Source organism: Neovison vison, chromosome 4, assembly GCF_020171115.1.
Source record: "Neovison vison isolate M4711 chromosome 4, ASM_NN_V1, whole genome shotgun sequence".
NCBI lineage: Eukaryota > Metazoa > Chordata > Mammalia > Carnivora > Mustelidae > Neogale > Neogale vison.
Window position 1 is genome coordinate 44,010,745 of NC_058094.1, and position 72,089 is coordinate 44,082,833.

Here is a 72,089-nt window from a genome sequence, read left to right on the forward strand (position 1 = left end):
GCATGAGGGTGAGCCTTCTAGGCAGACAGAAGAGCCAATACCAGTGTCCTTAGAACGAGCTTAGAACCCTCAGGTGAGAAGTGTGACATGAGATCTCAACCACTAAAGAAGCCAGAGACATAAGGATCTGTAAATAAAGGTAGGAAGTAGAGTTTAAATGTGCTGGGAAGTCACTGAAGGATTTTAAGCAGAGATATATTATGGTGTGATTAACGTTTTAGAAGATTACTCTCCTTTATGGAAATGACTCACAGGAGGTGAAGATAGGTGAAGAAGTGGGTTAGGAGTCCATTGTGATACACCAGGCAAAGATAATGCTCCTGAACTTGGGTACCCAGAATAGAGTCCTGTGGTTTTCTAATCTCAAGTTGAAGGCCAAGCACAGGAGAATAAGGGCCAAAAATGGAGATTTGAGGGTAGGAGAAGAAAAACAGGAGACAGTGGAAGTTGAGCTATGATTATTATTATTATAACTTGTTGTTTGTATAAGCATTCACTGAGTGGAGCCAGGAAATGTCCTGAATATTGTTCATTCCTTACAGCAACCCATGAGGTAGATACTATTATTACCACCTCATACAGCTAAAGACACTGAAGCAGAGTGGTTAAGTAAATTGTCCAACCTCCTAGTAGTACTGCAGAGAGACAATTCACATCTGCACAGTTTGCCACCAGACACATATTCTAAAACTCTCCCCGAACCATCTCTGAAAGGCAGTGTAGGTGGGTCATGGTGGGGGAGGGGTGCAATAATTTTTCTACTCTCCAGAAGGCATATCAAGATCAGAAGGATGGGCGCCTGGGTGGCTCAGTGGGTTAAAGCCTCTGCCTTCGGCTCAGGTCATGATCCCAGATCCTGGGATCGAGCCCCCCATCCGGCTCTCTGCTCAGCAGGGAGCCTGCTTCCTCCTCTCTCTCTCTGCCTGCCTCTCAGCCTACTTGTGATCTCTCTCTGTCAAATAAATAAATAAAATCTTAAAAAAAAAAAAAAAAAAAAAAAGATCAGAAGGATAGGTGTTCCTGGGCCCAGTGTGTGTCAGAGCACTCCTGCCGTGGGAATGGAGATACATGTAAAGAGATTTGTCTGACTAAAAACACACACTCCGGTGGCAAAAGAGTCTATGGAAATTGAAAGACACCAAGGAAGGAAGACTTGCTCTTCCACCTTGAGACCTAGAAATTCTGTCAGGCAGTACCTCTGAGGGACTCTTAAATCAATCAGACACTTCTCTTCATACTGGGTCACTAGTTTCAGATGATGATGCGTGCCCTGGGCACTGCAGGTCGGTTGGTGGACAGACAAGGAGGTTAAGACAGAAGTGGTCAGGATTCTGCATTTTAACAGTGAAACTTTATGGTTGAAATCCACTGAGTGTGACCCTTCAGACAAGGTTTTCCAGTTTTCCTCTGCCTGGAGCAAAGAGTCATAGCTGAGCATTATCACTTCACCAGTAACAAGAATTTAAAACCCAGTTTTTAGCCAATGAAGTCTAGCGATTTTCTTCACTACAGCATACTACCTCTCCAAAGAATAAACACATGCCATGACTTGAAACTATTCATATAATGTATTAACCCTTAGGGCATTTTAAAAGAGAGGTTCCCACAAATACACTGAGTGAAGTCAGCATTATTAGAGTAAGAATTTGGGGGACCCCCGGGTGGCTTAGTCAGTTAAGCAGCCGACTCCGGATGTCGGTTCAGGTGGCGATCTCAGGGTCGTGGGATTGAGCCTCATGTCAGGCTCTGCAGTCAGCATGGACTCTGCTTCTCCCGCTCTCCTTGCCCCTCCCCCTTGCTCGCTATCTCTAAAATAAGTAAATAAATAAAATCTTCTAAAACGAAGAATAACAATTTTATTTCCTATACCTCAAAGGAGATAGCAGGGATTTGAATTTATAATGATCTGCATTTGTCTTAATACCTGGCGGTTTCTTTTAATCACATCACCAATACCTAAACCCAAAAAGATCATCAGAAACCAACACTAATGGAGGCATTCTTCACTAATAGTAATCTACTGTGTTGTGAGTTGAGTTGTGTCTCCCCTCCTCAAAAGATACATTAAAAGCCCAACCCCTGGTACTTGTGAATGTGACCTTGTTTAGAAATAAGTCCAAATCTTTGCAGATATACTTAGGGTATATATTAAGATGAGGTCATGCTAGAGTAGGATGGACCTTTAATCCGATATGTCTGGTGTCCATTTAGAAGAGAAGAGACACAGAGAGAATCACACAGGGGGAGGAAGCTTCATGTGAAGACACAGATACACAGAAGGAAGACGGTCCCATGTCACGATGGAGGCAGAGATTGAAGTCAGGTTGCTGCAAGGGAAGAAATGCCAAGGATAACCTGAAAACACCAGAAGTTAAGAGAGAGGAAGTGTGTCCTGATAACACCTTGATTCTGGACTTTTGACCTCCTGTGAGAGAACAAATTTCTGTTATTTTGAGCAACTTGAGTTCACAGTAATTTGTGACAGCATATTTAGAAAACTAATACGTTCTGCTAAAGAAATCGTCGGAGATTTCACCTGACTTCAAGACACGTTATGATTCACGTCAGGATGGAAGTCACCATGGCTTCCATTTTCACTAGTCTTGGAGGATAAAAATGAAATCCGTTTACTCTCTTTTTCATAATGTTAGAAATGAATTTTCTCCTTGTTATTTCAAACCACACAAACCCCTAAGAAATATTCATTAATTCATAGTTGAATCAGTTTAGTATCACGTATCCTATTCATGCTGGTTTGGGAGCATGATTTCCTCCTAGAGCCTGTGAGAGGTTACCTTAAATGTTTTCAAGTAATAAATTATCTTTTAAGTCTTACAAAATGTTTAAATAAAACAAAATCAATAAAATAAAATAAAAGCAGTTTGGGATCGCCTATCTCCAGGCTGCACTTGAACTCTGCAAGAAGATAGTGTCCTACGAACGAAATGATATTCTGAGAATAAAACAGCCTAGATGCCTTCAAAAGTGTGTTTGGAGAAGAAGAGGTTATTTTGTCCTGGAGAACAGGGGGGATGTGGAGAGAGAGGTTCAGAAACCTACTCATTTAGAAGGCCTCGGAGGAAATTTTGAAGCTGAACAATTTACCTAACCACTCTCTGCTTCAGTGCACTCAGCTGTCTGACGTGGTAGGTAATAATAGTTCCTACTCCCTGGGTTATGATAAGGAATGTACGAGATAATATTCAAAACATGTTTAGAATTCTCATACATGGCTGGTAAAAATACAAAATGCCACTTTGGAAAAACAGTTTGGCAATCCCTCAAAATGTGTAAGAGTTGCCATAGGACCTGGCAATCCACTCCCAGGTAGATAGCCGAGAAAAATGAAAAAAACGATTTCCACACAAACGCTGGCACAAATATTCATACCAGCATTATTCACAACAGCCTAAGTGGAAACAACCTTCATGTCCATGAGTTGATGAATGAATAAACGAAAGTGCTTGTGTCTATACAATAGAATATTATTTGGCAATACGTGTTACAATATGGAGAAACATGGCTGATATGTTACAATAATAAATCTTGAAAACATTCTGCTATATGAAAGAAGCCAATAACAAAAGACCACATATTATATGATTCCATTTATGTGAATTTCCAGAATAGGTAAAGCCGTAGAGACAGAAAGTAGATTTTTTATTTCCAGTGTCTGGAGGAGAGGGGAATGAGGATAGATGGGGATGTTAAGAATATTCTAAACCGAGACTGTGGTGATAGTTGTACAATTTGTCAATATACTGAAATCTACTTAAATGCATTACTTTTCCTAAGGTGTACAGTGTGATGTTTTAATATACATATACCTTATACAATGATTGCCACAATTGAATTAATTAACGTATCCATCACCTCACATAGCTCGCTTTTTTCTGAGCATGAGAGCAAAATTAAAATCTACTCTCTTAGCAAATTTCAAGTATGCAATACAGTATAGTTAAATAAAGCCTTCGCACTGTACATTAGATCTCCAAAATCTATTCGTCTTGCATAACTGAAACTTTGTATCTTTTGCATAATGTCCTCTATTCTCATCCTTATTGTCATAAATGGCAAACTTCCCTTGTTTTTAAGCCTGACTAATATTCCATTTATATACATACCACATTTTCTTTCTTTTTTTTTTTAAGATTTTATTTATTTATTTGACAGGCAGAGATCACAAATAGGCAGAGAGGCAGAGAGAGGAGGAAGCAGGCTCCCCACTGAGCAGAAAGCCCGATGCGGGGCTCAATCCCAGGACCCTGGGGTCATGACCCAAGCCGAAGGCAGAGACTTAACCCACTGAGCCACCCAGGTGCCCCCATACCACATTTTCTTTATCCATTCATATGTCAGCACTTGGGCAGACCACCTTTGTTCTTGTTATGAATAATACTGCAGTGAACATAGGGATGCAGGTTATCTCTGATTTCATTCCCTTTGGAATATACTGAGAAGTGAGGTTACTGGATTGTGTGGTAGTTGTATTTTTAATCTTTTGAGGAAACTCCATACTGTTTTCCAAAATGGTCGTACCAATTTACATTCTTACCAACAGAGTATAAGGATTCTTTGTTCCCTACATTCTCATCAACACTTACTAATTTTTTAAATTTTTTTATCTTTTTTTTTTTAAGATTTTATTTATTTATTTGAAAGAGAGAGATCACAAGTAGGCAGAGAGAGAGAGAGAGAGGAGGAAGCAAGCTCCCCGCCGAGTAGAGAGCCTGATGCGGGACTCGATCCCAGAACTCCGAGATCACAACCTGAGCCAAAGGCAGAGGCCCGATCCACTGAGCCACCCCGGTGCCCTTGTTTATCTTTTTGATAAAGCCATTTAAACAGACATAGGGTGAGGACTCAATGTGATTTTGATTTGCCTTTCCCTGATGATTAATGATATTGCATACCTTCTTATATACCCGTTGGTCACTAGTATATGTTCTTTTGAGAAATGTCTACCTAGGTCCTTTGACCATTATTTTTTTAATTGGGTGATTTATTCCTGCTACATTGTTTCAGCTCCTTATTTATTTTTCATATTAACCCCTTATCAGATGTATGGTTTAAAAATAAATATTTGGGGGCGCCTGGGTGGCTCAGTGGGTTAAAGCCTCTGCCTTCAGCTCGGGTCATGATCCCAGGGTCCTGGGATCAAGCCCCACATCGGGCTCTCTGCTTGGCAGGGAGCCTGCTTTCTCCTCTCTCTCTCTGCCTGCCTCTCTGCCTACTGGTGATCTCTGTCTGTCAAGTAAATAAATAAAATCTTTAAAAAAATAAAAAAATAAATAAATATTTGTAGTTTGTTCCTTCCCATCTATATATATTGTCTTTTCACTCTGTTGATTGCCTCCTTTCCTGTGTTAAAGCTTTTTAATTTGACACAACCCATTTTATTTTTGCTTTTGTCATCTGTGCTTTTGTGGCCATATTCAAAAAATCATTGCCCAGACCAATATCAAGAAGATTCTCACCTACACTTTCTTCCAGTAGTTTTAGTTTCCAGGCCAATGTTTATTAATTGTATGGTTTAAATGGGTAAATGTTATCACATGTGAATTATACACCAATAAAGCTAGATTTTAAAAATCAATGAAAAGAAAGAATAAGTCGATGGCGTATAAAAGATCAGATTGTATTTTAATGTAATGGAGAAAAAATAATTTAAAATTGTGTATTCATTTCCTAGGGTTGCCATAACAAAGTACCACAAACTGGGTAGCTTACAACAGAAATTTATTATCTCACAGTTCTGGAGGCTAAAAGTTCAAAATCCAAATGTCGGCAGGATTGTTTATTTCTGAAAACTCTAAGAGAGAAACTTTTCCTTGCCTATTTCCTGGCTTCCGCTGATTGCCAATAATCTTTGGCTTTCTGTGCCTTGTATGGCATCATCTCCAGTTTCTCTCTTCATTCCTGTATGGCCTTCTCCCTCTCTGTCTTCATACGGTCACCTTCCCCTCTTTTTCTCTCTTGTCTTCATATAAGGACACAAGTTATATATTGGATTGGGGCCTATCCTAGTGATTTCATTTTCACCTAGCTACATTGGCAAAGACCCTCTTTCCAAATGAGGTCACACCCACAGGTATTGGAGATGAAAACTTCACTATATCTTTTTTTTTGGGGGGGGGGAGACAAAATTCAATCTATAACAGACTGTAAGTTGTTTAATCGATTCTCTTTTCTAGTCACTTCTTTTCAATAGTTCAATGCTAAGAATGAAGTAGGTACTAAATAAATATTCATTGACTGATTAAACTATTCAATCTATATAGCTGTCTACTTTAATTTGAGAGACCTTTAGGGATAGAGTCTATAATCTTACTTAAATTTATGCCCCAATGTTTAATTAAAGGAGTACTTCCTTCTAATCAAAGGCTTTGCAAAGAATGCAAAAGAGAATGCAAATGCATTCTTTGCCAAAATAACTGGCTGATGGATTGTTTGCTGAATTGATCTGATCAGTCATTTAAGTAGAACCCTGTTAACTGGTGAACTCAGTCAAAATGTTGAAGTTACAGTCATGTTGACTCACCTTCTTTTAAAATAACTTAAGCTCATTTCCTCTTGTTTTGTCCTCTCTGGAGGTGGAGAATACTCTTCTCATAATAATCCTTTATCCTTCCAGTTTCCAAGCCAAACAATCCCAAATTGTGTAACCTTTCCTTTGAATCCATACATAGATTTTTTTTCAAGACATGCCAAATGCATAAGAAATACTTATTTGATAATTTTCATTTTAAAAGTAACTAATCACAGGGCCCTATATATCTACGTTACTCTACATTAAAAAGAAAAACAGACAAAAATTTTAATTAGAGTCTTCAAATACTGGATGCCTGTTGAAAGAATTTTACTATGGATCACAAGACTTTTGCTGTTTTTTAACCTATTCTACCCCCCCAATTGTCTTGAAATTATTCTATGATTAAAAGGTATAATCATACCGAGGACAGCGCTGAAAAGGAAGAGGTATGAGAGGGAACTAACCTTATCAGATAGAGAGTAAAATATACTGAAAAATATAAGAAAAAATAAAAGGCATAACCATCTTCTATGATTAAAAAGCATAACTGGACTACCAATAGTCAAATATTTGGCTTCAGAATTTCCTGCTTATCCTTATAAACATATATATTTTTTTAATTTTAGAGGTAATTGAATAAAACATACTTTCACATTAACTTTAATTCTTAATTATCTTGTGAAAGGAAAATATATGTAATGTCTCTGTTCATATATGTTGAAAGTTGAGTGGATACAAGAAAACCCATTCTGAAATATATCATAGATGGTCCTTCTACTCTTCGTGTATTTATATCTCTCCCTGGGTCTTCATTACAGCTTACATTTCATTTTGAGTAGGTTGGGTGTTAAATAAACTTGAATATTAGGTAGAAGTGTATGTTATTTGGGAAGAACCATTTCACAGAATATATTCAGAACTATAAAATTTTTTATTCATTCTGGTTCATTTATAGAACAGGAAGTGTAAATGGAGCCAGTCATTTTAAGGGCTGTAAATGGATTTTTAGAGCATTCCAAATGTATAGGAAAATATCTGAATGTATTTCATATTGTTTCTCAGAAACATTTTATTTAATTTAGAGCAATTAACCATGAGAAAGAATCAATGTTTCTCTAAATAAAGAGGAAGATTTTCTTACAAGTGGCATGAAGGGAAGGTGTAGAATGACTTTTTTCTTTTCTTTATCACTTGCAGTCCTGTGAATTGGGAGTCTCTCCAGGACTAGGTATCCTTTTATCCTGTCTCCACCTCTGCCTCCTGGATTCTGTTCCTAGCTCCTATCCATCTGGCTTTCCTCTGTGATTCTCAACTTAATTCTCTTATGGTAACAAGCCAATTATAGGTTGATTTCACTAGGGTAACTTTTTGTACTGAATACCAAGGCCATTTGCCTAGATTAAAAGAGGGGTTGGAGGAGTAATGATGTCTGTTACCCATGGGTTGATGGTCTCATAAAGCACAATATCTTACAAGGAAGTAGACTTAAGATTTATGTTTTTCTCCTAATATGAACAACAGGCAGATACTCTATGTCCATTTGTGTTGGTAATGCCTATATTTGCTACCCAGATCTCTTAACAGTAATAACAAGGGACATATGTGGATCATTGAGTAGAATCATTGTTGTGGTAATTTAGATGGGAATCAATGAGGGCTTTCCTTATATTGTCTATTTTAGATGCAGTTAGGTCCCATCTCCTGAAATGAGAGTATTTTGAAAACAGAGATCATGACCCATTCATCCCAGCATCTTCAGTGCCTTGAAAATATCTCCAAAAAGAACTCAATAAATACTATTTGCTGTGGTTTGTTTCTGATTTTAATTGCATATATTGCAAATAAAGTTTAAACCTTCTGCATACTCTCCTCTTCCTAGAAGTAAAAACTATTATTAATTTAATGTTTATCTTTCCTGAAGATATTTTTATACTTTTTCAATATAATATTATGTATATCTATATCCAGAATTATACTGATTTTACAAGTAATTAAACTTTACATAAATGATATCTTATAATAGATGTTATTTTATAACATTTTTGTTTAACATCACATTTTCAAAATATATCCATGTTGGAATGCTTTCAGCTCTAGTTAATTGACTTTAACTACTGCTTAGCAACATTATTTGACTATACTTAAATGTTGCATCTTGTCAAATGCTTATATATCCATTCATATACTAATTTTTTTCCTTCTTTAATTTGGAAATATGATATGTTATGTTATTGCATTTTTTTGTGGTGGTAAATCATTTTTGCACTCCAGGAATACATACGAAATGATCTTTTTCTGATATCAATATTGCTAAAATAACTTTATTTTTATTATTTTCAAAGTATACACTCAACTCTTTATTTTTCCATTTCTTTTTTTTTTTTCTTCAAGGATTTATTTTTTTGAGAGAGATAGAGAGAGAGAAAGTGCACACCTGCATAGGGAGGAGGAGGGACAAATGGAGAATCTTAAGCAGACTCCCTGCTGAGCACAGAGCCTGATGTGGTCTTGATCCTCTTCCCAGGACTCTGAGATCATGACCTGAGCAGAAATTAAGAGATGATACTGAGTCAACTGAGCCATATAGGGACTTCTTTTCCATTTCTTGATTATCACCTGTTCTATATGTTCTTAGTAACACATTTTTTAGTCTGGTTTGATACTAGATGTCTTTTAATAGGAGAGTTTGATACATTCATACTTGTGACTGACATATTGGGCCATATTTTTGTCTTTTCCACTTTTTGCTTTCCAATTACCATTTTGTGTTTGCAGCTTTCTTCTAACATTCTTCCTTGTATGGATTGTTAATGCTTCCTAATGCTGTTTAGTTTCTACTGATTTGGAAGCTTATGATTTCATTTCTCTTAGTAGTCACTTTAAATTTTTGACAGAAACACTTAGTTTAAAATTTTCTTAGGTCAAAAGACAAGCCACGAACTTGGAGAAAATATTTGTAAAACATATCCAAAAAAGGATTTGTATTCAGAATATACAAAGAACTTTCTAAACTAAACAATAACGAAACAAAATAACCCAGTTTAAGAAATGGCTATGTGATCAGAATAGACAACTCACCAAAGAAGAAAAACAGATGACGTAAATGAAACTATAATGGTGAATCCATGTCATGAGGCAAATTGTTTTAAATTTTGAATAATTATTTAAAATTATTTATTTATTCAAAACCCATAGAACTATATAATGCAAAGAGTGAACCCTAATGTAACTATTGACCATACTTAATAATAACATATCAATATTTGTTCATTTACTGCAGCAAAAGTACCACATTAATGCAAAATGTTATAACAGGCCAAACTCTATATGAGTTTGAATTAAAGTAAAGGGTAGAAGTAGGTAGAAGGGTAGGAGTAGGTACATATGTGAAATTCTATGTATGATCACTTCAGTTATTCTGTAAATCTAAAACTATACCAAAAACAGTTTAATTTTTTTAATTGTCTTAGGTCATCTACGTACATGTGGTCTTTTTTTGATAAAGGTGCCAAGTTAATTCAATGGAGACATAATATGGTTTCCACAACTCCAAATAGCCAAAGGAATGTTGAAAAAGAAAACCAAAGCTGGTAGCATCATAATTCTGGACTTCAAGCTCTATTACAAAGCTGTGATCATCAAGACAGCATGGTAATGGCACAAAAACAGACACATAGATCAATGGAACATAACAGAGAACCCAGAAATGGACCCTCAACTCTATGGTCAACTAATCTTTGACAAAGCAAGAAGGAATGTCCAATGGAAAAAAAGACAGTCTCTTCAGCAAATGGTGTTAGGAAAATTGGACAGCCACATGTAGAAGAATGAAACTTGTCCATTTTCTTACACCATACACAAAAATAAATTAAATATGGATGAACCACCTAAATGTGAGACAGGAAACCATCAAAATCTTAGAGGAGAACATAAGTAGCAACCTCTTTAACCTCAGCTGCAGCAACTTCTTGCTAGGCACATCTCCAAAGGCAAGGGGAAAAAAACGAAAAATGAACTTTTGGGACTTCATCAAGATAAAAAAACTTTTGCATAGTAAAAGAAACAGTCAACAAAACTAAAAGATAACCTAGAGAATGAGAGAAGATATTTGTAAATATCTTAACAGATAAAGGGTTAATATTCAAAATCTATAAAGAACTTATCAAACTCAACACCCAAAGAAAAAATAATCCAATCAAGTAATGGGCAGAAGACATGAACAGACATTTCTCCAAAGAAGACATCCAAATGGCCAACATCCAAATGTCCAACATGCTCACTGTTTCTTGGCATCAGGGAAATACAAATCAGAACCTTAATGATATACCACTTCACACAAGTCAGAATGGCTAAAATTAATAAGTTAGGTAACAATAAATGCTGGTGAGGATGTGGAGAAAGTGGAACCCTCTTACACTGCTGGTGGGAATGCAAGCTGGTATAGCCATTCTGGAAAACAGTATGAAGATTCCTCAAAAAAATTAAAAATAAAGCTACCCAGGGGCACCTGGGTGGCTCAGTGGGTTAAGCCTCTGCCTTCAGGTCAGGTCATGAACCCAGAGTCCTGGGATCGAGCCCCACATCAGGCTCTCTGCTCAGCAGGGACCCTGCTTCACCCCTCTCTCTGCCTACTTGTGATGTTTCTCTCTGTCAAATAAATAAATAAAATGTTTAAAAATAATAAATAAAGCTACCCTACAATCCAGTAATTGTACTATTAGGTATTTACCCAAAGAATACAAACATAGTGATCTAGAGGGACACATGTACTCCCATGTTTATAGCAGCAATGTCTACAATAGCCAAAGTATAGAAAGAGCCCAGATGAATGGATAAAGAGGGGCGCCTGGGTGGCTCAGTGGGTTAAAGCCTCTGCCTTCAGCTCAGGTCATTATCTCAGGGTCCTGGGATCGAGCCCCACGTCGGGCTCTCTGCTCAGCAGGGAGCCTTCCTCCTTCTCTCTCTCTCTGCCTGCCTCTCTGCCTGCTTGTGATCTCTGTCTGTCAAATAAATAAATAAAATATTAAAAAAAAAAAAGATGAATGGATAAAGAAACACACACACACACACACACACACACAAACACAGGAATCACAGGAATTACTTAGCCATAAAAAATGAAATGTTACCATTTGCAACAATGTGGATGGAACTAGAGGGTATTATGCTAAGCAAAATAAGTCAGTCAGAGAAAGACAGTTGTCATATGATTTCACTCGTTTGTGGAATTTAAGTAGCAAAACAGAGGATCTAGTGGAAGGGAGGGAAAAATAAAGTAAGATGAAATCAGAGAAGGAGACAAACCACAAGAGACCCTTAACTAAAGGAAACAATCTGGAAGTTGCTGAAGGGGTAGGGTAGGGAGATGGGGTAACTAGGTGATGGGCATGAAGGAGGGAATGTGATGTAATCAGCACTGGGTGTTATCAACTGATGAATCACTGAACTCTACCTCTGAAATTAATAATACACTATATGTTAATTAATTGAATTTAAATAAAATAAATTGAATTCAAATAAAATAAAATAAAATGAATAAATTTTTAAAAAATACTGTTTTCAACAAACAATAATAGAACACCTATATGCAAAAAAAAGAAAAAGGTGAACAGTGAACATCAGCCCTTACCTAATACCATATGAAATATTTAACTGAAAAGAATTATAAACCTAAATATATAACTTAAAACCATAAAGCTTTGGAAGAAAACATGGAAGAAAAATGTGATGTTAAGTTGGGTAGTAATTTCTTAGTTTGTGCAAAAAGTGTAAGTCATACAAGAAAAATGGATAAATTGGACTTCACCAGAATTTATAATTACTTTTCAAAATACACTAAGAAAATGAAAAGATAAGGAATGCATCTGGAGAAAATACTAGCAAAACAAATATCTGATAAAGGTCTTGAATTCAGAATATATAAAAAAAACTCCAACAATTCAATGATAAGAAGACAAAAAAATTTTTATTAGTCAAAAGATTTGGACTTCACCTAAGAAGAGATATGGATGACAAATAGGCACATAAATGATGCTCACCATCGTCATTCATTACAAAAGTACACATTTAAAACACAATGAAAAAGCACTACACCTCTACTAGAATGACACATATTTTTTTTAAAAAACCGACCATACCAAATCCTAGCAAAGTGTGAAGGAACTGGAACTTTCATATATTGTTCTTAGGAATGCAAAGTAGTACAGTTACTTTGGAAAACAATCTGGGAGTTTCCTATAAAGTTAAATATTTAACTACCCTAAAACCCAACAATTACACTTCTAGACATCACTTCTCCCCATAAGAAACAAAAACAGGGGTCAACATAAAGATTCATACATGAATGTTCATAGAGGATTTCAGGTAATAGTGAAAAATGGCAATATATTACAAATTATACATATTACAATCTATTACAACTTATAATATATATCCATACAATGGAAAAATATTTTGTCAATACTTTTCATTGCTTTACCAGTTTCTGGGAGGGACAGAATGCTATAGGATTATGGGTCTTGTGGATCCAAAGGTGCCACATGGAATCTTGTGGATCCCATGTGCCACACCCACATTTCACTTGTTACAAAATGGATGCATTGTCATGAGGTGAGTTTTTGTGATATTCTGTGTCACGCAACCACACAACCTGTATCATCTGAGACTCTAAGGGCAGAAAAGACAAAGTCTGCCCAGAATATATGGCCACTCTAGCCAAAATGAAATGCTGCCCTTCTTAGAAAATATAGGGACCCATATAACCAATTTGCATTCAAAAGGTTGAATGTCTCTTCAAGACATAATGCAGTAGAGGACTCGCTTTGGTCTCTGTGGTAGCAGGTGAGACATTTGGCAATAGCAGTAGTTGGAGCAGGCTTGGCGAGGGCTGGCCCATTCGAACTTAATCTCTGCCACTATGGCCGCTCCATTCAGAAGCCCATTGTTGCAGCAGGGGATCAACTCAGCAACAGCTTACCAAGACCAAATTGCCGAGTCCTTCTGTCTACTTGACTATTTGGTTCTTCTCATTCATGCTGGATAGTCTCTGTTCCACGCTGTGCTCTAAAGATGTTCATGCCAATTTCCATAAGTCCAGCCACGTGCATCTTCTCCAGAATTCCTTCTCAACCCTCCAGTCCTTCTCTTCCCAGATTCCTGAGCAACTAGCCAAACCACCCACCGCTGCTCATGAGTTCATGTGTATTCTTTGTTGGGCCACTTCACTTTCTACAAAAAATCGTGCACCACCCAAAGCTTCTCTCACTGGCAGGATTTCTTCACATGACTCTCTTTCAGGGTTTCTCCTGAGCACTCCATTTTAACTTTAATCCACATGGAAAGTTAACTCATCCCTCAATTATGTTTAAACTTTCTCCTTCTTCCTCATCGGGTAATAAGAAACCTGCTATGTAGCCAAAAGTAATAGATGATATGGAGTCCTGGGCCACTCGTTATTGAAGTTTTCCTACAGTTCTGGTCCCAATCTTTTCTAGTCCTACTTCCACATTATTAATGGATTGCATCAAGCCTCCCTGACATTATCACGTAATGGTTCTGGCTGAACCTAGCCATGAGGGTCAGTTCTGATAGCTCAGTTATTTGAGTTTCCATGATCAGATGCTTCTCATCAGGCTTCAGGAACATGCCTGACACTATTTTTAAAGTGGAGTATCGTTCACTCCAGCAGATGTCATGGCCTTACTCTGAATCTTGGAATCTTGGTTGTGGTTTTCCTATTGGGGCTTGCCTTATATTCTAGAGTCTTTTCCCACCGCATATAACTTTTGTACCACTGGACCTGCCAGGCTATATAGTCCAAGGGTCAAAACTGCTTGTCCTGCAGCCCAGAACTGCTGCAAAACTCAGTCTTTCTCTGGGCCCCACTGGGCAAATAAATCAGGGCAATATTCTCAAGCATGAAATATGCTTCCTCCAGAATGCCAGAAGGCCTACCAAGCACTGTGCTTCCTTCTCACTGATGGCAAAAGCCATCCAGTTCCATGGTCCATAGGGTTACCACTTCCCTTAAATCTCTTAGTGACTGAGATAGTATTCTTGACAATGTGTTCTTTTCTACTAGGATCAAATGCAGTGTCACCACTGGTCATTCAACTCTCACTGCTACATCGTTTCTGGAGTTATCAGGACTCCACCCACCAGTGATGGTGGCATTTGCACTGTCAGCTGGTCAGGAAAGTGAACCAGCTCTAATACTCCATTTTAGAATCTGCTTCCTGGGACCCTTCTGGTTCCCAATGGTCCTAGACTCTAAGAGACTTGTATGCTGAGGATTTTTTGAGAAATGCTATAAGGAGAAAGAAAAGCATCACTGGGCAGGGGGAAAAGACGAAGTGAGACACAGTTTTAATGGAGACTTCAGCAGATCCCATGAGATGTTATGGAGTTGGATGACCCTGAAGATCTGTCCAATTCTGAGACAAAAAACAAACAAACAAAAACAGACTTTCATATTCCCTTATCAACCAGTTATTTGATACAGTCTCCCTCAGAAAAAGAGCCTAAACCCTTTGAGCAGTGGTGGAATTTTTTCTTAAAAGTCTAAAATTATCCAAAATTATTATTTTTCCTCAGATCACAAAGTCTTTAGCCTACTCTAGCTACACATTAACCACCTCTACTTTGTTCTAAACATGACTCTAGCTACACATTAACCACCTCTACTTTGTTCTAAACATGCACATGCACTTTATTTTCCAATTAGTATATTACCAAATTTACTAATTTGCTCAAAATTTTTGCATTTATTCTATCCCTACCTGTTTAGTGGTTCTTTTAGTGTCTGGTTGTTGCAGTCTCTCTCAGTCTTTGTATGTCTGAAATGTCTTCACTTTGACCTCAATATTAAATGGTAATTCAATTAGGTATAAAATTCTAGACTGGCAGTTGTTTTTCCTAAGCTAATTATATTGGTGCATCTCTGACATACATGATTTCTGAGAAGTCAGTCTAATTATTCTTCCTTTGCATTGGCTGCAATGCACTCTTTTTCTTCTGAAACGGTTATTGGATATATGCAGAAGTCTGTCCATATATCCTCCAGGTATCTTAAATGTTCATTCATATACATTATCCTGATCTCTAATTGGAGTTTCTGGGCAAATTATTTATTACTCTCTTCTAATTTACTAATTCCTCTTTACCTGTGTCTAATCTAGAGCCTATTCTACCTTTAGAGCTTTTATTTTCACTGGTCATTATATTCACTCCCAGGATTTTTAACCAACTCTTTTTCATATCCAGCTCTTGTTTCCTTTCACCCTGGGTTTTATTTCTTTATTTGTTCCTTATGGATGGTATTTCTTCATTCATCTCTCTAAACATCCTAAACATATTTAAAGATACTTATCAGGTTGTCCTACTATATTAACTATTAGGTGTTGAATTAACATACAAGGTTTCTCTTTTCTTTTCTTTTTAAAGACTTCATTCACTTAAAATTTTTTAAAAATTTTACAAAGATTTTATTTACTTAAAAAAATTTAAAAATTTTAAAAAGATTATATTCACTGACAAAGTGGGAGAAAGCACAAGCAGGGGGAGAGGCAGGGTCCCCACTGAGCAGGGCACCTGATGCAGTGTTCAATCCCAAGACCCCAGGACCATGACCTGAACTGAAGGCATATGCTTTATGAACTGAGCCACCCCAGAATCCCCAAGGTTTTTATTCTCCTATTATTTTAGTATTTGGGGTTTTTTCCCCTATGATTTTAGGAGTTATCATTGATCTCCAGGATTCTTTTCTCTGTTTATTCCTCCATGTCTAATTTTATCATATTTTTATCCTATCCCCCATGTTCCTCATATCAAAGCCATATCTTATATTGAAGACTAGATACTATATATCAGTTGCTGTCACAAAGTCATCTTGGGGCTTGGTTCCTTTTCTGGTCACAAAGTTGTTTGCTTCTTCCGTTGCCCATAGTTTCAGATGAACCATATTTTACCCCCTTTTGCAAGAGAACAGCTTTTTACCCAGCCCTGATTTCAATTACTGAGTTTGGTTCTTCCTTAACACTTCACAGAGAGCTATTTACTCCATGAGTAGAAACTACCAGGCTTTGTGCCCAGAGAGAGGCAGCCCTATTCTTTCATTTGCACCTCTGCTGACTACCAAGCATTTCTATTTTGTGTCTGTTCCACAGAGATACTTGCTTTATTTTATTTTTAGCACAACTGAATCTTTTAAAATTTTACTTTTAAAATTTTATCTATCACTGTTTTACATTTGGAACAGAGAAGTGCTTCAAAGTGTAAGTTTACAGAGCCACTTACATAAAAGTTGATAAACACTTGTTTCCAGGGGCACCTGGGTGGCTCAGCTGGTTAAGGAGCTTCCTTTGATTCAGGTCATGGTCCCAGGGTCCTGGGATCAAGCCCTGATTTGGGCTCCCTGCTTAGCAGGGAGCCTGCTTCTCCCTTACCCACTCCCCCAACCTGTATTCCCTCTCTCGCTATCTCTCTGTCAAATAAATAAATAAAATCTTTTTTTTTTCCAAACATTTGTTGAATGAATAAACAAAATGCTCTTTGCATTGTTAGGAGTCCCTCAGAACCTCTGTGCTATTCTCTCAACCTAGAATGAACTTTGTCTCTTTTCAATCCTACTCATTATTCAAATATTATTTCTCCTACAAAGATTCCCCTACATGCATTTTCATGTTTTCAAGTCTTTACAAATGAATTGCTATGAACCACTGAGCAAGAGTATATGTTATTGTATTTATTTTTTTTAAAGATTTTATTTATTTAACTGACAGAGATCACAAGTAGGCAGAGAGGCAGGCAGAGAGAGAGAGGGGAGGGGTAAGCAGGCTCCCTGCTGAGCAGAGAGCCCAATGCAGGGCTTTATCCCAGGACCCTGGGATCATGACCTGAGCTGAAGGCAGAGGCTTTAACACACTGAGCCACCCAGGTACCCCAAGAGTATATTTTATTTTAATCATTAAACTTTCTCTATTCTAATAATATATGATCTAAGATGTGAAAATACTGTATGCTAATCCAAGCAGTGTTAGTCCCATTTTATGGGTTACACCAATATGTTGGGAAGAATTTATGATTTAAGTTCTATAACGACAGATAGAACTTTTAAAAGCAATAAAAGGGTACCATGAAAAAAAGTTTTCCTTGTGTAACTTTAACATCCCTGGCTTAGACTCCCAAAGGAGAAGGACTATGTCTTAAGTATCTTTTGATCTCTAATCCCTGGCATGGCAACTGGCACAAAGTAAACCTTTAATGAATGTTACTGAACTAAAATGCAAAAGTTTTGCTGCCTATTGTGAATAAATTGTCTCATTGTTATTTATACAATGTTTATAGAGCAAAATAACAGCTATTATTTATAGAGATCTTACTCTGTGCCAAGCACTGTTAGCTATTTAAATTCAGTATTGTGTTTAACTTTTAAAATAATTGAGAAAGGTATTTAATAATGGAAAGTATTAATCAAAACAAAAAAAACACATGAAAATTAAAACCACAATGATATACCCTTGTACACTGACTAGAATGGCTAAAAATGAGCAATATAAAAAATATATTAAATAATCACACTTCGCAGATTAAAATTTTTTAGTTCAGAGAAGCTAAATAACTTGCCTGAAGTTGCCTAGTGAATTTCAGTAGTACTGGGATCTTAATACAGGTGGGTCTGACTGCCAAATTCTCGTCTTTCCTTTCCACATTCTCTCTCTAAACCACGTATGCTTATTCATCTTTCCCTATGTCTGCTCAGTAACATCTTTAGATTCTATTTTATTGGGGCATAAAACTCAGCTATAAATATGAGTGAGGAAAGGAGAAGGAAACAAAACTCATCGCTTTAGGAGGTTGGTTCTTCTGTGGGTTTTGCTTTTTTTACATATGTTTAAATTATCATTTAAAGTTCCATCTAAGGGGCGCCTGGGTGGCCCAGTTGGTGAAACGTCTGACTCTTGATTTCAGCTCAGATCGTGATCTCTGGGTTGTGAGATTGTGCCCCTGGTGGGGCTCTGTGCTCAGTGGGGAGGCTGCTTGAGGGTTCTCTCTCACCTCCTGCCCCTCCCTCACCTCCCCACTCTCTCTAGTTTGCTCGCTCTCTCTCTTCTCTTTCTCTAAAAAAATGAATAAAACAGTTCCCATCTAGTACATGTACTTCCATGGGTGTCCCTGAGCAACAGATGAAGTACCCTGAACAGCTGTGAAAAAAGGAAGTGAAAGCTACACATAGAATCGGCCTCAGAAATGGCTCCACCCCTTCACAGCTGCAAAATCATGTTGGTGAAGACATGGAGACACAAGTCATTTCAGGTGGAGACACCAAATCACTCATCTGAGACAGAGAGAAAACAAGCTTGCTCACTGCTGATGGAGAACAGCAAAAAAGCTAGAATGGACCCTCACTAGGAATTATGACAAGAAGGGGTGTCAAGTTAAGCAGAAGAAACTTCTTTATATTACTCCACTAAGGACATAAGAGGATTAAGTCTTCACTAGTTAACTTGTTATCTCAGTGATAGACTCTCCAATTGAGGGATTTTAATTTTTACAAATAAAGGGAGGGTTTCACAGAATGGTCCACCAGAGTGAGAAATGAGGCCACCCTTCTGCAAAGCTCTATTTTCTGCAACACTGTGGAATTTAGCAAAAGCCTTGTTCTGCAGTGAAAGGTTAGCCCTTATTCCAGCAAGCTCTAGACTATTTGAGCAATGAACATTTTAAATCAGCATAATTATATTTCACATGGCAATAAACACTTTCAGTTTAAGTGCGCATAATTTGTCTCTTTGTCTGATTCTCTTTGTTGCATTAGTTTTCTCCATGGTGAGCATAAAATAACAGGATTTGTGATGATTCCCTCGAGATTACTCTTTTCCCCCTCTCTTTCAAAAGTGCTCAAGATGCTTTGTTTATTAAAAAAAAGAAAGGAAGGAAGGAAGAAAAAGAGAGTTGAATTTTAGAAACCAATCTCATCTATAGCCTTTTGGTTTGGAAACAATCCAGGCAGGTTACAAATGTAAAAAGTTGTTCTCCACGGCAGGCGACTGGGGTTTTCAGTTTTTTCTGCATCTCTCCTGATTCTCTCTTGCATGGCCGGGCTCGAAGTTGGTCTGCCTCAAGTTTGGTCATCTGGCTTTGATTGGTATTCAAGTGGAGTGGTGAGTGTGTAAGGCTCTCATCCTGGCAACACATGGTAATCTTTTCATTCTCTCTCAGCCTCCACCTGTTCCATGGTCCAGTGGAGGACTGCAAATCCTATCAAGGGAGGGCAACCCGACGAAGCCTGCCTCCCGGGCTTCAGTCCATCACATGTGCACTCGGGCTGCCCAGCGCCCAGCCAGCTGCAGCCCAACGATCATGTTATCAGATGACGGATGGCTTCATATCAGGTGTTTAAACTGACAAGCTGCCCCATCTGGTAAATGATTCGGGAAGTCTGGCCTTGCTTGATGAATGGGGAAAGTGACAATGCCAATCAGAGTGACCCTGAAAGCCACCCTGCTGCTGCCCCATCAGCCACTATAACTTCTATCCCACTGGTCGACTTTCTTTCCATTCTGTTGTCACTCAGCTAAGGTTAGACCTACTGTCACTAAATTGTCACTAAATTATATCATTAATCCAAATATTTTCTTTGCAAGAACTCTCATAAAATGGATGCCAGGCCTCCAGCAGCCTAGTGATCAGAATTAGAGGATAAGACACAGGATTCAGTGCAATAATTTTAGAGGATGTTTCACATCGCTTCTCACAGTCTGTTTTGAAGTAAAGGTGGTTATTTTGGAGGAAACTGCATGTTTTACGCCGGACCACACCAGGATCCACTGTATCGAGAAATGCGAGGGAGCTTAATGTGTTGTGTGTGGATCTGTCAGATGTAAATCTCCTGGTAATACTGGTTGTCGAGTACCGATTGGTGTCTGTGAATGTCTAAAGGGAATTCTTGGCATGGCTTTCCCAAACTATCCTGAGAGGGTCTGTGATTTGATAATCTGGTTTTAAAAAATTCAAGTCTTTAGGAACCTGTAATGTGTTTTAACCGTTGCCCACTTTAGCTCAATATGATACCGCTTGTAGGGAAAGTGTGTGCTTAAGGCTAGATTTACCAAGCACAAGACAAAATGAAGATTTCAATCAGTGGAATCGATGGCACATCAGCCCTCCATGTTGTATTGTGAAGATGCCGTCTATTTATAGATTGTATATCATATCAATTACCCATCATGGCAAATATCAAATAACGGAGATGAAGCAGAATGCATGAACACTTCAAAAACAATTTTCTATGCAATATTTATTTTCATCAACAATTCCAAATGACTGTGAAAGACTCATGAGCCAACCGCCGATTGTTTTATTTTTAATTTAAAAATATATTGTCACCCAGGTCTTTGATGAAAGTGTTGCTTTGTCCACCTCAGTTATAAAGCACATCATTTTTTGCAACCATGAACAGTGAATAAACAAAACAAAGGGGGAGTTTAATGGAATGACAGCACAGCAGGTACATTCATGATTTAGTATCATTTCAGTTTTCATCCAGGAAAATTGTCAACCATTCCAGGAATAAAAAATAAAATGCTATGTACTGTATAGTATAACCTCTTTAAATTGGCAATTTGTAGCTGTTTGATAATTCATTCTTAAGCAAACCTCAACTGCTTGCTACCTGCTGTATTCATTAGCCTGTCCATCTTCCTATTCCCTATAGAGCACGTGGAACTATGATTGTTAGAAAAATGTTGTGCTGCTGTGTGTATTTGCTACTTAATACATGTATATATGTTTGCCACATATTTTTATGCAATTGTTTTAGAAAGATGAGCAAACATTTTTTTTTCCCGGCCTGGAAGATAGTTATTAATGTTTCCTGGATGTTGTGCAATGGATCCATTTTAGATAAATAATGTATTACACACTGTGTCATATGCAGTAGAATTTTTTTTATTCATCTATTGAGCATAACATGCAAAGCTCAATATAGAAACTACCAAATTTTAAGAGCAACAGCTCTCTGTATGTGGCACATTTGCAAATATGGGTATTTCAGGGTGCAAATTAAAATAGTTTGATGCACCATATCACACTTTCTCAATGAAAGGGAAACTTTCCTTGTGCTTACTATAAACACTTCATTTACACGTTTATTTGAGACTTTGTTAAATTAGATTATGTAAACACAGGCTGGATAGCAAGTCAGATTTAATACACATGAGTTTTAAAACTGACTTGCATGCTGAACATAAAAAGTATAAAGGACTTCACCAAGATTTATTGATTCATGTCAAGGCATCATTACTTTTCAAAGTGTGAAAAATGATCATATATTTATGACCTGCCGACTGAAGCTGTTTTGTGAATTAGCAAAAGCTCTGGAGAGGAGCAGCCTAATTGCATTATCATAGAATCAGAGATGGTTGTCAATTTCCCCCATTTAGCTTTTCTCCTTTAGTTTGTTAAAATGAAGGTGCCATACGTTGGTTGAATTCACTAATACCCTGATGAATGAGGTATTTTCCCAGTAGGCTCGCTACCAGTATAAACAGTGAATTAAGAATGATAGACCATCAATCATATCTCCTTCAAACAGATCTCTGCCCTGAGATTATTCATTATATATTAGGGCCACTTAAAAAGTTTTCACACCAGATTCACTGATGAAAAGATTTAAATAGTCCATAATCTTCAATGTCTCTTTCGGAAGCAAGAGTATGTGAAATAGGCTACTTTCTTCACTAACACAGTTTTCATTGTCTCTTTCATTTCAATTGCATTATTGCTTTAAAAAATAATAGTAACACTATTCACCTTATATTGGGTACTGTGCTTTAGTAATATCCTAATTATGACTAGAGTCTGTTGCTTGGTAGTCATTTCTTCTTCATGTTATCACAAAGTAAAGGTAGTTCTTTGACAATTCCACAACTGAATAGAAAATTCAGGCTTAAATAAACGCTCACTTACCTCTTAGATTTTTGGCATCTACAAGTTTAAGATGACCGGGTGATTTGTGCAGGGTTTTTTATGCAGAGGGTCAAAGCTTGCCCTCAGGCGCCCATGTATGGTTCCCCTGGGGTTTTGTCCCTTTAATGGAAATTACGGGTATGCATCCAAGGGCAGGATTCCTCCCAAAGGGATTTATCCTGCCTCAATGTGCAAACATAATTCTCATTAAAATTAATAGGAATCGTACACATGCATCTAGGGAAGAAATAGACTCCTAGGTTCAGATCACCTCATTCTGTTTCATGCCAAGGATGACAGGGTCTGCCCTGAAGGTGGGCATGTAGCCAAAGGTTGGCAAGCTCAGATAAGCAATCGGAACTCCCAGCGCTCACCTACGCCCTGTGTGAGGTGCTGCGATTTTTTTTTTCTTTGCCAGAGTTTGTACAGGAAACCTAGCTAGCCTCTTATTTGCTAAGCTTTTCTCCAGCATGACAATTATTTTCATTATTTCTTCTCCAGGGAGTTCAGGAAAACTGGGCATTGCTTGTACTCGATTCTTGGATTGAAGGTTTTGGATCGTTTGTATTTATCAGAATCACTGGACCATAGTATTTGTCTATTCTCTCCTTTTGTAATGCTTCAAAAATACCTCTTATTTGACTGGATAAGTGGTATTTAACTCCTGGTGTGTTTTAGGGCCTGAGAAATCAGCTCTTTATTCAGGGGAAATGCAGCTTTAATGCACACATTGCTAAACTGGTGTAAATTCAACCAAACAACCTTTGTAGACCAACTGAATCTATGTAGCATGAAGAAGAGAGTAAACTTAGCATTTGATTAATCTGATCATTTCTGTTGAAAACACATAAATCAGCCCATAAAAAAGTATAACTCCACTTCCCTGAAAAAAAAAAAAAAGTCTGTCTGATTGAATTAATTTCAAAAACTGAACTATTCCAAAAACCCTAATATTACCACTCGGAAGTATATTTGAATTTCCAATTCTTCTCACTTACAAAGCCAGCTTAGTCTATGAGAAACACTAGTGCTTTTATTGATTCAGTTTCATCAATGTTAACAATATATTTAAAGTTAAGGATTTTTTATCTCCCTGGGAGCAGATTATACCAACCAATTTTGACATCTACCAAATAAAGCACAAATCTGTATTAATGAAGGATATGTGTATAAAATCAGTAAACTTGGCTAGAAGTTATGATAGATGCCAGTTGCCATGTATCCTTAAAAGAAAAAATCGCACAGAAAAGTAGGACACTCAAGTGACTACATAAACAGCTAAATTAAAACTCTTCAATTTTCAGTTGCAATCAAATTGGCCAAGTAGTTCACTGAATCATAAAATATTTCCAAGAAAAACCCATAAACTGATGTTGAGACTCAATTAAATGATTGCCAGAGTTGAATCTGGAACCTTTGTATATATCAAAGTAAAGACTTGGAGTATAAGGGGGGAACCTAGAAGATAAGTACAGGTGAATACCAAGTTGAACCCTTCTTCCTGTTGTCAGTGACACCCCTCTTTCCTGATCCTATCTATTTTGCTGGATATGTCTCCTTCTACCATTCCGTTTCCATCATCAGCCTGTTTTGTTCACTACAGATGTCTTCCTCAGTTATCCTGGGTTCATGTCCAGGTTTCAGCTACTATTTTGGTATCTGAGACTTTCACTTGTTATAACACATCTAAACCACTTTTCTGAGTTCTAGATCCTACTAAATTGACTACCTGAAACTCAATACAGGCAAAGAAGAACCCCATTTTTCCTTTAGAGTTATTTTTATATCTACTCCAACAATTCAGATTAGTAATGACTGACATGAGAAAACAGAAAGGCCTTAGAAGTGCTCTTATTTTCTCTCCTACAATATTCTACAGAATATAGGCTATAAAACTAACTCTATATACTCATAGCACATCATTCTGAAAGAAACTAGATAAATTACAAATGTTGTATAAACACAGGTATAATTACTTGTTTTGAATGAATATGCATCTGCTTAAAATGATTTATTTCAAATTACTTGTGCAAGCTCTTTCTTCCTCCTCAAATTAAAGTATCACCCACAAAATATATTTTTTGCTACCCTATATGCCCTAGTTAAAGAAATGGAGAATTTCTTTGAAGTTTCCTAACATTATACGGCCTTTCAGATAGTGATTTCTGGAAGTGTCTGAAATTGTTTCCCTTCATAGTATATATGAAAGCAAACTACATGTTAACCCTAGATATTTCAGTATGTATATAAACACTATTTTAGTCCTTTGCTGGTAGGCAAATCAGCAAATGTGAAAGCAAAAGTATCTAAATATATAATTATCAAATTAGTTAAATTCAATTTCATGCCAATAGAATTATAAGATTCAAGTGGATAAAAATTACATTTGGGCTTATTGTTTTCTCTCATTTTATCTTATATTTTATACTCATAAAAGTAATATGTTAATATATATCAGTAAAGAAGAAATCCAAATTATATAATAACATATAAGATAACAGTGTAAGTCCCTCTTCACTACCCAATCCAACACCATACAAAGATAAAATAGTCTTTATCTGCCTGTTTTGTCAGAGTCATAAGCCCAGCACCTTAGAACAATCAAGAGTATATGTTAAGAATTCACTAAATATTGGCTACATTGGAATCCTTCCAGTTTTCTGTACATTTGCATATATATTCAACATTAATGTAAACATAACGTGCTTCCTATCCTTTGATCATGGTTGTTACAATTCCATCTATCTCTCTACCAGTTCTCTCCATCTATCTATTTTTAACAATTATATCATTTTCTGTAGTATGGAAGAATCATAGTTTATTTCACAATTCATCTTTATATTGTGCCTAAAATTTTACTAATGTAGCCAAAGGTGCAATGTTTGTGTATGCATGGAAATATATTTACACAATTGATTTCTAGAGACTGAATTTCTAGGTGAAGAACATACAAGCATTTAAAATTGTCCCAATATATACTCTCACCAATAGAACATAAAACTATTAATTATGACTTTGACAACATTTAACTCTATGACTATGATGGATGAGAAAGAATACTTATAAAATTGTTGCTTTAATTTACATTTCCTTGGTTTCCACTTACCTTGAGCAACTTCTGATATGTTTATTATACATATGTACTATTTGTTTCTATATACATTCTCAGTTAACCAATTTTGGTTAATTTTTTCTCATTGATTCCTAAGTGTTCCTTATATATGAAGGATACTAACCTTTGTCTGTTATGTATGTTAGAAAAATGTTTTTTCCTGATCTGTTACTCAATCTTTACAAGAGATTAAATTTTGTATTATGGGAAGAAAAAAAACAATACTGCTTTATCATAGGTGATAATGATTACATACATAAATACCTAAAAACACCAAAAAGTAATTTCAGAATTATTGAGTAATTTAGCAAAATTACTGAATCCAAGATCCAATACAAGATTATATATATCTACATATATAAATATATATAATAAAACACTGCTTTTTAAATCATTATTATTGAACTGTAATTGATATACAATATCCAATTAGTTTCAGGTGAACCTCAGAGTGATTCAGTACTTTTACATTTCATGAAATGATCTCCATAAGTTTAGTTGCTATCTGTCATCATACAAAGTTATTACAGTGTTATTGACCATACTCCTTATGCTGTACATTATAGTCTCATGACTCCTTTATTTTATAACAGTAAGTTTGTACTTCTTAATCCCCTTTACCTTCTTTACCCACCCCCAGCACCCCCCTGCTCCAGTAACCAACAGTTTACTTCCTGTATCTGCGGATCTGTTTTTGTTTTGTTTTGTTAGTTTCCCTGTTTGTTGTGTTTTTTAGATTCCACATATAATTACATTTCATACAGGATTTGTCTTTTTCTGTCTGACTTACTCACTTAACATAATGATCTCTAGGTCCATTCATGTTGTCACAAATGGGAAGATTTCACTATTCTTGTGACTGAATAATGTTCCATTGTATATTTATACCACATCTTCTTTATTCATTCATCTATTGATGGACACTCAGGTTCCATATCTTGGCTATTATAAATAATGCTGGAATAAACTTAGGGTGCATATATTCTCTTTAAATTGGTGTTTTCATTTTCTTTGGATAAATACCCAAAAGTAGAATTGCTGAATCTCATGGTAGTTCTATTTTTAATTTTTTGAGAATCCTTCATACTGTCTTCCACAGTTGCTGCACCAACTTACATTCCCAACAACAGTGGGGTTCTCTTTTCTCTACATTCTCGCCAACACTTGATATTATTTCTCTTTTTGATAGTATCCAACTTGATATATAGGTAGTGATATTTCACCATGGTTTTGACTTGCATTTCCTTAATGATTAATGATCTTAATTGTGTGTATATACATCTGTGAATAGCTTTCTTTGTGTCTTCTGGATATTGTGTCTTACAAATCTCTACACAGCTCATAAAAATATTACTTTTAGAGGGTTTTATTGTTTGTATTTTAACACTTAGCCCTTTGTTTCCTTCTACCCAATATGTTTGTCATTCTTTATTCTGTTAATGTGGATAGCATATTACACATGTTCAACAATCTTGTATTCTAGAAATATATTCTACTTGGTCATAATGTGTAATTATTTTAATATACTGTGATATTTATTTAATTTAATTTTTCTGCCTCTATAATAATAAATGATATTGGTCTTCAACTATGCTTATCCAGACTTTATATCAGGATTATGTAAAGCACATAGACTATACTAGCCAATTTTCCATATTTTCCAGTGCTCTTCAAAGTACTTTAGAATTTAAATAACATAACACATCTTTGATTTTATGGTTAGCTAGAATTTATGAAGATCTGTTATTTATTTGTTAGATATTTGATTAATTATTTAATTTCTTCTATAAGTGTTCACCCAATCATATAATATACTAACTCTTATTGGTCTTTAACCCAATGTCTTTTGTGTTTTCTCTCTGACACACCCTCACTATCTTATAATACAAGTATAGAAGTTTTTTTCCCTCTTGTATTGGTCTTAAAAATAAATAAATAAATAAATAAAACCGGGGCACCTGGGTGGCTCAGTGGGTTAAAGTCTCTGCCTTTGGCTCAGGTCATGATCTCAGGGTCTTGGGATCGAACTCCACATTGGGCTCTCTGCTCGGCAGGGAGCCTGCTTCCCCCTCTCTCTCTGCCTATCTCTCTGCCTACTTGTGATCTGTCTCTGTCAAAGAAATAAATTAAAAAATTTTTTTTTTTTTTAGGATTAACGTGTGTAATTTCTTTTTTTTTAAGTAATTAATTTATTTTCAGAAAAACAGTATTCATTATTTTTTCACCACACCCAGTGCTCCACGCAATCCACGCCCTCTATAATACCCACCACCTAGTAACCCAAACTCCCACCCCCCCGCCACTTCAAACCCCTCAGATTGTTTTTCAGAGTCCATAGTCTCTCATGATTCACCTCCCCTTCCAATTTACCCCAACTCCCTTCTCCTCTCTAACACCCTTTGTCCTCCATGATATTTGTTATGCTCCACAAATAAGTGAAACCATATGATAATTGACTCTCTCTGCTTGACTTACTTCACTCAGCATAATCTCTTCCAGTCCCGTCCATGTTGCTACAAAAGTTGGGTATTCATCCTTTCTGATGGAGGCATAATACTCCATAGTGTATATGGACCACATCTTCCTTATCCATTCGTCCGTTGAAGGGCATCTTGGTTCTTTCCACAGTTTGGCGATCGTGGCCATTGCTGCTATAAACATTGGGGTACAGATGGCCCTTCTTTTCACGACATCTGTATCTTTGGGGTAAATACCCAGGAGTGCAATTGCAGGGTCATAGGGAAGTTCTATTTTTAATTTCTTGAGGAATCTCCACACTGTTCTCCAAAGAGGCTGCACCAATTTGTATTCCCACCAACAGTGGAAGAGGGTTCCCCTTTCTCCACATCCTCTCCAACACATGTTGTTTCCTGTTTTGTTAATTTTGGCCATTCTAACTGGTGCAAGGTGATATCTCAATGTGGTTTTAATTTGAATCTCCCTGAGGGCTAGTGATGATGAACATTTTTTCATGTGTCTGATAGCCATTTGTATGTCTTGATTGGAGAAGTGTCTGTTCATATCTTCTGCCCATTTTTTGATGTGTATGCCTGTTTCGTGTGTGTTGAGTTTGAGGAGTTCATTATAGATCCTGGATATCAACCTTTTGTCTGTACTGTCATTTGCAAATATCTTCTCCCATTCCGTGGGTTACTTCTTTGTTTTCTTGACTATTTCCTTTGCTGTGCAGAAGCTTTTGATTTTGATGAAGTCCCAAAAGTTTATTTTCGCTTTTGTTTCCTTTGCCTTTGGAGACATATCTTGAAAGAAATTGCTGTGGCTGATATAGAAGAGATTACTGCCTATGTTCTCCTCTAGGATTCTGATGGATTCCTGTCTCACAATGAGGTCTTTAATCCATTTTGAGTTTACCTTTGTGTACGGTGTAAGAGAATGGTCGAGTTTCATTCTTCTACTTATAGCTGTCCAATTTTCCCAGCACCATTTATTGAAGAGACTGTCTTTTTTCCACTGTATATTTTTTCCTGTTTTGTCGAAGATTAATTGACCATAGAGTTGAGGGTCCATATCTGGGCTCTCTACTCTGTTCCACTGGTCTATGTGTCTGTTTTTATGCCAGTACCATGCTGTCTTGGTGATCACAGCTTTGTAATAAAGCTTGAAATCAGGTAACGTGATGCCCCCAGCTTTATTTTTGTTTTTCAACATTTCCGTAGCGATTCAGGGTCTCTTCTGATTCCATACAAATTTTTGGATTATTTGCTCCAGCTCTTTGAAGAATACCGGTGGAATTTTGATCAGAATGGCATTAAAAGTATAGATTGCTCTAGGCAGTATAGACATTTTAACAATGTTTATTCTTCCGATCCAAGAGCATGGAATGGTCTTCCATCTTTTTGTGTCTTCTTCAATTTCTTTCATGAGTGTTCTGTAGTTCCTCAAGTACAGATCCTTTACCTCTTTGGTTAGGTTTATTCCCAGGTATCTTATGGTTCTTGGTGCTATAGTAAATGGAATCGATTCTCTAATTTCCCTTTCTGTATTTTCATTGTTAGTGTATAAGAAAGCCACTGATTTCTGCACATTGACTTTGTATCCTGCCACGTTGCTGAATTGCTGTATGAGTTCTAGTAGTTTGGGGGTGGAGTCTTTTGGGTTTTCCATATAAAGAATCATGTCACCTGCGAAGAGAGAGAGTTTGACTTCTTCATTGCCAATTTGGATACCTTTTATTTCTCTTTGTTGTCTGATTGCTGTTGCTAGGACTTCTAATACTATGTTGAACAAGAGTGGTGAAAGTGGGCATCCTTACCTTGTTCCTGATCTCAACGGGAAGGTTACAAGCTTTTTCCCATTGAGGATGATATTTGCTGTGGGCCTTTCATAGATAGATTTGATGAGGTTCAGGAATGTTCCCTCTATCCCTATACTTGGAAGCGTTTTAATCAGGAACGGATACTGGATTTTGTCAAATGCTTTTTCTGCATCAATTGAGAGGACCATGTGGTTCTTCTCTCCTCTCATATTAATTTGTTGTATCACATTGATTGATTTGCAAATGTTGAACCATCCTTGTAGCCCAGGGGTGAATCCCACCTGAATATGATGGATAATCTTTTTAATGTGCTGTTGGATCCTGTTGGCTAGGATCTTGTTGAGAATCTTAGCATCCATATTCATCAGTGATATCGGTCTGAAATTCTCCTTTTTGGTAGGGTCTTTGCCTGGTTTGGGGATCAGGGTAATGCTGGCTTCATAGAGTCTGGAAGTTTTCCTTCTGCTTCAATTTTTTGAAACAGCTTCAGGAGAATAGGTGTTATTTCTTCTTTGAAAGTTTGGTAGAATTCCCCAGGGAATCTTTCAGGTCCTGGGCTCTTGTATTTTGGGAGGTTTTTGATCACCGCTTCAATCTCGTTACTAGATATCCGTCTATTCAGGTTGTCAATTTCTTCCTGGTTCAATTTTGGGAGTTTATAGTTTTCCAGGAATGCATCCATTTCATCTAGGTTGCTAAGCTTATTGGCATATAACTGTTGATAATAACTTCTGATGATTGTTTCTACTTCTTTGGTGTTTGTTGTGATCTCTCCCTTTTCATTCATAATTTTATGAATTTGGGCTTTCTCTCTTTTCTTTTGGATTAGTGTGGCCAATGGTTTATCGATCTTATTGATTTTTCAAAAAACCAGCTTCTAGTTTCATTGATACATTCTACTGTATCTCTGGTTTCTACCTCATTGATCTCAGCTCTAATCTTGATGATTTCCCTTCCTATGTGTGGAGTTGGTTTTAAAAAAAAAAAAAAAACCTCAGACATTACTGATCAAATCTAATATTTATTTTGCTTTTTATTTCACTAATTTTTTTTTGTCTTCATTCATTTCTGTCTTCCACTTACTTAGGTATATCTTGTTAGATTTTATCTAGCTTCCTGAATCAAATACTTAACTCATCTATTTTTGATCTATGCTTTTTAAAAATAAATTCACCTAAGACTTTTTTTTTTCCCCAAGTAACTCTTAGAGTATAATTTACAGGGATTTTTTTTTAAGATTTATTTATTGATTTATTTGACAGACAGAGAAAGTACAAGCAGGTGGAGTAGAAAAGGAAGACAGAGAAGCAGGCTTCTGCTGATCAGGGAGCCTGACATAGGATTCGATCCCAGGACCCTAGGATCATGACCTGAACCAAAGGCAGATGCTTAACCAACTAAGCCACCCAGGTACCCCAAGCTTATAGCTTTTGATATAGAATTAGTATCGCTCATTTCTAAATAGTCTAGAAATTCCATTTTGTTTTTTTCTTTAACTCAAAATTCAGTTATATAAAATAATAAGCAAAAATAAAGGAAAAGTACAAAACTGGAGTTAAAACAGAATAGGAGAAGAGAATGTCAGAGTAAGCACCTAGGGTGATGTCCCTACTTCTATCATGAGGTAGGACTGTCTTTAGGTGAAGGCTCAGGATAAATTTTGGCTCAGTGTAAGAAAGAACTTTGTAAAAATTCAGCTTGTCCAAAAAAATGAAAGGAACTGCCTTTTAAGAAAGTGAGTTCTCTAGTACTGGAGGTGTTCGAGCACAATGTGGGGGAAGAATGGGACAAGGATACTGCAAAAGAAATTCAAACACAGAGTGGATAAATTACTTTTAAGATCTTTCTCGCTCTGTTTGCATTCTATCGTATAATTTAGTCTATTATAAAGTGCGACAAATGGCACCACAAAACTATTTTTAATTCAAGTAAACCCCCCACTGTAATAAACTCCATAGGAAATCAAGAATGCTTTATTGAAATATAATTGTGTTAAAATTAATAGTTTGCTTAAAACCACATTCCTAATCTGCAGGAGTTGTAGAGCAGACAAAGATGAGACCAATTTTCTCTATAGTTTATTAATAAGTCAAAAGAAATAAGGCAAGAGGAGATGCATCATAAACCTTTTCTTTCTCCTGGTTTCTGGGTCATTAGCATAGTGTTTTCCCTTACAAGATAGTTTTGGACTCAGGGTTAGTGGCTGGGGTGTTTGAGATGCTGATGGAATTTGAGAGTGTGCTTGAAAACATAATAAATTGCTATCTAGTCAACTATAGCTAATTCAAGGTAAGAATTGTCCATTTTTGCCTTTATTTCTGTTCCCAGGCCCTCACTTCACCCAGCGTAATGCACAGCTCATCCTTTCTGTGACTCACTAGCTTCTACTCTCAGGAATAGAACTAACGGACCACTTGAAGGACAGACTTCCCTGCTTATAAGTAGGATGCATATAAAAGACATGTTGCGGGCCGCCTGGGTGTCTCAGTTGATTAAGCACCTGCCTTCAGCTCAGGTCATGATCCCAGGGATCTAGTCCCACATCCGACTCCTTGCTCAATGGGGAGCCTACTTCTCCCTCTGCCCCTGTCTGTGCCCTCTAGGGGGTGCTCTCTCTCTCTCTCCCCTTCTGACAAATAAATAAATAAATAAATAAAATCTTAAAAAAAAAAAAAAACCTGAAACAAACAAAAAGACACACTACACCAGGTGCTAATTACCTCTGTCTCAAAAACACAGCAACTTTTCTCTTCTGTGCTGGTATCTTCTCTCTCTCAGAATTCTTACCCTCTGCCTTACTATGTCTTCCTGTGCTACACTACTCTAAAATCATATCCTTGAGTACCTAGGGAACCTGGACAGACCTCAGCTCTCACTTCTTATTCCCAGAAATTCTTGGCTCTTGAGGTCCTGTCTTCCTGCCCCTTCCCCATCAACCAGCACACCTATAATTCTGACTTAATACAATAAATATTATTAATTGCACTAGATGATGTTACCGACTGAAGGTTTGTGTCCCTCCCAAAGCCATATGTTCAGTCCTTAACCCTCAATGTGATGATGTTTGGGGATGAGGCCTTTGGAAGGTAATTAAGATAAGATTAGGTCATAAAGTTGGGGCCTTTGTTATGGGATTAATGACCTAAGGGGAAGAGGAAGATATCTCCCTTTTCTTCCTCTCTCTCTGCCGCCTTCTGCCTCTTTCTCTCCTTTCTCTTTTTCTCTCTCTCTCTTTCTACTCGCACCCCCTGACCCCCTAATTTGCATTCGTTGAACAAATGCCATGTGAAGACATGGTGAGAAGACAGATATCTGCAAGACAGGAAGAGTCCTTACAGGACTTACAAGTCCTTACAAGGAACCAAATCCCTTCCCATCTTGATCTTGAACTTCTCAGTCTCTAGAACTATGAGAAATAAATTTGTTTTTTAAACCCTCTAGGCTGATATATTGATATTACAGCCAAAAATGACTAAGACAGCATGTGTGACAATTACATAAACTATCTTCATGTAGAGGTCATATGGAAGCATTTTGTTTGACTTTTTTAATCTTTTTGAGGTAAGTATCTTGACACCTACTAACCCTGTGATAACAGTAAATTGATTAGTAAATGGATGTGACTAAACATGTTTCTAAAGAAAATGATTATAAATAAATCAAGTTTTAAGATTAACTGATCTATTGAAATAACTCAGATATAACTCGAAGGTTTTATTTTCTTGACACACTGCCTCTACCCTAAATGGAATTCCGAGTGGAACTTCAAGTGGAATTGCTTTCATCTGAGAGCAAAATAAAATGACTGATTGACTATGAATTGACCAATCTATTTTGAAGATCTATGATTCCATATGACTAAAGGGACAGAACTGAAAGACCAGTGTAAGAAACCTCAATGGGAACACTGTGTCTTTGATTCTTAAGCAATTGATATGTAAATTTCCATGTTTACCACTCTGGAATTTAAGAGAACTCAGAAGACAGGAATCTTTTTCCACACATCTTTATAACCATGGTACTCAGCACAATGTCAGGCCCATCATAGACACTCAGAATAGGTTTATTGAATGAAAACACTTCTTATACTTTCTTTGGTACTTGAAGAATAATTACAGTACTTTGCCACCATTTCTAGCATTCTGTATCTATTCATTCACTAAGTCCTTATTAGGTACCTACTCTTCCGCAAGGCCCTGTTCTAGTCACTGAGGATACAGTGAACAAAATAAAATCTTTATTGTCATGGAGCTTATATATTTTTTAATTTCTTTTCAGTGTACCAGAATTCATTGTCTATGTACCACACCCAGTGTTCCATGCAATACCTGCCTTCCATAATACCCACCACCAGGCTTACCTGACCTCCTACCCCCCCCACCCCTTCAAAACCCTCAGATTGTTTTTCAGAGTCCACAGTCTTTCATGCTTCGTCTCCCCCTCCTATTTCCCCTAAGTCCCTTCTCCTCTCATGGAGCTTATATTTAACTGGGGAAATGAGCAACCATCAAACAAACATATTAGAAAGTATAATACAATGTCAAGCATTAATAAATACTGTGAAGATAATTAAAACTGCTAGGAGGATAGAGAATGACAAGTAGATGCTATTTTAGATAGGAAAGTAATGTTTGAGCAGGGATCTAAATGAAGTGAGAGAGTGGACCCTCTAAATAGTTGAGTAGAGAACATTCCATCAGAAAGAAAAACAAATTCAAAGGCTTTGATATGTGAGTGAATCTGATGTGTTTGAAAAAAAAAAATGAACAATTAAGATTGTTACAAGTTAGGTTGGAATGGTAGACAGATGTAAGCTATCATAGGTCATAGGGCCTTCTAAGTCATTATTGGGACTTGGATTTTATTTGGAGGAAGCCATAATAATATTTTTGAATCAGGGAGTAAAATGATTCTTATACTTTTAAAGGATTGCTCTGGTCACTAGGAGAATAGTCTGGGTTGGTAGAAGAGGGTAGTGGGTAAAGAGAAGGGGAACAGGACCAGTTAAGAAGTGATTGGAGTCTTCCATAAGAGATGGCATTGGCTTGGGCCAAGGAATGGAGGGTCCTGGGGGTAGTAATCAAAAGTGGTGAGGGTTGAGGGGTAGTGATCAAAGAATACATCAAAAAAGAGATTTTGCAGACACAGCAGGATTTGCTGGGATAAGAATAAATGTAAAAATGAGAGAAGCAGTTGGTGACTCTGAGGTTTGTGACTAACTGAGGTTGGACACATGGCAGAGGAGCAGACTTTGAGAAGAAAGACATGAATTCAGTTTTGAACATACTCTCTAAGTAGAAAAGTTAGGTAGGCACTTGGACAAATGGATCTGATCTTATATACAAGAATAAGGTCTATAAGGGGTCTGTTTACAGTATCTTAGTGGTGGCCCAAAAGCTAGGTCAAGGAAATTTCAGGAATTATTTATGTCAAAGGTCAAGATGTTCAGGTAAAAATGAAGACTGAGAATTGAACCCTGACTCTGGCAATTTCAGAAGTCATTAGTGATTTGGCAAGAGCCATTTAGTTGGAGTGAAATGGACAAAAGCCTGATGAAAGAAAGCTCAAGAGGAAATGAGAGGGAAGAAAGTGGCAAAACCAACCACAGACAACACTTTCGTTCCTCTTTTGCCAAACAGGGAGCAAAGAAATTTTAGCTATCTCTTTTCTAATTATTTCTTTACTGTAGGACTTTGCTGCAAGTCTGAATTTCATATCTTTATTTACCTTCAACTACTAGCATGTACCCAATGAAAAAATAGCCAAGTCACATGAGCCACCAAATGACAATACACTTTACTTATAGAGAGAATACTAAAGAAAAAAAAAACCTCCAGAGTACTTACGAAATAAAATATAAAATGCTGACAGCAATGATAAAGAGTTCTTACCATGACTGGTCCTTGGTAAGTGTGATATAGTGATGAGAAAATTGCTTGGAGGTAACATGTTCTCAAGGAAGGTGTTGTGTCAGTGATGAGACAGTGTCTAGAGATGAAAGTGTTCCATGATTTATTTTCTCCCTTTTGTTTTTTTGAAGAATATTAGGAGTACACTAGGAGGGGGTCTGGAGGATAGAAGGGGAAGGAGAATGAGACAAGGAAAAGTGTACATCAAATTAGGGTAAAGTCTTAAATACGGAACTAATTTTTTCTAGAGCATTCTAAATGCTGGGCGTAGGCTAGAGCATTGACTAAGTCAATATGGTGCATGGTTATAGAGCAAGTTTGTAATCCACGGGGCAAAACGTTAGGAAAGCAAATTTATGTGATTTTAGTTCCTCTGGAAATCCAGGATGCTCTGAGAACATCATTTTATGAGGCATCTAACAATCAAGGAGGCTAGACAAACCTTGTGGGGGAAAAGTCTTTTTAAAGCTGAATCCAAAAGGACGAGCAGGAGCTGGGAAGATATTAATTACGCCTCTGATGCGATTCTGTTGCCCGTCAGTGTCTATCACCTTCAAAGCCACTAGGTTGTTTCTTTTATACTTTCCTCTAGTGATGGATGTTTATAAAATGTAGTGAGAAAAAAGCAAAACAAAGGTTTAATGACAACTCTATGTTCCTTTGAAAAGATGCACTCATGCTTAAGAAAATGGAAAACGCATTATTTTAATGTTACTGTGAAAACAGAAACTAAAGTGTGCTATTTCTATCTGAACCACAGGTAACCTTGTTTTTATCAGTTTATACTGCTGGTGCTTTTTTGTCTTCACTGAATACTTTCCTTCTTGTCACTCAGGTAATGTAATCACCTCCTTTTGTGTGATAATCATAGGTAATTAATTTTGTAACTGCTCCTGTCCTGTAAGACTGTTAATTGGATGTCTGTGAACCATATATCCCTCAAGTCCTTAAAAAAGTTAATATATGCTAGTTTTGAAAGGACATGGGTGCTCTCCTGATTTCGATGGTCAATTATTATCACAAGTATTGTTTGCCTGAACATACTAGTGCTTGGGTATAGGACAATGTCTTTTATTCTGAGATGAATTTCAAAGCCATAATGAAAAAAAAATGTGCTATCCCTACTGCCACAGGGAATTTTTGGCACAAATTGATATTATTCATCCCTATCTCTTTAGCATGAGGTCATGTGGATTGAAGCCAAGTTCAAAAAAGTTAATAAGTAACATAGCTGAGATATGAACCCAACTCTAAATCTTCTGAATCTAAATCAAGTTCTCGTTCTAAATCTGCAATGATTGATTCCAGTATGGCTAGCATTTGGGAGTTCAGTTTCTAGAGCCAGACCGCTTTGGTTCAACTCCTGGCCAGACCGGTGGATATTGCGTAATTTTGGACTCTTTGCCTAACCTCCCTATGCCACATATATTAATTCATTATTTTTATAAGAAGTAATTTTTTAAAGAAAACTTAATATATGTAAAACATTAGAATTGTTCTGACAAATACTAATTGCCCAACAGATTTTGGTTATTATTACACTTCTAATTGGTTTATAACATATAATATATACAATTGCTTTAACTCTTATCTACTCGTATCCTATCTTGACCATCCGCAATCATTTTATGCAACACAGATACACATGACTTTACATTGGAAAAACTACCTAAACTCTTACAAGCACAGATCTTTTTCTCATTATTGCCCTATGAGCTTTATTCTGAGATCTCATTAGTCCTCTCAGACACAGACAGTCATAGAGCCACAAATTTCTACATTAAAGACTGGTCTTCAAAATACTATTAGACAGAAATTTTGTTACATATATATATTTTTAGCAAAAATAAAAAGTAGTAAAAAACAGACAAAAATGGCATTTATACTCAGATACACACAACTGCACCTTTTCTATATTTTATATTATTATATTAATATTATATTATTATAACATAATTATGTTGTATTATATAATTTTATATAAAGATTTTATATTATATTCAACATATAATTATATATAAAGAATTGCATTTGTTTATTTTATATAATTTATTTTTATTTTTAAATTGTAGATATAGCTATATGTAGATATATAGATATATATTAGATGCCCCTAAACGGAAAATATCAACCCCTAAATAAAATCTGACAATAAATCTAGGTGACTGTTAAACATCAAACATCCACATGAATACCAAAAAGCTCAAATATCTGTAGAGTTGGTCAACATGATGCCACGTGTCCATGTATTTAGAAATACCTCTCTGATATAGTTTAAGTTTCACAACTTGTTTTCAAACGTATAATATTGGTAGACCCAGTGTACCCATTACAAATTTCCCTGGTTTGTTTGTATATGTAATTGTTTAGCTGGGCTTGGCCCTGAGGGACCACAGAGATGAATATGAGTCCCTGTCTTCCCAGAGCCTTCAGCATAGCGAGAGAGCAGAGAGGCATCAAAATAACTTTAAGAGTAGGGCAAGAATAAACACAGAAGGTATCACAAATGTATTGCCCATGCATTCTCCCCCCCACATTCCCACCCCGTGCTCCTAAGGATTAGCAGTATCCAGGGGAGGGAGTAATAACAACACTGAGGATGTGAGTTCGAGGGGATGAGTACACACAGGAAGAGGGAAGAGAAAGGAAGTCCTCGGATAGTGGTGAAAGAGGTCCCAGAACCACTTCTACAGAAGATGCAGACACCACCAGCCAGGATGGAAGAAGGCAGAGGTCGCCAATGTCATTCCCACAGAAGACAAAACTGACGGAGTATCTGAAGCACCTGAACCCAGAGCTTAGACAACATGATGAGAGTTTGAGGGTAGATTTGTGATTAAGTATACCAAAAAAATCAGGCAAACAAACCAACAAATGGGACAGTTGTTAAGTCCAGAGAAGGCAAAAGTGTACAGGAAAGAAGAAATACATAGGGTTTACCCTATGATCAATTGTGAATGGCATTAACAGAATCCTAACAACAAAAATATTAAATACAAATGTCCACGGAGGAAGGGAATGAATGCTATGTGTGGCAAGCATAAGGAGAACGAAGAGGTATACTCTCTAATCCTATAGTAGCAAGTCAATAAATAAAGAGTAAACCAAGAAATCAATGTAAGAAGCGAAAAAAACAAAGACACACAAAAAAACAAGCTTAAATACAGAGAATAGACCGATGGTTTACAGGAAGAGATGGGTCAGGGGGCGGGTGAACTGGACAAAGGGGATGAACAGCACACTTACCTTGGCGAGCATCGAGTAACAAATGGAATTGTTGAATCGTTATTTTGTACACCTGAAACGAGGACAGCACTATATGTTAATTAACCTTGCACTTTTAAAAATCTAAAAAAATAAAATAATCCAACTTAAAAATAAAAAATAAAAGACTGGAAACCCATATGGTTATTAGCTATTGATTCATGCATGGTGGGCATGTGAGTGTTTCATTGTTCTTTGAACTTCATTTCTTTTTAATTTCTCAAAGAAAAAATAATAGGTTTTTCAAATAAAACAGCTCTATAAACCAGAAATGAAAAGTGGAATTTTGCTGAATGAGAAACAAAAAAAAAGAGAGACTTTTGGTTTATGTGGCCTTGGGCAAAAGTTAGGCATCGGCAGAGGATGAACAAGCCAGGCTGGTCCTCCTTTTGAGTCTACTTCTCCTTTTGAGTCTACTCTACAGTTAGATGGGTTATAAAATTCTTCTCTGGCTCAGGGTCTCTGCGTATGTTGATAGTCATGCCCTCCGCCGCCTCCCTTCACCAACACCATCCGCGAAGACACTCACGCCCACCTACATCCGTTCATCCTTCAGGTCCAAGGTTACATACTACTTCCTGGAGAAGTGTCCTTGACCACCTGCCCCCGACCACTACCATCCCCCACCAGATTAGTCCATCTGATTCATTTAGGTTTACTTGTTCGGTGCCTTTCTCCCTCACCAGAGTCTATATACACCGCAAGGGATTCTCTCCAGTGGCTCAAATTAAAACCCTTGAAGCCACACCTGCTTGCTGTCTTCCTCTCACCTTCTTTTTTTTTTTTTTTTTTTTTTTTAAGATTCTGTTTTTATTTATTTGACAGACAGAGATCACAAGTAGGCAGAGAGGCTGGCAGAGAGAGAAGGGGGGAAGCAGGTTCCCTGTGGAGCCGAGAGCCCTATTCTGGGCTCCATCTCAGGAGATGCGGGGCTCGATCCCAGGACTCTGGGATCATGACCCGAGCCGAAGGCAGAGGTCTTAACCCACTGAGCCACCCAGGTGACCCCCTCTCACCTTCTTATACAATCTTCAGCAAACCCTGTTGGCTCCATCTGGAAAATACCTCCCCATTTCGTTTAGCATGACTAACGATGCAGCCCAAGCCACCAGCTCTGACCCCCCACGGCTACCTCTCTGCTTCCATGCCTGCCTCTTGCAGACCTTCCGTCCCCAGGCAGCCACAGGGTTCCTTAGGAAATAAACATCAGAAATGCCCTTCTCCGCCCCTCATTTTTCACAGAATGAAGAGTGCTCACCTTGGCTAGCAAGGTCCAGTGGGAACTGGCCCCTCTACCTCGCAGTCCTCCTCCCCTCACCCCGCTCTTTATTCAACCTTCTTTCCCAACAGCCTCCGCGGCCGCCACGCCAACCCTGTCCCAACCCTCGTTCATGGTCTTTGGCCGCCCCACTGCCTGCAGCCTCGCCCCTTACAGATGCTCCCGCTCCATTCCGCTTGCTGCCCAAGAGTCAGGGTTTCACACATCCTGCTTGGTTTGCCTTCAAAGTTCTCATGGCTACATGGCACATTTTAGAATTGGCTGTTAATTGATCAGTCGGTCTTTACTAATTAGAATTTCAGCTTCAAGGGGGCAAAGGTTTTTTTATTTTTTTATTTTATTTATTTATTTATTTATTTTGGTACCCTATTGTATTCTCACTGCTGGAACATACTTGGCATACAGAAAACACTTAGTAAATGGTTGCTGAGACACCTTTTTAACTGAGTGAGAAAACATTTTGTCTGCTTCCGGAGAACTTGGTACCCATCAGAAGAGTGCTTGGAACATAGCAGAACCTGGATAAATATTTCTGAATGAATGAAGCCAATGGCAGAGTAGAATATGAGTGAGAAAGAAAGTTTTTCTCTCCGAGATGATTAACTGCCAATGGCAGTCAATTATTCTGAGAGTGAAAAATATAAGAAGATCACAAGGAAGGTACAGAAGGGGCTAGGTGGCATAAGAGAACAAATATAGATAAGTGGCATTACTGAGGAAGAGAGAACATATGCAGAACATTTAGGAAGGGAACTAACATGTAGTGTTATAAATGTACTCACTGTATTCCAGACACAGCATTAGAACTATAAAAATATACATTATTCTTAATTCTCATAGCCCTTTGTGAGACGGATATGGCAAGCCCTTTTTACAAAGAAAGAAATGCACTCGGATGAGTTAACTAATTAGAGTCAGGTTACAATCTAACAAAAGGAGACTATCTGACCAGCAGACTGTTCGAAACCAGCCTTAGAGACTGCTCTGTGTACAAGTTTCATTCTTAGTAAAAGTATTTTTAGCCCCCACAATATTTTGAGAAGCACCCACTAAACATTTATTCAGTGAATAAAAGATCCTTTCAGAGAAAATGCCTTAAAGGTAGGTAGAAAACCAATAGGAAAAAAATTACTTGGGTTGATGTTCTTCCAAAATCAAAATATATTTGGTAGAAAAATAAGAAAATAGTATTTGCCAAAAGATTAATTGAGGATGTGGTCTAATCATCTTCCAGAGCATTAAGCCAACCTAAACAGAAAGGTATTTTCAGCTTTGAAGAGTTGTTCTTATGCATGCAGAATTATAAATGGCCTAATTTTCCCTATATCTCCATAATTAACAGAATAATTATTGATCAGCACAAAGCACACAGTCTCTAGAGACATGATTTGTGTGAGCGCTTAGCTTTTTGAAAGCTTAAATCACTGTAGTCAGTATTAAAAAATGAATTGATAGTAAATGTGGTATAATTAATCCACCTATTCTATTTGCCCATGAACATCTTTTCATGCTAAATATCTCATTCATTTAGGAGAGAATACAAATGTATTACAATGACAGAAAAAAAAATAAATTGGAACTTTTATTTTCCCTGCGATACTCCCTGTTTTTCATTTACTCAGACTTCCCATATATTGTGCAAGTTTAAAATATTTCTCAACTTTTATCTGCAAATTACAGGTGCAAACAACAGCCGAGGCAGAGGATTTGGGCAATATTCTAAATCCCCTAGAATGTTCTTGCGCTAACGCTGGGCTGCTTGTCCTCTTGGCTCTCCAGACTTCTCTGTTTGGCCCTGTATCTCAGCGGCTGCATGCCCCCAGGCCCCTTGCCAGCAGGTTTCCTAAGGGGCTAGGAAAATTAGAAGTAACTGGTGTGAGAATGAAAAGAAGAGAAAGGCCAAGACATAGTTTCCCATCCCTCTCTGTTCAGGTGGCCTCAGGTGTGAGGCAGCACTCCCTTCTTCTGAGCCTCCAGCTGACTCCTGATAGACCTGCCAGGTAGGTGACCTTGATCCTTGAGCTCTGAGAACACCATCCCCCTTTGTGCTCCAGCCCAGGAGTAAGAGTCACTTGCTGTTGCTAATCTCTGGGTGGCCTCACTTTTGTGGCCTGTTGTCTTGACAGCTCTTCCACTTCCTGTGCAATCAATCCCTGTATTAAATATCCTCTGTTCTGAATATATATTTTTTTAAGATTTTATTTATTTATTCACACAAGTAGGCAGAGAGGCAGGCAGAGAGAGGAGGAAGTAGGCTCCCCGCTGAGCAGAAGCCTGATGTGGGGCTCGATCCCAGCACCCTGGGATCATGACCTGAGCGGAAGGCAGAGGCTTAACCCACTGAACCACCCAGGTGCCCCTGTTCTGAATATTTAAAGCCATTCATGTTTCTCTGTTTAGACCCAGCTGATAGAATGTGCTTACTCCTTGACATGAGATGGACCTAGTTTGCCTTGTGTACAGCTATATATCCCAGTACCTAGGAAAGTACCAGGACATAATAAGTAATCAATGAAAAATGTGCTGAATGAATGAATGAATGGAAAATACTTCCTTTAGTATCAAATATCAAAACTACCTGGAGGGTTTATTGTAACAAATGGCTACCCCTTCCTCCCCCTTCGCCAAGTTTCTGATTTAGTAGCTCTAGGATGAGGCCCCCAAAACACACAGTTCTAATACATTCCCAGGTGATGCTACTGTTGCTAGTCCAAGGACCACACTTCGAGAACTGCTGCTTTAGTCCAGGATCTGCCCTGAGTATCATCCAATCTGAACATACATACAAGAGTCAACATGTGTATCAATGAGCACTCACTCTTCAGATTCAAAGGCAATCTGGTATGCCTCTTTAATTATTGTAACCATACTATGTTTTCTGTGGAAGCAAGGAATTTTAATATCTTCTAAACCTTTACCAGGAACGGTTATGACTATTCAGTTAGGTCCTTTTTAAAAATCTCATCTTAAATTTTTTTACTTGTCTCTCTCTCTTTTTAGGTTAAATACTGAAGGAAGAATGGCCAACGTTTTAAAACAGATTATTAAGTTGAGGACTTTATTTTTTTTTTAATTCTCTATAAAGAGCACCAGTAAATTACTTGCACAAAATAATACTTAGATTCAACAGTTGTAATTTAAAGTAAACATCACCACCACCAACAACAACAACAAACAAAGACTGTCACTCATGATAATATAAACTAATTTGCTTACTCAAAATTTGGAAGGCCTGGTGGCTCAGTTGGTTAAGCATCTGACTCTTGATCTCAGCCCAGGTCTTGATCAGGTTCATGAGTTCAAGTGCTGCACTGGGCCTAGAACCTACTTAAAAAAATTTTTTTTTCATATATATGTGAAAAAAATGATTACTCAAATATCTTTGCCATCAGATGATAAATCTCAGATTAATAAAGATGAAGAATATTGTAAGTCAAACACTGGAATTAACCAATATTTATGGAACCCTTCGATTCCCAGTAGTTGACTAATTACTAACTATGCTGTTAGGATGACTGTAAACTCTATGGGGTTAGCACATCTGTGTTGTTCCGTTGTAGATCCTGCAACACCCGCCAGCACAGGGCCTATTGTACAGTAGACATTCAAAACTCATTGAGAGAAAAAAAAAGTGAATGAATGAATGAATGAATGAATGAATCATTACAAACTGGCTTAGTTATTGGCATAGTTCATTTTGAGGAGAATGTTCTTCTGTCAGTGTTCATAGTTCACAGAGTTTCCTTTGTTCACAATATTTCCATTTACTTCCAGGAAATTCTTTATCTCTACAAGGATGGAATAATTTGATAAGCCTTTAATGGACAAGAACGGTGATGACATAAATCTGCTAGAATGGGATGTGCCTTCCTAGGGCCTGCAGAAGAGCACAGTTGTATCATCCCCTATCTAGATTTGATAAGATAAAATCTAGGAGTCATCTTAATTTCTCTCCCTCACCCTCCACCATCCATTTTCAAGTTCTCTATGGGTTCTGTCTTAGACATTTATGTTAAATATCATTATTTCTTACTACCTATACAGTGCCCAGCCCAATCTAAGCCACCATGTTTGACCTAAAGCTACAGTGACATCATCCCTGCCCTTACTTTTGCCCCTTACAGTTTTTTCCACATGACAGCCAGGGTGATCTTTAAAAATTTTTTTTTTCCCTCAAATCATATCACTTAGAACCTTCCAATGGTTTGCCTTTACCCTAAATAACCATTCACCTGCCTCCTCACAGACCCCTCCTCTCTTTCATTTGGGTTCAAGTTCCTAGAAACCACAAGAGCAAAGAGCATTCCCACTTCAGTGCTTTTGCTCAGGTTGTTTTCTCTGCCTGGATTAATCTTTTTCAAAACTTTTTTTTTTTTTTTTTCTCACATCACTCAAGTCTCTGCGCAAAGTTTACCACTACAGAAGGTGTTATCCAGCATCCTCCCTGAAATAATGTTTCTTTCTCTCTCCTGAGTCATACTGTGTTTTTTATATAGATACACTCTATCTGAAATTATGTATTTATTTATAGGTATACCGATTTATTGTTTGTGTCTACAGTAGAATGCAAACTCCTTGAAGACACAGCTTTTGTCTCTCTTCTTTTTTTTTTCAGTTTTTTATTGAAATATAAGTGACATACAGCACTGTGTAAGTCTAATGTATACAGCACAATGACTTGACCTTCATATATTGCTAGATGGTTTCTGATGACTTTAGTTAACATCCATCACCTCATATGGATGGGTGGATGGATGGATGGATGGATGGATAGTGGGTGGGTAGGAAGGAAGGAAGGAATAAAGGAAGGAAGGAAGGACTTTTTTCCTTGTGATTAGAACACTCGGGAATCTAGTGTCTTAACAATTTTCAAATACACCATACAGCACTATTAACTATAGTCATCACGTTATATATTATATTCTTAGTACTTATTTATCTTATAACAGGAAGTTATTCTTTCTGACCACCTTCACCCAATTATCCCACTCCACCCCTCTTCTGGTAACAAGTCTGATAACCACAAGGAAATACCCTGGTCCCTCTTGCCCACTGCTGGATCGCAGAGCTTTGAAGAGCACCTGGAAAAGGGCAAGTTTCCCATAAGCATTTGTTAAATGAATGGAAATATCTACCACAAACCAGGCTTAGATTCGGCTTCGCAGTAGAAGAAATAAGAATTTCCAGCTGTAGTCTTTCTTCCCCCAATCCTCTCTCAGTTGTTCCATTCCCACCACACGCCCACGCACGCGCATGCCGGCCCACACACCCATGCCCATGCACGCACATGACCATGTCCACACATGCCCACGTCGTCCATGCCCATGCACGCACATGCCGACACACACCCACCCCCAAGTACACGGCTACTTTCTCAGGTCTTCCCCGCGAGGGGATGTTGATGTATCACGCCCTCACAGCATGATATAAATGATTGAGAGTCATGGCTTTCAAGCTTTTGCATATTTAGTCAATCATCTTAAACTAAGAAAATCACACTTAAAATTTGGCGCTTAATCATTATAACATTATATGTAATTGCAAAATATGAGAAATAAGTGCCTGTAAGTAGTAGATTGCTTGAGTAAACTATCATTCAGGCACACCATGGAACATCACACAGCTGTTTAAAAAAAAAAAAAAAGGAGTGGGGAACACCTATATGAACTGAAATGAGATGATTCCTGGGGTATAGTATCTTAAAAAATGTTTGAAAATGTCAAAAAGTGTACATGGAGTACACTTTTGTTTACAGAAAAAGAATTTTTAAAAATACTCGGATATGTTTATTTTTGCAAACAAACAAAAACCCAGAAAAAATAAATCGGAAACTACCGAAACTGATTTCTTGCGAAGAGTAGTTGGGAATGGGGAGACAGGTTAGCAGAGGGAGCCACAGTTCTCTAAGAACCCTTTTTGTACAGTTGTGACCTTTAGAACCACATTCATGTTTTACATACTCAAAATTTAAAGTTAAACCAACAAAATGGAAGAGAAACAATGCCAAACTGTATAGACACAGAAACAAAAGACCCAAAGAAACAAAAGAATATTTCAGATAACTATTACCACCTTGAAGGAGTTGTAAAAAAGAGCTAAATTGAATGGTCTTTGAACACAGTGCTTTAATTATAAGTCTTTATTTTATAAAAGTCCAAAAGAACTTCAAACAAAACTTGAAATCTACCTAGAATATTTGTTTTTGTTTCTAGACATGTATGGGTACAATGATTCTGAAACTACTTTTAGTATTTATTGAAAGATTGACGAAAGGACTAAGGATGCTCATATCCTTAGGAGGTAGGGGTCCCTCACTGTGAGAGATAGAAGACACAAATATGTAGTGATGGAAAGTAAGGAAGAACCCTTTGGTTTTCATTTGGAATTAGAGTTGTCATTAACTCGTGATTTTATACAAACACATCTCATATACACACATATGTAATGTGTGTTCCAAAAATGTTGGTGATTTATATATGTCATATAAATAATGTATTATATGTATCACACACATATGTATCACACACACATATACACATGTATATGATTCATATGCAATTCCTTTTTTCCCCTGTTCTTTCTCCTGAAATGACCTAGAAGACACCTTAATAACAATGAAAACACCCAGGGCTCATATCTTGGTTAATAAGTCCCATTCTCTGGATAAAAGGAATAAGGAGTCCTTTGAAAATGGCTGATTCCAAGGACAAGGGCAGAAAAGTACAAGATTAGCTGAAAAAAATCTTGTCACACCAAAGTGTAAGGAAGTGCTCCAGAGAAAGTTGGGGTATGTCAAAGGGACCTGTGAGTCGATTTTAATGTAGAATGTCCTCAGAGGAGGCCTCACTCCTAAGGTCCTGTGTGAGGACCAGAAGAAGGTGAGAAAGAAGGGGAGCTGTTCCTGTAGAAGGAACATACTTTGGGAAGACAGAACACAGTGGGATTCTGGGCAGTGTTTAACAACAGCTCCTCCGTGGGGTGAGGAGATCTGATTTAGAGTTTGCCTATGTCCTTGGTATAAAGACTCCCACCTCGGTTAATTTCCAGCTACCACTGATTTAACAACTGGCTGTCATGGTCCATGACAGTTGAACAAGGACTCTCACAAGCCAGGTGGACCCCACCCTCAAACATCACTAAAAGAATAAATAGTAGATACAGAAGCCTTGAGGCAGGAGCTGGATGCTTCTGCCATGCCCTGTTGGAGTGAGTGTGGAGGAAGAGTGAGCCAAGGCAGAGTGTAGGCATGAGTCTAGAAAAGAAAGAGGAGACTCCATTTTGTAAGGCCCTATAGGCCTGGTGAGGGCTTGGGAAGCCAGTGGAGGGAGAAGTCTGAGCAGGAAAGTGACCCGGTCTGACATTTACTTTGACAAGGTCATTTGGACTGCCATCATGAAAACAGCAGGCACGGAGGGCTAGAAACAGGGACACAGGAGACTAGTCCAACAACCGAGGAGACAGATAACGGTGCCCAGGACTAGACTCTTAGCAGTGGAATCAGCAATGAGGAAGGCAAATTAGGCTATGTTTTGAGGTTAGAGCTCACAGAATCTGCTGGTGGAGTGGATGGGGCTGTGAGGGAAAGAAGCATCATCAAGGACAAGACTTTTGGACTGATTTGCCAAAAGGGAAGAGTTGCTTTTTACGGAATAGAGGAAGACTGAGGGAGGTCCACGTTGGGGGGAGTTTGATTTCACACACCTTGGATTTGGGACCCAGATGGAGAGAGAGGTCCAGTAAACAGTATCAGCCCAGATACAGAGGATCAGTAGGTTAGGAGGAGCAAGTGCCCAACCCAGAGGCAGTTCTCACTGGAACTGCCACAACGAGGACCCCTATGCTTCAACAGACTTCTTTCCGATTCCCTTTCCCCCCCCCCTCATGGAGTTCTGCAAATTTCAGTAGGGTGTTTATAAATGGAAACTAATGTATCAACTTGTTCTTAGCACACATACAAAAATGGAAAGTTTAAAATGAATGCTCCCCCCTGCACCAACTAATTTTCTGAGGAAATCAGAGAGAAAATATTTGAGCTATTTACATTTCTGCCATCCAAAACTGAATAGAGAGGGTATAGATGTCAGCTAGAAATCAACTACCACCACAACTAGAAAATTCTTTTTCTTTCAATCATGGTAGCCTAAACAGTGTTTTGAAAATTTTAGCTGTAAATAGCAATTTTTAAAAATCAGTGGACATGGTAAAAACACAGGTGGCAAAATACTTACCTGTTAGAGTCAAGCACACCGACATTTTCTAATGAAATTGCTAAATACATGCTTTAAAGAAGAATGTATATTTTTTGACTTTTGGAAGTTTAAAAAAAAAAAAAAAGCCTTCTTCCTTCCCCAGTTAGGACGGCTTGAGACATGATCAGCTGTGACCAGAGAGGAAAGAATGCCAAGTTTCCAGTGTGCGTGTGCTCATTTCTTTTGCTCATAATTAATAGCCCCCGTGCTTGCTAAGTTTTTGGAAAGCAGCTCGAAGCCTACCCAGGTAATGCCTTCTGACAACGTTTTAAAGATCAGTTATGTCATATGGCTGCCTTTTAGAAAAAAAAGTCACAATGCATAGCCGTGCCATATGGCATCTCTGAAGAATCAGCCGGATTGGACAGACATTCATTGGATAAGGTCCCACAGCACTTGGAAAAGAATGTAGTCCTGTTGCCAAAATGTGGCCTTTGTTAATCTCCTAACTATTATTGTGCAGAAACCAATTCATCTGTATTAATTATAAACAAATTTTAATTACTTCAGTAAAAGCCCATTATACCGATATCTGATGCCAAACAAGCTGTATTAACTCTTTGTAAGTCTCCAAAGCAAACGCTAGGTGTTGGAATGTAAGTATTTTATACAAGGTGGGAATCTCTCTAGCCAGGCGCAAAAACTCACTTCTGACATTTAGTTTCCCAGTTCTGTTAAGAGATCCCATGACGCTTTTGCTTTTCACAGCCGATATCAAAAGGCAGCTGATGCATGTAAATTGTTAAAGGCAGACTATTGCTAATGAGAGTGTTTAACTGTACTTTGTATTCTTTTGCATAACATTTGAAAGTTAAAAAAGAAAGAAAGAAAGAAAGAAAGAACCCAGTCCTCGTTGTAAAGTGATGATTTGCTGTGACACCAAACAACCTGACAAAATGTGACCTGATTCTGGTTAAAACATTCATCAGCCGGTCGTTTGCGATAGCGCTCTGGACAATTTGAGACCGAATGTATACTGCGCCTCGAAGTGTAATATCCTTAAAATACACGAGAAACCAAATCAGTAGTGTGTTTTATGGCAGCAGCTTGGCCAAGAAAGCTGGCTGGTCTTTACCGCGCAGAAACGATCTGGTTTGCAGATAACACATGGTGGTTACAGTGAGCACAGCCGTTGGGCTTGGATGGGATCCAGCTACGGGGCTCATCTGTGCACAGCGGCGTTGGAATCGTCTTCAAATTCAGTTTCATTAATGTGTAGTTTTATTTTATTAGGCCAACCATCAAAAGTTTCTCTTCCTCCTGGAAATCATTCCTTTTGGTATTCATATCACTCCTTGGACCTAAAAAGTTAAACAGTTTTAAACAAATAGAACCACATCCTGCCTTCTTCCTCCATTAGACTTTGAAGTTTCTCATGTCAACCTCCCATTATTTTCCCCTCTTTTTATACAACAGAATAATTTATTTTTATAATCATAATGGGTAGATTCTAGAAAGCACTCTCCTCTGTAAATTTTCGTTAGTGGACACATGGCAAATAGCTTCAAACTATGACATAAACAAAATATGGGGGTGGGCTGGCGGAGGCATAGAAATGGGTGAACATTTAAGAGAAACCAGTGGTGTCAACGTTGAGGATTTTCCGTGTGTGCCTGTGGATTAGATACGTTACATAACAGAGAACTCGTCAAGTTTTTTCTTGTACTCAAAAAGCCACAATTATAAATATCTGTCATATCCCTGGAAATGCATATCTCATCTACAGCTTAAAGTCACAGAATTTTGAGTTGAGGATCTGGAAACACTGTAGACGTTTTTTTTAGCCCATTTCCCTTATTTTACAGATGAGGAGGCACAAAGTAAAATGGCTTGGCCAAGGTCACCGAGTTAGGTAATAACCGATCAGGAACATATTGTCCATCGGCCCATCTGACATTATTTCTGTTATACTACACAGTATCACTTTAGTTATTAGTTCTCATCAAAGGAGAGACTTCCCACGAGCAATAAAAACAAAGTGAATAATTACGAACTGCAGCGGGTCCACGGATGTAAACTAAATACATGTTTTTTTCAGCCACGATAGAGATCAGTTGTGTTCATTTGGCAAATATTAAGTGTCAACACACCTACCTGCATAACACCCGGTAGGGAAGGTGTTGGGGCAGGTGTGAATGTAGTTCGGAAGCGAGGGAAGGAGGCAAGGTATTACCTACCCCAGGGCATAGGGCTCTCCAACAAGTTTATCATTAGGGCAGAGCTACTTTGGTTCTCCTCAAATTTGAATAAAAAAAAAAGAAAAGCTCAAGATATAAAATATATACATTGATCAGCCCTATATTCAAATATGATCATAATTTTTAAAATAGGAAATCTTTAAATCTAGGCAAATAAATAAAGGAAAGTCAATTCCAGAGAACATGTGTGCTCTGGCTGTGGATCCTGTCCCATGTCCCGGCATTCGCCGAATTGTGGCTAGAGGATAAGCAGAACCCACCACCTGATGATTCTGTTAGTATCTGTTATGATCCTATCAATAACCATCGTAGCTTAAAGCAGATGTCCTACTACTCCATCCTCTTGGATTAGAGAACCACAAACTAGACCCACTTATAGAAATCATAAAAATAATGACGAAGAATATTTCTAAATAGAAATAAGACTTTTTCATTTCATTCTCAAAAGGAGTTATAAACACCATCTCTCCTGTTCTTTACAGAAACTCTGTCTAATTAAGAATTGAAATGATAAAAGTGAAGTTCTGACCATGGTTTTACAATGAAATTACATTAATACTGAACAACACGTAGCCTGTGAGTTTCTGTACCTGAGATGACTGGTCAACTTTAAAATGTCACACACCATCTCTTTGAAAGGTTTTCTTCTTTTTGGAACCAACCTCGGAGAGGGGCTCTGTGTGCTCTGTGGGACACAGTATTGAGGAACAATGACCAGCGGTGAGGACAAGGGTGAAAATGAGGTCTGCTGAGCAGGGTAGGGGCAGTCTGGAGCATTAAAGAAAATATAAAATATAAATACGTGTGTGTGTGTGTGTGTGTGTGTCTCAGATATAATACACACACACACACACACACACACACAACTGAGGTGCTCTTGTCTATCTCTTTCTTTCCTTCCCAGTCAGGATCTGAGTTACCAACTTAAGAGGTACTTTTGACTCCAGAAAACCAAAAGGAGCCATTGCAGGCTCCAAGGGAGTAATAGGGCAGAAAGTCAAAATTATACTGGGGCACCAAGAAGTTCAATAATTTCCTTTTTGCTTTGGAGACTTGGCTTTGCTTCTAGGCTTAAGGGGTGAGTGATAAATTATCTAATTCATTGGGAGAAAGCTTCCCGAGGGACTAACAGTAAAGTCTCTCGGACCTAATCACGGTCATAAGCGGCTGGAGGTATAGAGGGCATATCAACTTCACCACTATTAACATCTTGGGTGAAATAGTTCTCTGTTATGGGGTGCTGTCCCCTGCATGATAGGATGTATGGAAGCCTCATCGGCCCCTATACACCAGATGCTAGTAACATATCCTCTCACAGTTGGGACAAATACAAATGCCTCTGGACACTGCCTAACATCCCCTGAGAGGCAAAACCATTCCCACTTGAGAAGCACCAGTAGAGAGCTATAACCCAGAGAAGGCATACACCTAACACAGCGAAGGCTGACCACCATTCTCTGTCTTGACCCTTCTTACTGCTTTCAGTGATGATCAATTCTCTCACTTCACTTTGCTCTACAATAAAGAGGCAGTGGGTAGTCGCCATCACTTCTGAGAGATGACCTCATCTGTGGGTGTCCATTTTTAAAGTTACTGACTGATCCACTGGGCTCCTCTTATAGAAGAGGTCTTTGCTTATGGGGGAAGGGAGGGAAAGGAGAAGCGTGTTCATTAAAAGATCCTCCTATTCTAAGAGTAAAATGGTCCATATTCTAAATGGAAAGTCAGGAACACAGTATGGGCACTGCCGAGGCAGCTGGAACCAACTAGAAGGTGATGTGCAGGGAGACGACAGACTGCCTCTCGACTGGAAGGTAAACAGAAGCAAAGATTAAAGGCAGAACATTTGCCAAAAGCAGGCCCCTTGGATTGCATTCCTTAAAAGGACAATCTCCACTGAAAAATATTCTTCCCATCCCATAGGGAAAGTGTTCGTTTTAATCAATTGACATCTGAATTGTGCAAAAACCAAGCTGATAGAAAAATGTGACTTACGCCTTGAGAATAAATTCAGTCTCCTTTCACATGTTCTCCACAACATGCCCTTCCCCCACCCACCGTATCCCTCCTCTTGGGTCTGTCCCACATGGTGTCTTACAATTGGGCCTTGGAAAGTGGAGAGTTACAGCCAAGAGCAGCAAGAAAAATGCCATGAAACTGGCAGTGTTCGCTGTGGAAGGAGCCAGAGCATCTGCTTTCGAGCAGGGCTATGAAACAGAGCCACAGGGGGAAGAAAGGCTATTAGGCCACGAGCAGCCAAGGGGGAGAAGACACAGGAACCCAGATTAAAAGTCTGAAAAGACTTGGAACCCTCAGTAAAGGATCAGTGGAAAGGGTAGTTAAGCCAGGGTTGGCATATGGAACCACTTGAAGGGTGCTAGTAGTCAACCCCATAAAATCCTACACAGAGCCCGGGGTAAGAATGGTTAGAAATGGGTAAAGCAGAGGTCCCGAAGCACCCGCCCAGGAGCGGCATCAAGAATGAACAGAGGCGGCCAGAGTTCGCAGAGCAGACAGATCTGTTATAAACCTCGACATTGCATGCAGTGCCTCCTGCATAAATTGCCACAGAGGTCAATTTAGAGAGGGCGTCGAGCTTTTTCTTCACACCCAATCATTTTCTGAAACGTCCTCGGGATCCTTCAAGAGGTCCATTTCAGAGGTCTGCTCTGTTTTCCGGATGAGCTTCCTTTTTGGACTCAGTATTTCTCCCCAGTCCTGAAGTACTTTCAATCCAACACCTCACTCATCCTGAAAGTGACTTTGCCTGGTTCTGCAATGGTTTTCACAGGCCACAGGCATGTTTCTTTCCCTTTCTGTGTCAGTGAAAGGAGAGCATCCCAGGTCCAGTACCTGCAAAACAAAAGGAGTTATTATCGGTTCCACCTGCTTTCTACCTGTTGCTGGTCAAGTCACTGTTACTGACCAGTAGTTAGAGTACGGACTGGCTAAGCTTTTCTGAATCCTGATTTCTGGTGAGTGTCACTCTGTTATCCTCAGTGGCTGATTCTCTGATGCTATCAATTAATCGAGTAGAAGAAAATCTCTGATTGCTAATTTGTAGGACTACAAGTCTTCTCTCTGCCTCCACCCTTACTTACGACGCCTTGCTTATAAATGAACTCGACATCCCAATCCAATAAAATGCAACAAATTTTTTTTAAAGATTTAATTTCTTTATTTGACAGAAAGAGCAAGAGAGCACAAGCAAGGGGAACAGTAGAGGGAGAGGGAGAAGCAGGCTCCCTGCCAAACAGAAAGCCCTACGCGGGGCTCTATCCCAGGACCCTGGGATCATGACCTGAGCCAAAGGCAGAAGCTTAAACATCTGAGCCACCCAGGTGCCCGAAAATGCAGTAAATGGTTATTGGCTCTCAGAATTGTGTCTCAGGGTCTTGTGACTCCTTTGTCCCACCTGGTTGTTTGGCGGGGGGAGGGGGGGTGACCTATTTCGAAGCGAATGCAGAAAGATGGCAGTGGTGATGGAAACAGGTACTGAGATCTTCTGGGAGGTGGTACTCATGAAAAGGAGGTTGGCTGCCCTCTTTTCTAGTCATGTACAGTAATGCCTTTCTAGGTGTGTTCAAGTAATTTCTGTTTCAAGCGACAAAAGCTAGCTATGCCTTGCAGGGAAGCGAGAGGAAGTCTTTTACCCCTTTGGTGGTATTTTATTGCTTTCTACTAGTGGAAGGAGGCGAGACTGAGGCCACTATTCAGCTATTGTTTTCAAGCAGAACTTTCTGTGACCCATATTTTAAATATGGTGCCACCTTTGATATGTTCAATAACCTGAGGAAGCAGGCATGACCACCCTTGCCACCGTTTTGGAGGCCTCAGCTCCAGATCCTTTTCCTTTGCTTGCAGCATCTGATTTCCCTCAGAGTCTAGCTGTCTCTTAGAGCACTCTCTTGAACGGAATCTACCTCACCCCCAGCCAAGGCTGAGACATACAGCCCAAGCTACATGGACTCATTCTCCAGGGCTTGCGTTTGAATGAAGTTCTGTGAGGATAGAGAAAATATCTGGAGCTTATTCCTACACTAGTAGTGGCCTGTGGAGGCTCTCAATCAAGTCCTGTTCCCTGCTCCTCGAAGACTGATTTGATGCTGGTCAGTTTTTGAGAGTAGTTCTTCCACCCACCCTTCAACTCTTTGAGACACAGTGATTATCTTCCAATAAGTCAATTTCTCAAGATGGATGCAAGGTCCAAGCCCATTTTATCTCTTCCCAGTACGCTACAACAGTCCCCTTTCTCTAAGAAAATAAAAATTGGTCATCAAAATTATTTAGTGTTTTTGCAAATGGCTTAATTGCTTGGAAAATCTGGCTGTAATCTAGTTTATAGTCATAGAGTTTGTTTCAGAAATGTTTCAATCTGCAACCACCCTGTCAACTCCCTGATTATTAACTCTTTTTCTGCTCAGGGGTGAGCTCCTTCTCCCTGATGTGGACTTCTTGTACTTCTATTCTAACAGGCAAAGTAGAAGGTAACTTAAAGTACGATTTGTTTCAAAACTTCATAATATTGGGGCACCTGGGTGGCTCAGTCGATTAAGTGTCTGCCTTTGGCTCAGATCATGACCTCGGGGTCCTGGGATCGAGCCCCACATCAGGCTCCCTCTCCCTATCCCTCTCCCCCTGGTTTGTGCTCTCTCTCTCTCTCTCTCTAATAAATAAATAATATCTTTTATTAAAAAGTACATAATATCACTGATAGACCTAAATAATTGAAAAATAACAACCACTCATTATTTCAGTGAAGCTAAAAGAATATATCACATTATAATTCACTAAAAAAAATATGTACTTTGAATTTCTCTAGTAATGTTTGAATTATGGGAAAAGAAGGGATGAATACTATTTAAATCTTTTTCAGGAAAGTTTGAAACTTTCCTTTAACTTAAGCAGATACTGAGTGGATATCTGAGACTATGGATAAACCATTCATTTCTTGTTCACAAAAATTGGTACATAGGCCACACCATTTCCTTTTTCAATTTCAAGCATTCATTAAAGATAGTCACAAATATAAGATTTTTTTTTTAAGATTCAGAAGCTGAAAAGTTCTAATATTTCATTTTCTTCATAAGCCACACGATCTCAGGTTTTCCTGGTCTCTGAACGTGAACGGCAAGGCCTAAAATCAAGGGCAAAATCTCAATTGAACAGACTTTTTTTTTTTTTTTTAGGATTTTATTTATTTGAGAGAGGAAAAGATAGAGTACAGGCAGAGAGAAGGGGCAGATACAGAGGGAGAAGCAGGCTCCCTGCTGAGAAGGGAGTCCTACATGGGACTTGATCCCAGGACTCTGAGATCATGACTTGAGCCAAAGGAAGACACCTAACCAACTGAGGGACCCAGACGTCCCTGAACAGATCTTTGAGAAAATGTGTTTAGGACTTCTTATTGCTATTTAGTACTTCATATTTTGGCTTTTTTTTTTTTTTTTCAGGAAATATTTGTTTTTCCTCCCTGAAAATTCACACTTAATCATGAGTTATCTTGGGGGCAATTCCACAAAGGGTAGCCATTTTGTGACATAGTATGTCCTTGTTATTGTCCTCAATTTTTTTTTTTAATTATTTTTTCCTACTCCTTTCTGAGAAAAAAAATGTGCTACCATGTGTACAAAAACTAGGGATGATGATCTTACTTCTAATAAAAAAAATTATGCACATGGAACACTTACACTTATTATCATGTTTGATCTTGAAGATACAAACTGTAAAAAGCAGGCAAAGTGACTAGGAGTAATCCCCAGTTTATACATGAAAAGCTGAGGTTAAAAATTAAATGATTTGTGCAAGGTCACATACATAATGGGAGAGTCAGACCTCAAACTCGCCCTGATTTTGATGCCAAGATTCCTTCAACTACATTGGAGGTTGGCAAGCATTTTCTGGAAAGGGCCAGATAATAAATATTTTAGACCTTGAGGCCCATAATCTCTGTCAAAGATACTCAACTCTGACCTGTTAGCAAGAAAGTGGGCATAAAGGGCTCCTGGGTGACTCAGTGGGTTAAAGCCTCTGCCTTCAGCTCAGGCCATGATCCCAGGGTCCTAGGATCGAGCCCCGCATCGGAATTCCTGCTCAACAGGAAGTTGCTTCCCCCTCTCTCTCTGCCTGCCTCTCTGTCTACTTGTGATCTCTGTCAAATAAATAAAGTATCTTTAAAAAGAAAGAAAGTAGGCATAAACAATACATAAATTAGTAGGTGTGATTATGGCTATGTTCCAATAAAGCTTTATTTACAAAAACAGGTAGGTGCAAGCTATCATTGACCAACTCCTGAACTGTATCCTAACTGCATTTAAAAAATTTTTTTTTTAATTTGACAGACAGAGATCACAAGTAGGCAGAGAGGCAGACAGAGAAAGAGGAGGAAGCAGGCTCCCTGCTGAGCAGAGAGTCCAATGCGGGACTCCATCTCAAGACCCTGGGATCATGACCCGGGCTGAAGGCAGAGGCTTTAACCCACTGAGCCACCGAGGCGCCCCCTAACTGCATTTAAATCAAAATTTAATACTTCTCCCTAATTGCTTGTGGGGCATATGTGTTGGATACTTTTATCCTTAATGAAATGTCTCTGTCCTCTTGAATGACCAGGCACAGGAGTAGAGGAAGTGAGAAACAGAGAAAGTGGTGAGGGGCCTCATGGGAAGCAGCTGCTCTCTGGGCTTCCTGAGGAACCACCACTGTAACTGGACTGGGAGGACTAACGGTGATCATAGCTCCCTCCCGAGAAAAACCCACTGAAACTTACACACCTCCAAACACCATACTTGAATTCTATGACTTCGTGAATGTTAAGCCCAATCCAGTGTATCCTAGATGTCAGTGGGCTCTGATGAAGAGTTCTGAGTTAGATTTGAAGTGTTTGTTAGTTTGCTATTGTTGAGTTGTGGTTCTACTTTAGCGAATAGTTTTCATGAAAAATGAATTATTTGGCATGAATCTGTTTTAATCATCTATTCCCATGATATGCAGTGTGGGATGGGGGGAAAGAGGTGATCTTTGTTAACAAATGTGTAGGCTATAGATCTTGACAACTCTGTATCCAAAGTTCCTCATACTTACAGTGATTTTTCTTCCTGTCTGTGATTGTGACTAAAAATAATTCTCTGTGGCCATGTGTACACACCCCGCATTGTATGCCTGGCAAGGATTTCCTTTGGCTTGCGCTGAGACCATTAATTATAGATAATAATAGCGTGGGTGATAGTGAGGAAGACAATAACGTGGTTGTTAAGTGCAAGGACTCTTGAGACGGAGTGAGTTCAAATCTCTGCTCTCTTGCTACCCTTGTGAATGTGGGCAAGTCAGGGAAGCACATCGCCTGTAGGGCACCTGTCACCTGTGTGTTAAGTGAGGACAACAGTTGCTGTCTTGCATTTAGTGTTTACCGCTACCAGGTTCTGTGCAAGCACTTTAAAAATTATCTCCTACAATCATCACAACTACCTTATACAACACAACTACTTTATACCACCATACAGTTGATGAAACTAAGGCACAGAGCTGCACCCGTTACTGCCCAAGGTCATAAAACAGCCAGCCAAGGAGCGAGAAGGTCTAGAACCAGGTCTCTGCTCTTAATGATTGGCTACAATAACCTTCCGACTTCCTATTTTGTCGTAAAGATTCCTTAGCTAAGTGCCCACCACTGTGCCTGGTACAAATGAAGATAGACCATCTGCGTGGAGACATTGGCCGTCTGCGTCTGACTCCGCCCAGCGCTTGAGTTCAGAATCATTTCATTCACGTTGCCGAGTTTCAGATTCGCCTGGCAGCTGCTGAAGTTTTCCAGGACACATGCCTAGTCTGTATCATTTAAAGACTAAAATAATCAGGGGCATTTTAGCATAAAAACATGATTTCAAAGGATCCAAAAAAACAACACCAAGAAACACACATAACAACTAAAGGAGGCTCCCAAGGGAGAGTCCCGTTCCTGGTCACTGGAGCGATGGCTCGCTTTGGATAGAATTGTTTCTGCAGTTTGCTGATTGCCAGAAAGCAGCTAGCCCTATCATGAAAAGGAGGCACAAGAGGCATTTTAGGAGACTCACGCTAACCATGAAGCCTATTCATTTCCCTGCCCAGCGAGTCGTTATGCTCAGTCTTTTTTTTTTTTTAAAGTGGGCAGAGAGCCTACAGCAGAGTACTAACACTATGGGAATTAAAATAAATGAGCATATTTCCCCCTGATTATTGGTTTAAATGTGGTCTAGTGTGGATTTTGTTTCTTTGGTCTGTTTTTGAGTAATTCTGCATTTCAAATATTAGCTCTTGCTACTAACCTGACAAATAATAGGTGACAAAACAAAACAAAACAAAATTTAAAAACAAAACAAAAAATGAGGCCAGAGTTCTAAGTATACAGAAAAATTATCAGATTTATCCTCTTCAGTATTCCACAGGGTATAATTCCTAATACAGCTTTATTTTTTCCTAGTCCCTCAGAATATGTTGTAAATCTAAAATGCTGTGATAACTGGTTTTATTTAAGTCCCAACCGTGATTCAACTTCTTACACATGAATGCTGTTTTCTGGCAATGAAAACAACACAAGAAAAGAAAGCCAGATTCTGGGAGGCACAGACACAGGGCCAAAAGTTTTAGTGGATTGTACAGAGGTGGACCATAAAAACCGAAAAACGACATACTGCCAAAGAAATTTCTTAGAAAGCTCTTTTAAGCCACAGAGCACTGAATGAGTGAACTAATTCCCATTGATCTTTTCTATCTCAGCCTAAATATCCATTACCACCCCTCAATCTAGGTGGGGTCCCCGGTATGCCTTCCTACCCTGTTCATGTTCTTCACATACTCATCACAGTTTACAACCACGTATTAATCAGAGTAATCATTTGTTGACTATCTTTCCTTCCAGACCAGTTGGTAATATATGACCCATGAGCGAAATTGGGCAGACCATCCTATCTTTGCACAAACCGCAAAAGACAAAAAGAATTTGTGGCCGTTCTTTTGTTGCAGAGAAATTGTAACTAAAGATAAAAAGACATGGTCATTACATAAGTAATTCAAGAAAATCAAAAGAAAGAGTAATGTTTTGTGACACAGGGAAATGGTATAGAATTCAAACTTCAGAGTCCCGAAGTGGGATATTATTAGAATGCAACTATGTTTACTCACTTCTGTGTTGTCTACAACTCCCTTTATGCCACCATTAACACAGCCAAGCAGGTGTGACAGAGATGAAAACATTTGCCATTTGACTCTTTACCAGAAAAGTTTGCCAACCTCTAGTTTAGATCTTAAATTCTATGAGAATGGGAATCTGTCTTACTTAACACTACCTCTTCAGATCTTAGCAAAGAGCCGGTAACAAAGAACCCACTCAATGAATTTTTCAAGCAGGTGGACACATGAGCTATAATTAAGGGAGTAAATCACATAGGTTCCTAGTTTGGGGCTGTCACCAAAATTAAATGTGAGGATCCTCAAACAGGGTCTAACCCCTTAGGTTTCTTGTCTAAATCTCAGGAGGGCAAGAGGCTAGGAGACTCTTTTGTTTGGGAAGGGAGAATCAGGACGAGGAAACAACTCCCCAGGTCATAGCCATAGCTGCAGCCCCGGCGTGCCTCTTCCCACCCAGAATAACAGCACTAGTTACACTCTTCCAGTTACTCTCAAATGGTACCTAACACTGCCCCCATCCTCGCTTCCTGGATGAGTTTCCAAGCCAAATGGAAAAGGAGCGTGTGTGGGAGAGGTGGAGAGTATGCGGGTGCAGTGGGGTGGGGAGAATGTGTGTGGATAAAGCGTTTTAGGAAATTTTATAGAACTTGTATCTTAGGTCCAGGGCTCCATGGTTTCCTAAATTTGTGAGAGTGTTGGGGGAGGGAGGAGAAATAAGCCATTTTAAAAATCATGTTTGGCAGAATGTCTTCCTCAGGCTTCTTGGAGTTAGAGACAATTATAAAGTGAATGAGGGTTTAAGGGACTCGTGGTTGGCTCAGTCGGTTGAGCATCTGCCTTCAGCTCAGGTCATTATCCCAGGACCCTGGGATTGAGCCCCACATTGGGTTCCCTGCTCAGCGGGGAGTCTGCTTCTCCCTCTCCCACTCTCCCTGCTTGTGTTCCCTTTCTCGCTTTCTCTCTGTCAAATAAATAAATAAATATATATATTTTTTTAAAATCACTCAAAATGAATTATATACATATGTCTTCATTGGGGGGTGGGGGTGCTGGAAGGTATGAAGATTTAAGTGTAAAAAGGCCCCAGGTACAAAATTCCCAAGATGGCTTTTACTCAGCAATCTATGATACTACTTCCCTTGGATTAAGCTCTGATTCTTACTAGTTATTCAGTCGGGAATAGTGCTCACAAGAATTTGTGGCCGTTCTTTTGTTGCAGAGAAATTGTAACTAAAGATAAAAAAGTAGAAACTGATTCTTCCTTCTGAAACTGAACGCCTCCTTTACATTTGACTCTATCCATAACTTTGGCTTCTCTGTAGAAATGAATGCTTACATCTCATCTAACTCAAAAAGTTGAGGGAAGCAGGCCCCTGGGTGGTTCAGTTGGTTGGGCAACTGCCTTCCGCTCAGGATATGATCCCGGAGTCCCAAGACTGAGTCCTGCATCGGGCTCCCAGCTCCCCTCTCATGTTCTCTCTCACTCTCTCTCTCTCAAATAAATAAATAGCATTTTCAGAAAAAAAAAAAAAGTTTAGGGTAGCAACTGGAATTCCTTTACTCTTTTTTTTGTTGTTGTTCTCAACAACAAAGCCTATTATAGGAACTATAATATACTATAGTATATTTATATATAAATATACTATAATATAATATATACTATATATTATATATAAATATACTATATTTAGTTTATATTTATATTTATATATAAATATATTATATATTATAGTATATTTATATTTATATATAAATATATTATATATTATATATTATGGTATATTTATATATTATGTATATATAATAGTATATATAAATATAGTATATATTTATACTAATATATTTAGTATACTTACTAAATTTATATTTAGTATACTAATATATATAGTATATATAAATATAGTATATATTTATACTAGTATATTTATATATACTATTATATATACATAATATATAAATATACTATAATTTATATATATGAATATACTATAATATAGTATATTTTATATAAATATACTATAATATATTATATGTATTATAACTATTATAGGAACTATAATAATATAACCTATTATAGGAATTATAGGAAGACCTATTATAGGAACCAGATTTTCTGTTAATTTAACAAATTCATCTTAACACTTACACAAAGACATCTTAATCAAAGACTGATTTTTTTTTTTAATAAACATAAACAAGTTAACTTATTTTTTTAAGTAGGCTCCATGCCCAGGGCAGAGTCCAGTGCAGGGCTTGAACTCATGACCCTGAAATGGAGACCTGAGCTGAGGTCAAGGGTGGGGCACTGAATCGACTGAGTCACCCAGGTGCCCCAAACAAGTTAATTTTCTGAAGTCAATTAATCCATCTTAAGTGTCAGGTATTTCTGTTTGTGTATAGCATATTTATACCTCTTTTTAAGTAATTAATTAGCCTACACCCAACCAATAAGGTTTTTTTCAAACTGCAAAAGAAGATCAATAAGTGGGTTTTATGAAAGACATATTTAATAATAACTGAAATTTAGAATATTTGCATTATAGTGGCTAAGCAAATAAGCTCTAACTCTGAAATATTCTTAAGATTATGAAGCACAAAAGCAAAGGTATCCTTTAAGCCTTGAAATAAGTGAAATACACTTTGTTAGCATGAGTACCATGAGTCTGGTAAACTGGATTTCAATTTTCCTTATGAAAGACAAACTGGTTTAGAGAAAACAAGCAACCTGCCCAAGGTCACAAGCTATTAGACGGTCAAGCTAAGGTAAAATACACAGCTCTCTAATGCCAAAGCTTACTCTGGTTAGTATAATTTATCTCAAATCGACTATGAGTAGAAACTCTCCTCTGATTGTATTTGAATAACCTTTAAGACATAGGTGACAAAATGATCTGAAATTGACTTTGGAAATATACATAGAATGATGTACATGAGGCACAAATTTTAGAGGAAAGCATGAAAGTCTAGATAAGAGCACAGACTTGGGAGAAGGTAGAACCGAGTTCATTTCAAGCCATGTCAATTCTTATATCAATCAGAATAATCTAACAAGAGTAAAGGCATGCCAGACTAAAATTTTAGAGAAGATGAACCTTATTGGCTTACTTCAGAGCAAACCTGATATTTGAGGATGCTTTCTCCAGGCGGACATTAGAAAGTCCAAGGTGGACTTGGTTCATAAAACTGGTTGCAGTCCAGAACCCACCAAGTTTAGGAATCTACCACTCCCTTTGAACCCAAATGCTGAATATTCTCAATACAAGGATCAATCAGAAGTAAACTAGCCCTCTGACTGCCTATAGCAAGGTTTTAAGAGATGGGAAATGCTAAATCCTTAAACTGGATTAAGGCAATCCCAGACTGTGCCTCTCAGTGACTAATAAGAATAAATGAAAATCCTTTCTGGAGAAATGTAAGATCATATTGGTCGAAAATAGCTTCTACCAATAATTTTTCAAATACAACATTCAACACACAATAAGAAAATAACTAATCTTATGAGAAAACAAAACAAGGCAAGCAAGAATCAATAAAACAATAAGCAGAAAGAGACCAAAAATAATTTCTGATACTGAATTACCAGACAGGGGCCATAAAGCAGCTATTTTTTTTTAATAAAATAAAGGTTCAAATGGAAAAGTTTGGCAGATAGCTAGAAAGTGTAGTGTCATAAAACTTTTTTTGAAGAATCATAAATAGAAAATAATTCAATAAATGGGATTTACAACAGATAAGAAACAGCTAAAAGAATTGATGAAATGGAAGATGAATCAGAAGACATTACAAAATAAAGCATGGAAAGTCAAAAGAAAGGATAATACAGAAGAGGGAATATAGACAAAGAATGCTATAAAAGGCATAATATATCTTGGTTGGAGTCCTCTAGAGAATGAAATAAAACATTTAATGCATGTTTAAATGGAAAACTAAAAAGAAATAATGCAGAGAATGTGGGGGAGAAAATGATAATGTAAAAAGTACTGGCTGAGACTTTTTCAGGATGAATGAAAGGAGAAAAAAAAAAAAACCAGCACATTTCAGAAGTCCAACAAATCCCAAGTAGGGAAAGCAAGAAGAAATCTGAGCTTATATACACACAAAGTTAAGGAAAGAAAGAAATTTTAAAAAAAAAATGAAGAAAAAAATAAAAAGACGAGAGAAAGCATTAAAAAAAAAAAGCAAAACAAAAGAAGAAATAAAGGAAGGAGGAAGTCGAGGAAGACAAAGAGAATGTTTCTAAAAGCAGCCAGAGAGAAAGGACAAATTGAGATTTGATTTTGAACAGCAACTAAGGAAGTCAAAGATGAGAAATATATTCAAAGGAAAGACAATATGAAGGAAAATAAGTGTCAACCTAGAATTCTATAGCCTTTACGAAGAGAGGTAGAAACCAAAAATAAACAAGTGGGACTACATCAAACTAAAATATTTCTACACAACAAAAGAAACACTCAACAAACAAAATGAAAAGGCAATCTACTAAATCAGAGATTTGCAAATCAGATATCTGATTATGGGTTAATGTCCTATATATATAAAGAATGAATAGAACTCAATAGCAAAAGGCTAACAACCCAATTAAAAAAATAAATAAATGGGCAGAGAAACCAAATTAACTTATCCAAAGAAGACATACAAATAGTCAACATATGAAAAGGTGCTCAGTGCTCAACATCACTAATCATCAGGGAAATGCAAATCAAAACCACAATGAGATATCACCCCACATGTGTTAGACTGGCTATCATCAAAAAGACAAGTAATAGGTAGGGGAGCCTGGCTGGCTCAGTAAGTAAAGCATGAGATTTTTGATCTCAGGGTCATGAGTTGAAGCCCCGCACTGGGCTAAAGCTTACTTAAAAAAAAAAAAAAAAAAAAAAAAAAGAATAAATACTAAGTATTGCTGAGGATGTAGAGAAAAATAAACTCTAGGGCACTGTTGGCAAGAATGAATTTAATACAACCACTATAGAAAACATTATGGTCACAGTTCCTCAAAAATGAAACATAGAACTATCATATAATCAGCAATCTCACTTCTGAGTATATATCCAAAGAAACTGAAATCAGGATCTTAGAAAAATATTTGTACTACCATTGCAACAGCAGTCACACTAGCCAAGGTATAGAAACTCAAGTGACCATCAGTGGATGAATAGAAAAGATGACACAATACATACATACAAGGGAATATTATTCAGCCACGGGGAGAAGGAAATTCTAGTCTATAACAACTTGGATGGAACTTGAGGGAATTAATGCTAAATGAGTCAGAGAAAGAAATATAATATCACTTATATGTGGTATCTAAAAGAGATAAACTTAGAAGAACAGAGTAAAGTAATGGTTAATAGAGTTGGGAGTGGGGAAAAATGAGGAGATATATGTCAAAGGGCACAAACTTTCAGTTTCAGGACTAACAAGTTTGAGGCTCTAATGGTCAACATGGTGAATATAGCTGTGATACTGTATTGCTAATAATACTTGATTGTTGGTAAAAGAGTAATCTTAAATGCTTTCATCACAAAAATGAAATAGTTAACTATGTGAAAGGATGGAGATGACAGCTAGTACTGTGGTGAAAATTACCTGGCAATTTAAAATGTTTCAAACACATTGTATACCACCCCCCTCTTTTTTTAAGGAAGCTCTATGCACAACATGGAACTTAAACTCCCGACGCTGAGATCAAGAGTCACATGCTCTACCACCTTAGCCAGCCAGGTGAGCCCTGTATACCTTAAGCTTACATGATGTTATGTGTCAAATGTACCTCAATAAAGCTGGGGAGAAAAAAAAGAACAGAGATCAAACAAGTTTTCTGACCCAAACAAACTAAAAACCCAAAAACATTTTGCCTGCCGTAGACCTATTATAAAAAGAAATTCTAGGGGCACCTGGATGGCTCAGGTCATGATCCCAGGGTCCTGGGATCCAGTCCCGCATTGGGCTCTCTGCTCAGCAGGCGAACTGCTTCTTCCTCCCCCTCCGCCTGCTTCTCTGCCTACCCGTGATCTCTTTGTCAAATAAATAAATAAAATCTTTAAAAAAACAATTCTTAAGATGCTATCTAGGCAGAAGGAAAATAGAAATGAATAAAAAAGCAATTAAACTAGTAAATATGCGGGCAAATCTAAATGAATATTCATTATATAAAACAACAATAATTTCTGTGGGTTTCTATGTACAGATGTGTTCATGTATCATGTGTGTGCATATAGACCTATGTGCCATAGATACAGATAGAGATAGAATATTAAAATTCAAAAGCAACAGCTTACAATAACCCTAAAGAAATTTTCTAAGGCGTTAGCTTTATTTTGGGAGAAGGTAAGTCAAGGATGATGTTTAATTTGCAGAGAAACCACTTGTAAGGTGATAAAATGATTATATTGTACATCTGAAAACTAATGCAACATTGTGTGTCAACTATACTCAAATAAATAAATAAATAAATTCTATAAATTATCAACTGATAGAGAAAAATCGAAAGACAATATCCATGATTTAAGACTGTTACTGGCCAGAATAGATTAATTGCATAACAAACCACCTCAAAATCTCAGTAGTTTAACACTTACTGGTTTAACTAATGATATAGTCCAGCAGGATTAATGAGGTAGGGACCAAGGATGTAGGGCAAGGCTCCTTATACTCACTGAAGGAGCCAGATTATTTCATGTAGCTATGCTATCTTCATCTCTGGCCTCCTAAGTCACCACAGAAACAGGAAAAAGAATGGATAATGGAGCATAAGAGGTTTTTATGAATCACCTTTGGAGGTAATGTATATCTATCATACTCATATTCCATTAAGCCAGAACTCAGTCCTGGGGCTTCTGTCTACAAGGAGGTTGGGAAATGTAGTCTGCTGTGGGTCTGGGAAAAAGGGGAAACTATTTTGGTAAATACATGGCAGTGCCTTTGTTGCCAAAGAACGGGTGAGGAAATGGGAGAGTATAAGAAAAACTCATAATTTGAATATAAATACTTTAAGCCAATTTTGAAAACATAACCACCAATTTTTTAAATCGTGTTTTTTGGGGCACCTGGGTGGCTCAGTGGGTTAAAGCCTCTGCCTTCAGCTCAGGTCGTGATCTCAGGGTCCTGGGATCGAGCCCCACATCGGGCTCTCTGCTCAGTGGGGAGCCTGCTTCCCTTCCTCTCTCTCTGCCTCCCTCTCTGCCTACTTGTGATCTCTGTCTGTCAAATAAATAAATAAAATCTTTTAATAAATAAATAAATAAATAAAATTGTGTTTTTACCATTGTTCCTGGAAACAGGTGAAAAAAAGTGAAATGTTGATCATACTGGTTTTGTATTGTTACTTTGTAAGTAACAATGTTATCTTTGTAAAATAAAAATGTATGTAAAATGTATGTAAAATAAAAATGTATATGTAACAGTGTAGTTATCTGAACACCAAGATTCTGGTCTGGCACCCACTTACTATTTAACCTTGAGGGAATCCTTTTATTTATTTATTTATTTATTTATTTATTTTTCCTGAACATGTTTTATCATCTGTAAAAAGGCCAGGATAATTCTTTTACTTTCTACTACCAGACTCGGGTGAGATTTACAAAGTGGAAGTGTTTTGGGGCGCCTGGGTGGCTCAGTGGGTTAAGCCGCTGCCTTCGGCTCGGGTCATGATCTCAGGGTCCTGGGATCGAGTCCCGCATCAGGCTCTCTGCTCAGCAGGGAGCCTGCTTCCTCCTCTCTCTCTCTGCCTGCCTCTCTGCCTACCTGTGATTTCTCTCTGTCAAATAAATAAATAAAATCTTTAAAAAAAAAAAAAACAAAAAAAAACAAAGTGGAAGTGTTTTAAGACGTGGGAGGGCTATTGAAATGCACATTATTACCACATCTCAATCAGATTCAGAGACACAAGCTTTTGAATTGTCCTACGTAGACTCATCGCGGTTCGTAGATTTGGAAAAGATTTTAAAGATTATCGAAAGCAACTGTATCACTTTACAGACAGAAAAATTAAGATCTACAGAGATAAAAAGAGTGACCTAAGACCACACTGTTGGTCAATGACAGAACCAAATCTTGAAGACCACAGGTCGGGGGTAGGGGTTCAGGATTCAGAGGTTTCCAATGGAGAAATGCTCTGCTTGTACCAAAGGACTCACTGAGAAAGGTGTTCAAAATAAATTTCCAAAATCATTTCCCTTAGATTTTGATTTAATAAATCTGAAAGTAATTTTTTCTAAAATGAATTAATTACCAACATAGCAAAAATCAGGGTTTTAAAAGGAAGTTGAATTGCAGGTTGTTTTAGCTGCCTTGCAAAGTGAGAAAATGGAGGGTGCCTGGGTGACTCAGTCAGTTAAGTCTCTGCCTTCAGCTCAGGTCGTGATCTCAGGGTCCTGAGATAGAGCCCCATATTGAGCTCGGTGCTCAGCAGGGAGTCTGCTTCTCCTTCTCCCTCTGCCCCTCCCCCTGCTTATGCTCTCTCAAATAAATAAATAAATAAAATCTTAAAAAAAAAAAAGTGAGAATATGGGTATGACTCAAAAATTCTTCTTTTAAAAGACAACTCCTGGGGTGCCTGGGTGGCTCAGTGGGTTAAGCCTCTGCCTTCAGCTCAGGTCATGATCTCAGGGTCCTGGGATCAAGCCCGCATCAGGCTTTCTGCTCAGGGGGAAGCCTGCTTCCCCTTCTCTCTCTGCCTGCCTCTCTCCCTACTTGTGATCTCTCTCTGTTAAATAAATAAAATCTTTTTAAAAAATAAGAAAAAAACCCCCAACTCCTTGTACTTCTGAGAGAAGCAGCAGGCCAGCCCTCTACCCATCTTTCACTGAACAGCTTAATGACAGTCAGCACGTATTTAGCCAATTGACAGATTATGTGTGAAATCTGTAATTAGACAGCTAATCTTTTTTTTAATATGTTATATTTTTGACTGCTAATATGTACATTTTCAAGACTCTGGATGCTAGGTAATATCTGAATATATTTGAGTCTTTTAACTTTTTTCCCTAGAAAGAGCACTTTACCTAGAATGGTAATATAGCAGAAAATGAGCATGTTTGCTACTTTATGGAAAATAAATAACACTGTAGTGATTGAGACGTATAAAAAGAGAAAAAGCAATTGTAATAAAAGTATATGCAAGCTATACATCCTCTGGGTTTCTCACCTAGACCAAGTTTATGCAGTTAGCCATTGAGCCGAATGCCTAACTTTTGTGAATGAATGTACTTGTCTCACCCAAGGGGAGAATAATGAGACCTAGACTTTTCTGTACTTGTCTTGGGCAGTTAGGGAGAACAAAGGGAGATGATTAAGGAAGTCAGAAGGGCTATCTCTAGAGGGGAAGTAAGTGTTTTGAAGGTGGGTTTCCTGGTACTGAGGGGGGAAAGATTTCAGAGTTAAACAATCTTACCTTGGATGGGATGTGTTGGTATTTGCTCCACTCAGGTGGTGTGATGACCAGAAACCAACAGCCATAATTTTCACACTCGCATCACTTTGCTATTTTTTTCCTGAACACCTGAGCAGAGATGATTTGGACCTTTTTTCTTTGACTTTTCTTTTCCTTTTCCCCTTTCCTTTCCTTTTCTTTCTTCCTTCCTCTCTCTCTCTCTTCAGTATCTCGCCCATTCTCCCTCCCTCCCTTCCTCTCTTCCTTCCTTTCTGAGAGTGGAAGTAATTGTAAAAACTTAATTCAGGGATCCTCTTTCTGAGAAGGCCATGAGAAAGAGCAGCAAGTGCTTCCTCCACTGGAACAACCTTGACTTTTTCTTCTGCCCCGGTTTGCAGCCCCTAGCCTGCAGTTGCTTGGCCAGCATTCTGAGACAGTTTTTGTGGGTTCTGGTGTTGAGACTGGTGATCCCACAGCAGGAGCTCAGATTTCAGCGGGCTGCCACAGTCCTTTACCATCTGATTTCAGATGGGCTTGCTCTCAGAATTAGATCTCTGTGGAACTGGCCTTGAAGACTCTCTTTAATTTTATTCTACCCTTGGATTTGCTCTGAGGCATTTAGAAGAGAGACAAGATTTGCAATGGCGTTTACAACTCCAGACCCCAGAGATTTGAACTGTGACTTCTAGAGGGGGGAAAGGAAACCCTAGCAAGACTCCTGAGACTGGACCAGACTTATGTTAACCCAGACCACCAGAATTCAAATCCTGCTTCTGCCATTTATGAGCTGTGAGGCCTTAGGCAAGTTACTCCAGCTCTGGGCTCATTTACCTGGGGACATAATAGTACCTTTTTGCACTGTTGTTTTAGGAGTGCGTGAGGTAATGCCTGGAAAGTGCGACTTAGATCAGAGCCTGGCACCTAGTATGAACTACGGTGAGAGGAGAATTCCCCACCTCTGCAAATATTTTTGTTCTCTCAGAAGGGACGGGAATTGAGTTGTGGATTTCAAGAGGCCATTGCAACTTAGGCATGAGAAACCTCAGTTCATACCAGTGTGAACGGAAGAATGAACTAACTTTTTCAAATGTCTTCTCAGTAAGGCTCAGCGACTTCCATAGAATACAAGGAGCATTGGAAAAGAGCCCCCTCACCTGTATTTCCTACAGACCTATTGGGATGAGGACTAGGAGTCAGATTTAAGTTGAGAGAAAGAAAATGCAGATGTGAAAGAAAGTCGTACTCTGCTTATGTATAAGCGTATGCATAGATATAGGGTATGTTTTTAAGTATGTACATGTATAAATGTACATGTAACTACATACATTTTTGATTATGTGTGCACATGGGAGTAGATACATGTTTTTATGAAAAAAAGTTCTCTTCAAAGTGGCCACAAATCTATTAAATAGCTCTCAATTAGTTAGTAGTACTGTTTTGCCAACTGTCAGCACAATGACGTATCTGGTGTATGTGCCATTAAATTTTGGAGTAAATGACTTAAAAATGTGAAAATTGTAATTAGAAAGCACTGTATAAACCATGTATCTTTTTCTAACTATAGGTCTTTTTTCCACTCCCACCACTTACGTCTTTTTACATTTCCCATCTCAGAGTCTAATAGCAACAACAACAAATAATATCCTGCCTGTGGCTAATAAAAAAAAGAATCAGCTTTTGATATAGCACAAGCTGGGATAGGGCAAGACATTAAGGTATAGGAAGGGGGGTGATGGTAAGTGAGCAGAGCATTGTATTTCCTGTCCCATTTACTGAGCAAGGAAGCCCAAGGGCAAAGTAGGTTTCCCTTCCCTAAAAAGAAGTAGCAAATTATTTTAAAAACCCACCGCCCTTCATACTTAGGCTGAATACCTGCTCACATCGACTCTGGGGAGATAGGGAATGCATGTTGAAGAGGCATCCTAAGAGGTAAGCCCTTGCAGGTGAGGACACAGAAGCCAAGAGAAAGGAAAGTGATATTAAGGCCATCCAGCTCACCAGTGGAAGAAAAGCAATTCAATTTCAGGTGTCACAGACTGCAAAGCCTAGGATCTCTTTTTATATTGGACTGTCTTTAAAAGGGGCAATACTGGAAACCAGGATACAAACTCAGAAACCTTCCCGGAATGGTCAGAATTCCTAAGGACTCATTTAAGAATTAAACATCAATGTTAATTTACATTTTTCCCCTTGCTCACATCAGGCAAGTATCTACAATCAGTTGAAAATAACCCCATTTTCCCCAAAGCCCCTTAATGTTATTTTGCTGTAATAGAAAGGAGTCCAGGAGACTTCATGAGGGGCTTTCTTCGGAGGACCATTGCCCTCTGGACCTTGCCACCCTGACCGCAGCTGACTGGCTGGGCTCCTGACCCCACCTCCAGCCAAGGAAATGGTCTGGTTCCGAAGTATAGCCCACGGTTGACGGATTCCATCACTCCATTTGCCTATAACTCTTTGTCTATCTCACTCTACATTTCAGAAGAATGTGTGCTAGCAAATAGGACTCAAGTTAAAAGATCCAGACATGACCTAACTAGAGGCCATGAGCTAGTAGAAAACACAGAACAGCCAAAGCATCGTGTAAGCAGAATCTGTGACATAGAGAGAACCAAGACATCAGTTAGATGGTAGTGAAAACAGCCCTCGGAGAGGGATGAAGAGCACTTTGTGGTGATAAGACTACAACATTGAGGCAAGGAGCCAATGGGGCACTAGGGTAAGCTTCAGAGAAAGAACAAGAAAGTAACTTCTAGAGAATATTCT